This window comes from Schistocerca cancellata, chromosome 12 (assembly GCF_023864275.1).
Source record: "Schistocerca cancellata isolate TAMUIC-IGC-003103 chromosome 12, iqSchCanc2.1, whole genome shotgun sequence".
Taxonomy (NCBI): Eukaryota; Metazoa; Arthropoda; class Insecta; order Orthoptera; family Acrididae; genus Schistocerca; species Schistocerca cancellata.
This window is the reverse complement of record NC_064637.1, coordinates 115,527,765-115,599,853: the sequence shown is the minus strand read 5'-3', so window position 1 is coordinate 115,599,853 and position 72,089 is coordinate 115,527,765.

The following is a 72,089-nucleotide window of genomic DNA, read 5'->3' as shown; positions in this document are numbered from 1 at the left end:
GCAAGTACAGCACAAGAGGGAAAAATGATCTGCATTGCGCTTTGATGAATCTAACTTTGGCACAGAAAGGGGTGAAATATGCATATAATTCTTCGACGCTTTATTCATGGAAATTAAATGTCTGACAGCCAGAAGTGCTTTAGTATGTAGATTAAAGATGTTCCTTCTTAACAACTCCTTCTCAACCTTAGATGAATTCTTGAATAAAAATTGTCACTCATTTATCCCAAAAAAACCTGCAAAACTTCATCGTGCAGCCATTTACTTTTCATTACTTTATTTCTCATTTTTTGTTTGTTCCGTGTCTTTTAATACGTTCCATATCACAATGTTAATAGCGAATATGATCTATGGAACAGGTAACTATTTAACTATATGGCTAACTAACTTAGAGACCGAATCACCCACAGTTCTGTAACATTAGTCCTATGTGTTTAGTTTCGTTCCTAGACTGTGGTATTAAGCAAGTAGGTATATAGACTAAAGAACAAAAATGATATAGTCGGTTCTGTTTCCTCCTAGTCATAACAAACACTTTGCAGTAATGATTCGTGAGAAGAAAAACAGTCTTACCTTCCTCAGCTCCGAGATATCTTAAAGATGATCTCTTACCTGTAACGAAAAGAAACGGGCTTCATTAACACCACAACATTTTATTTTCCCGGAAATCAAATTTAATGCTAGTGAGGTGTAATACCTGCATTAATAGACAAATTGTAGTTTTTTTCTTTAATGTGGATTTATTGTGCAACGAAAAATAGAATACAGATCAGCAGCTTATGCAGGTATTTTTCTCCATTTTATCAAATACGTCCTAGCTATTGCTGATCAGTCACATCAGTCTCTTTCAGTCAATCCATTCACAGTAACACAGTGAAGATAACGCGCCAAAAGCGGAATATGGGACACTGGAATTGAAATTATTAATTACATGTTTTTCAAGTTCTCCTACATCATGGTTTCCTGTGGCAGAATCCGTAGCATGCAGTAATTGTAACAACAAAACTTGTAATCCTGTTTTTACTAACACATTGACAACGGCATTTAGGCACAACAAAACGAACTAATCCCTGGAGGCGAGGAGGGGAGAAATTACAAGGAAAGAAGAGGAAGGGAGAGAGACGAAATGATGAACAAGCGAGAGGAGGAGGTGGTTTGAGAAGGAAGGAATGGAAAGGGCGAGAGGAAAGGGAGAAGGAAGATAGATAGATAGATAGATAGATAGATAGATAGATAGATAGATAGTGAGAGAGAGAGAGACGAAACTAGAGAGAAAGCAGGGGAAGAGGAAGCAAGAGAAGGAGGGAGCTTGAGAAGGGGTGACGGTGGGAGAAAAGAAGAGAGACTCGCAGAGGGCAAATGCAGTTTTGGAAGAAGGAATGATTAGTGGGTGTAGGCGAGTGAGAGGGGGTAGCAGAGTGGGAGGAGGTAGATGAGTGGGAGAGGACAGGAGAGTGGAAGATGGGACAGAGAGAGAGAGAGAGAGGGTAGGAGGGTGGGAGAAGTGGGGAGAAGATGGGGGTGGATTGAAGAAAAAAGTGAGAGAAGGAGGAAATGTGAGAGAGGAAGGGACAGAGTTGGAGAGAGCAGGAAAGATGTTGAGTAGGAGACAACGAGAGGGACTGAGTATGAAACGGATTAACTTGTGATCAGCCGTTGTGCTATTGCGGCTTGAACAGTGTTACTCTTGCAGATCTTTCAGCTGCACTGCTAATCGACATTCGAGATGTGAGGTTTGCGGTGTTCCTTTTGAGTAAGACCGTACATTGGCTGTAAACTGCTTACTTAAACACGTATGAGAAAATAATTCACGGCCGTACAGCAGTATCTCTGTGTTTAACAGGCGCAACACTTCCACAGAACCAACAACAGGTGGCCTCCACGGGGCGGGGACGCGGGCTGTCTCTGCCTTCCCACACCCCTACAACTCGCTGCTCCGTACTGAGTTAGAACCTGTGACGCTCGCTGAGACCTGTCCGCTGGTGGTCTATCCGTTTCCTGCGTCAGTTCCTTGTGGCTGAAACTTATCTGCTTCACCTTCTTATTCAGAAGAAGTGCTTGTTACCGTAAAGTTGACCAGTCGGTGTATTCACTCGACCCTCGATGGGTTCTTTAACGATACGGTCCACCCACAGTAAAAACTCGCGGAAACAGAAAATCAGCTACTGAATTTCTCTGCAATGGGATTCAAGGTAGCTACGTGACGTGTTTCTGTGTCATCGTGGGATAGTTTGTTCTGACGGATTTTTTTTTCCGGGTCTTGATGACCCCTCAACTTATAGACATGATGGTGAACTGTGTGGTGAGTGTTACGTGGGGAACAACTCTGATTTAATAAAGAGAACGTTCTAGCCTCATGTCCATCTTTCTACGCTTTCAGCTCAAAGTAAAAGTTTGATGACGCCCATCGACGTGACTTTGTGATTACGTCAGGCAATAAACGAATCACTAATCACACTAACAGAAATGTAGATTCGATCGCAGCCTTTTTTTAAACATACAACGATTATTATGCCTAACATACCTTCATATGTGTAATAAATAGTATTTCGCGTCAGAATACTGTAAAAATTATCGTACACGACACAGTAAAAATAGTTGATCGACAGCTGGATCATCCTTCATTTATGGCGATTTACAGCGATCAGGGCGAAGATCTGACTTATGTAGTAAAGATATGAAACTGTATATAGTCTAATTTATAAGAATGTGCAATGCAATTCTTTTTAGGTTTGTGTCGACATGAACCCAACTGCAACGTATAAGGCCCATTCAGATGAAAACGACACAGATGGGAAAAAGTAAGTGAACTGTTTATTATTGCAAATGCGATCGCCATGAATGTTAATGCATTTATGCCACTGTGAGGGAAAACGGCCAGTGGCTTCACAAAAAATGTTTGCGGTTGTCCACCGTGCCATGATTGAACGTAGGCGTGCAGCTCTTCTGGTCTTAATTCGAATGTAAATTGGCTGAGAGCATTATACAATGATATTAATACGCTAAAGATAGAAAATATTATTGGACCAATATTTTTTTTTTTACTACAACTAACTATAATTTCATGTACAACCTGGCTGAAGTACAAGAACATTAATCTGATCTTATCACCAGCAGGTTTCACAACTTTTGAATTACAGTGTTCAGGCAATGCTGCTATGTTCTACATGCACCGCTGGAATGCAATTACAGCAAAATTTAGCTGTATGAATAAGTGCATCTGAAGATGGAGCTGGGAGTCTCCAAATAGTTTATCTTCTATACTACTGTATAAAACTCCATGTTGGTAGCACACCACGTCTTGTACACATCCACCGCGGCGCTCGGGGTCACAGCACCAAGTTACGACACCTGAAGATGGGCGTATGAGAGCCCGAAATCGGTTGTGTGTTAAATAAAAGAACCTTACAACTGCAGCGGTATTTTCAACCGCCGATATAATGCTTAGTTGCGGATGTTCCTCCGACAGGATTGTTTGTAAAGGCAAGTAGTCATTTAAACATCGCTAGCAACAATCTCGTAAAGTTCGCCGGCCGGGGTGGCCGAGCGGTTCTAGGCGCTACAGTCTGGAACCGCGAGACCGCTACGGTCGCATGTTAGAATCCTGCTTCGGGCATAGATGTGTGTGATGTCCTTAGGTTAGTTAGGTTTAAGTAGTTCTAAGTTCTTTGGGACTGATGACCTCAGAAGTTAAGTCCCATAGTGCCCAGAGCCAATCTCGTAAAGTTCTTGATCGATTTACTTCAGAGTTTTACAGATTACTCCAATAAATATTTTGAGGGACAGAGGGTTCGTGTCCGGAAGATCAGACACCACATGTATGATTAAGGAGAGGCTGGCCAATGATCCCTTCAGTGCATATGCACGCCATGCTCGAACTACTACAGGAATTGGCGAAACGCCGCGAGTAAAGAGGATAATGAGCAAGGAGCATTTCATTAATAGTGTGTGGATAACTTGAGAATTTGGGTCTGACTGGATGGTTTAGTGGTCAGAGCATCTGTCTGGTGAACAGGAGACCTGGGTTTGAATCCCATCCCGGCTCAAATTTCAACTTTTCCCATTGATTAAAGCAATGCCAGCTTGCAGTCAAATGTCATTCATTTCCATGTGTCTTCATTCATTAGGCTGCAGCATCAAATTGGTTTCCGAACGTTTATTAAAATAAATATGTCGTGTCTGTTCTTTCGGATATGTGCAAAAGTACAGACACAGCATACATACTTTAATAAATATTTGGACATTATACATGGCAAAAATTACATAGAATTTTTAGACGATACTCTACTAAAAATTCAGACAGACCTAGGCTGCACACTTTTTGAACAAAAATGTGCAGGTTTTCTGTTGAAACCAACTGTGGGAAAAAAAATGCTGTGCTGTGTTGTGAAAATGTGAGGTTTCATTAAATTCCTCGCAGTGTTTTTAGTACGATTCTAGAGTATTTACGCACTAGACAAGTGGTTCCTCTGATATATATTCTTCCTGTTTATATATAATTTTAAACAAAAATTGTATACACAACAATTTTCTGTTTTATTTCATTTCTCGCTGTCGGTTTTAACAGAAAATGGGTGAGTGGGCCAGCCGGTGTGGCCGCTACAATCTGGAACCGCGCGACCGCTACGACCGCAGGTTCGAATCCTGCCTCGGGCATGGATGTGTGTGGTGTCCTTATGTTAGTTAGGTTTAAGTAGTTCTAAGTTCTAGGGGACTGATGACCTCAGATGTTAAGTCCCATAGTGCTCAGAGCTATTTGAACCATCTGGGTAAGTAGTATTTGTGGGCTATTGGCTTATCATTAGAATAGTAGAACAGTAACTGCATCATAAGAAACTTCTTAATCGTACCCGTCTGCAAACTATGCCGCATACTGTCTCCGATGCTATTATCCTCACATATCCAGGAGCTGGAGATGTCTCTCTCACACCAAGTATACCAGTGATCCCAGCTGGTTTGCCCATTCATTTTAAGCGACGTGAACTTTCAGTCAATAAAAATAAAGAAAAAATGAAGAATCTTCATTGATTCATTATGGATCGTGGGACGACGGCTGACATGAAGTTCTACATGCAATAATTTACCAACAGCCGTATGTATTGTAGAAATTTGTTTTATTTTATGAACTTCTATGTGCTACCAGTTTCGGCATTACATTGATGCCATCTTCAGGCCCCACTCGTCATAGTCGTAAAATCGCTACACACAGAAGGAGCCATATAACTGGATCCGTGAATCAATCGTCCTGCAACAGCTCTTGGAGGCCAGGCGACACAGTCTGTGTCCAGTTATATGGCTCCTTCCGTGGATAGCGGTTTTACGACTATGACGTGTGGGGCCTGAAGATGGCATCAACGTAATGCCGAAACTGGTAACACTTAGAAGTTCATAAAATAAAATAAATTTCTACGATACATACGGCTGTTGGTAAATTATTGCATCAAGAAGAAAAAAAAATGAAGAAGGTTCTAGATCATGATGAAAGTGGAAGAGGAGGTGGGCAGTGAGAGAGGGGGATGGAAGGAATGGACATGGGAAGGGGGACGGAGAATATGGACAGGAAGAAGGGGGAGAATGAGATTGACAAAGTGAGGGGAAGGAGGAGATGGAGGGAGAGAGAGAGAGAGAGAGAGAGAGAGAGAGAGAGAGAGAGAGAGGGATAGGAGGAGATTTGAATGAATATTCGATTCCCATACATGTTTAGCAGTTACTAAGCACTGCCGGGTTCGCAAGTTTAGTTTCAGTTGCAAGTCAACACGGTTCCATTCACTACGAAGGAAAGCCAAGATAATCATTTAGATTTGTCGAAGTGTTCAGGAAATAAAAGGGGTACAAGTTTCAGGTTGACCCCCCTGTGTTCATTGCCGATCATTCAGCACTATACTGTATTACTGTATATAAAACCTACTCGGTTTTAGCTGAGGGTGCAGAGCTCGGACTCCTTTATGTCGGTATTCCTCGAGAGAGGTGCAAAGAAGTTTGAATTCAATGCCACTTTCAGTCACTGTCGTGAATGAAGGTTCTCGTAAACTACCGCGAACTTCAACGAATTTTTTTTTGACTGCATATTTCGAAAATCGGTGCAAACAAAATTATTCCCTAGATTATGTTGACGTACGTCGTTGCGTCTCGTGTACCAGCATAACAGAAACAAGATCTCGCCGCGCTCTCTTCCACCTCGCATCTTTGCGACGTCCAGACAGCGGCTTCTGGCGGCGACAGGCGCCCGCTGCGCCGTGGCGGCACTGCTGGCTGGGAAGGCGCTCCCCGGCCCGGTGGCCGCCGTCACTCGGCACAGCAGAGGACGGCGCTGTTGTTCCGGCACTGTCCCACTGGGGACTCGTCAGGGCTACTACGTGGGCAAGTGAAGTGAGGTACTCACTTCACGGTTGAAATGTCTGACAACAGCAACGGCACGGTCTAACTCGTGCAGTCGTGACACTTCCGCTCGCTTCAATAGCAGCGCGCGAGGCGGCCAGCAGGCTTAAGCATTGAGTACAGTGGATGATGAATCCAGGCTAAGTCTATATTGGCTTGGATGAGGTTTTTTTCCAAACAGAGGCGTATTCCTATTCCGCCAGGGGGCGTACTGGCCAACCGCCGTGACGATCGGGATCCGTCGCGTCCAGTATTAGGGGGAGGGTGTGAAGCCACCGATTACAGACACCGCACACCAATTATGACTCAGTAGTTAAAATTTGTTAGTAGAAAATAGATTCTATTATGGGATATTCGTAAAAGACCTGCAGCGATTTTCCATTAAGACCAGCCCAGTGCCAGGGGCACGCCCACTGGGATTCGCTCGGGGGGCGCGGCCAAGAGACAGTAGGTTTGTATTTTGCTGGCACACTTGTAACGCTGCAGGATGTAGCTTAGTAGAGTAGGTCAAACAGTAGGCATGCCCATAGAGTAGCTAACCTTCCATCCTGTAGTTAATACTAACAATAAGTAGATAAAGGTTTGCTAAACGCTGCTTCATAATTATGACTTTTTGTATGTTGCTTCGACCCATTAATGTTTCAGGTGGTGGGTTACTATGTATAATATTCGTGGCGGCCAGATGGATCGCCAAAATATCGTTTCCGCCTCTCGCGCAGGCGCAGAGGCCTGGACCCGGGTTATGAAGCAGCCGCCAGGTTCATTCAGTTCTGGCGTGATTAAATACTTAGCCATCACAACTGAAGATGGCGGCCAGATGGATCGCCAAAATATCGTTTCCGCCTGTCGCGCAGGCGCAGAGGCCTGGACCCGGGTTATGAAGCAGCCGCCAGGTTCATTCAGTTCTGGCGTGATTAAATACTTAGCCATCACAACTGAAGATGGCGGCCAGATGGATAGCCGAAATATCGTTTAGTGAAGACGATCATATCCGGCACCATATCCCTAAAGACCATTAACACGTGAGACGCCGGGAAAATCTACGGTATCACATCAGAAGTGTGTATAACTAAAGATGTTAACGATATCAAAAATACCGATATTTCCTGAAAGCTATCGACCTAAATCGTGTCCCCAATGCTGATACACTACTGGCCATTAAAACTGCTACATCACGAAGATGACGCGAAATTTAACCGACAGGAAGAAGATGCTGTGATGTGCAAATGATTAGCTTTTCAGAGCATTCACACAAGGTTGGCGTCGGTGGCGACTCCTACAACATACTGACATGAGGAAAGTTTCCAACCGATTTCTCATACACAAACAGCAGTTGACCGGCGTTGCCTGGTGAAACGTTGTTGTGATACCTAGTGTAAGGAGGAGAAATGCATACCATTACGTTTCCGACTTTGATAAAGGTCGGATTGTAGCCTATCGCGATTGCGGATTATAGTATCGCGACATTGCTGCTCGCGTTGGTCGAGATCCAATGACTGTTAGCACAATACGGAATCGGTGGGTTCAGGAGGGTAATACGGAACGCCGTGCTGGATCCCAACGGCCTAGTATCCCTAGCAGTCGAGATGGCAGGCATCTTATCCGCACGGCTTTAACGGATCGTGCGGCCACGTCTCGATCCCTGAGTCAACTGATGGGGACGTTTGCAAGACAACAACCATCTGCACGAACAGTTCGACGACGTTTGCAGCAGCATGGACTATCAGCTGGGAGACAACGGTTGTCCGTATGTATGTACTCATGTCATAATTCCTGTAACACTGATGTATATGTTATTTCGACTCTTTTGTAAAGCTTGTACTACAAATGTTATCTGTATTGTTATGTTCTTTAATGATGTATTTTGTACCTTTGTAATTGTATTCTTATGTTGTAAAATTGTAATTGACACCAGTTCATCATATTATTAACTTGTAAGTTCCATTTCACTGCACACGTTTCTGTTGGTCATAGTATATGGACAATACGTGAGAAGTAGGAACTGTTAGTGTTTGCACATGTGTTAATAATTCAGCAAGGGACTGGATAACAGCACTGCTGGTTCTAAGGACAATTCCAAAAAACTTTGTGAGTGCACAAGTGGTGGTTATGGACTTGCTATATTGTCCGCAAGACTCTTCGATGGTGATTGTGCACCTGCACAGTCGCAGCAGATGGCTGCTGGCCATCTCTACAAGGACTACAGTGGGTCTACACCTTTGATGATCCATCAATACCATTATTTCTACAAGGACTGCAGTGGGTCTACACCTTTGGTGGCCCACCAATACCATACTCTCTACCAAGACTATAGTGGGTCTGCTCTGTGATGACCTACCTACCAATATTCTTCAAAACTTCGAATGACTTTGCTGTGGGTTTGCTCTGTTGTGGCCCATTACCTGTCTGCATGTCAAGAGTCAGCACTATCTTTCCGTTGGAATGACAACACTACTTCTTCAAGACTGCATGGAAATCCACTACTTCCGTGTGCATTTTCTTTTACTGCTCAGACTTTGAGAAAAACACTGCAATTTTACTGTGATGAATGATCAGAACTGTCTTTATGGACTGTGAGAAAATTTTAGCTTTTGACCAACATTGTATCAATAAGTGTGTGCATTTGATATCTTTGTTATTGTAATTATGAAAAATTTTTTCAAATCATTATTGGCCACTGCCGAAAACAATTTGTAAATTTTTTTGTGGGGAGCATGGGGACTATGTAAGTAGGCTGTTTAGGTTCTTATATTGGTAACACCACCTAGCGCTCTGAAAATTACTGGCTGTGCTGTGTGCAGTCTGTGGCTGGTTTGCATTGTTGTAATACTCGCCATTGTAGTGTTGGGCAGCTGGATGTGAACAGCGCGTAGCGTTGCGCAGTTGGAGGTGAGCCGCCAGCAGTGGTGGATGTGGGGAGAGAAGTGGCGGAGTTTTGAAATTTGTAACACTGGATGTCATGAACTGCTATGTATATTATGATTTTTCAACACTATTAAGGTAAATACATTGTTTGTTCTCTATTAAAATCTTTCATTTGCTAACTATGCCTGTCAGTAGTTAGTGCCTTCCGTAGTTTGAATCTTTTATTTAGCTGGCAGTAGTGGCCCTCGCTGTATTGCAGTAGTTCGAGTAACGAAAATTTTTGTGAGGTAAGTGATTTGTGAAAGGTATAGGTTAATGTTAGTCAGGGCCATTCTTTTGTAGGGATTATTGAAAGTCAGATTGCGTTGCGCTAAAAAATATTGTGTGTCAGTTTAAGCACAGTCATGTATAATTGTTCAAAGGGGACGTTTCACATTAAGAAGGAATCAGACATGTACATTAAAAAAAAAAAAAGAAAAAAGAAAAAATATTACATTATATGGATACCTTAATCTGCTGGATAATAATTAAGTAAACTATTTTTATGATATAGGTCTGTTCGTTCATTAACTATATAGCGAGGATCGGTATTGCGGCAGGTTGAAAAAGATAGACTGTGAGAGGGAGTGGTACATTTATACCTGCGTATGATAAACCTGTTCCCTGGAAAACTCTTCTTCATACCACCTCTGTGTCACTGGTCTCATTTGTACTGAGACTGCAGTACACGCGTGGTGCCTAGTTGCTTCCTCCGCCATGAGTGGAATGCATAGGTTCTAATTAATGTTCACCTACCTGCAGTGTTCTGCAGTTGTTGTAGCCTGCGCAGAAAACAGCACGTAGGTCGCGAATGCTTTATCTTGAGGTTGAGGAGTGGATTTTATGTGAATAATTAAATTTCCAATTAGTTTGTTTGTACGAGATGTCACTCGCTTTTTATTAGCAGAATACGAGAAACTGCACGATTACATTCCACTTTATGAGTCACAAATAATCTCCAATCTCCACATTTTCATAAAAACGAAACAATAAACTGCGTGTTTGCGCAACTACTGCCAAACGGTTCTCCATGACATGTCTACATAACGAGAAATTGCCAATAAAGTCTTATCTGGCACCGACCGTGGCAGACAACATGTCTGTCCTCCGACACTGCCGATCCAGATCTGATCTTACAGCAGAATCACTTCGCCCACCATCCAAGTTAAGCGCAATCCGAAAATCTCCGAAGTGCTTCGTCTGCCTTTTCGTTTAGAAGTTGTTTATTATTCTGCTGATTATTAACACTTTTGAAGTAATGGAATGATGGCCTGCTACTGAGACATTCTTTAATATGAAAGTAAATACGCTGCGTGTTTTTCTAATACACTCCTGGAAATTGAAATAAGAACACCGTGAATTCATTGTCCCATGAAGGGGAAACTTTATTGACACATTCCTGGGGTCAGATACATCACATGATCACACTGTCAGAACCACAGGCACATAGACACAGGCAACAGAGCATGCACAATGTCGGCACTAGTACAGTGTATATCCACCTTTCGCAGCAATGCAGGCTGCTATTCTCCCATGGAGACGATCGTAGAGATGCTGGATGTAGTCCTGTGGAACGGCTTGCCGTGCCATTTCCACCTGGCGCCTCAGTTGGACCAGCGTTCGTGCTGGACGTGCAGACCGCGTGAGACGACGCTTCATCCAGTCCCAAACATGCTCAATGGGGCACAGATCCGGAGATCTTGCTGGCCAGGGTAGATGACTTACACCTTCTAGAGCACGTTGGGTGGCACGGGATACATGCGGACGTGCATTGTCCTGTTGGAACAGCAAGTTCCCTTGCCGGTCTAGGAATGGTAGAACGATGGGTTCGATGACGGTTTGGATGTACCGTGCACTATTCAGTGTCCCCTCGACGATCACCAGTGGTGTACGGCCAGTGTAGAACATCGCTCCCCACACCATGATGCCGGGTGTTGGCCCTGTGTGCCTCGGTCGTATGCAGTCCTGATTGTGGCGCTCACCTGCACGGCGCCAAACACGCATACGACCATCATTGGCACCAAGACAGAAGCGACTCTCATCGCTGAAGACGACACGTCTCCATTCGTCCCTCCATTCACGCCTGTCGCGACACCACTGGAGGTGGGCTGCACGATGTTGGGGCGTGAGCGGAAGACGGCCTAACGGTGTGCGGGACCGTAGCCCAGCTTCATGGAGACGGTTGCGAATGGCCCTCGCCGATACCCCAGGAGCAACAGTGTCCCTAATTTGCTGGGAAGTGGCGGTGCGGTCCCCTACGGCACTGCGTAGGATCCTACGGTCTTGGCGTGCATCCGTGCGTCGCTGCGGTCCGGTCCCAGGTCGACGGGCACGTGCACCTTCCGCCGACCACTGGCGACAACATCGATGTACTGTGGAGACCTCACGCCCCACGTGTTGAGCAATTCGGCGGTACGTCCACCCGGCCTCCCGCATGCCCACTATACGCCCTCGCTCAAAGTCCGTCAACTGCACATACGGTTCACGTCCACGCTGTCGCGGCATGCTACCAGTGTTAAAGACTGCGATGGAGCTCCGTATGCCACGGCAAACTGGCTGACACTGACGGCGGCGGTGCACAAATGCTGCGCAGCTAGCGCCATTCGACGGCCAACACCGCGGTTCCTGATGTGTCCGCTGTGCCGTGCGTGTGATCATTGCTTGTACAGCCCTCTAGCAGTGTCCGGAGCAAGTATGGTGGGTCTGACACACCGGTGTCAATGTGTTCTTTTTTCCATTTCCAGGAGTGTAGTTGCAAATTTTAGCAACAATAATAAAAATAGTGTTTGATCTCTGTGCCTTAATTACAGCACAGGCGTGTATGACACTTGTATCTTATAGGAATTTGCGTGGCCTTTGCTCTGTTGCAATCAGAATTTTCGCAGCTCTCATCAGTTTCGAATTAGAGACAAAACTTTGCAAAGTTATAAACAGTTAACTGAAATCGATAATTACAAATATAAATCTTACAATGTAAAAGCCGCAGGTTGCGTGTAATAACTTCTGCCAACAGATACTAGCTTGTTACTGCCATAGCTGTCTTGGATAAAATGAAATGCTGGTTTTAACCGAAAGTTTAATCATCGTGTTTCTCGCAGCTTAGTTAATTACATAACGAAACATGTGAATTGCTCAATCGATGGGCATCAATGAGCACTACAAATTCATAGCTCGATCTCCTTTGAGTAGTAAAAATTCTAAAAGTTATTACTTATTTACTGGGTTGCAGGTGGAAATGGCATGGCAAGCCGTTCCACAGGACTACATCCAGCATCTCTACGATCGTCTCCATTGGAGAATAGCAGCCTGCATTGCTGCGAAAGGTGGATATACACTGTACTAGTGCCGACATTGTGCATCCTCTGTTGCCTGTGTCTATGTGCCTGTGGTTCTGTCAGTGTGATCATGTGATGTATCTGACCCCAGGAATGTGTCAATAAAGTTTCCCCTTCCTGGGACAATGAATTTACGGTGTTCTTATTTCAATTTCCAGGAGTGTATATGAAATTAATTTGTGGGTGAATTACAGCACATAGAATTAAGTATAAGGTATCAGTTTTATGAAAATTTTAGCGCACGTCTAATGGAACGTTCAGATTATTAGTAGCCTTTGTATATAAAAAATTGTTAGAGAGGCTGCTGACAGCATGAAGTCATTAAGCGACGCAGAACCTTGGATTTTCCGGTGATGGGTTCAAATGGTTCAAGTGGCTCTGAGCACTGTGGGACTTAATCTCTGAGGTTATCAGTCCCCTAGAACTTAGAACTACTTAAACTTAACTAACCTTACGAGATCACACACAGCCATGCCCGAGGCAGGATTCGAACCTGCGACCGGAGCGGTCGCGCGGTTCCAGACCGTAGCGCCTAGAAGCACTCGGCCACTCAGACCGGTTCCGGTGATGGGGTGCACTTTAGTTAGACTTAGACTTAGAAGGGCGTCTGCCACATTTACCTTTCGCACTGTTTCGGATGGATTGATAGAAGCAAGACCTATGCTGCTCTGACCAGTGATACAGTCACACACTTTTCGGTGATAAAACTTTTCGCGCCTTGAGTGGCGAAGTTTTCAAATATTTTGCTTCATTTCAGAACGGACGTAGAAGACATTCTGCAGTGGTCGGGACTCTGTTTCATATCTGCTGGTTGCTCGGCACTTGTATTATTGCGACAAGACGATTTTGGAGTCTGAGTTACTTGCAATGAGTCCGATTTTCAACTCAGATTGCCAGTTGGCACTTTACTTTCGTCACTGATCGGCACTGCATCACGTGTCGATTAGACTAGCATTTATTTTTGTGTGTGTGAAATCTTGTGGGAATTAAGTGCTAAGATCATCAGTCCCTGAGCTTACATACTACTTAACCTAAATTATCCTAAGGACAAACACACACACCCACGCCCGAGGGAGGACTCGAACCTCCGCCGGGACCAGCCATGACTGCAGCGCCCTAGACCGCTCGGCTAATCCCGGGCGGCGTTTATTTTTGGTTAGAGTAGAGAGAGTCCTAACATTAATATTAGCAGCGAACACTGCCCCGGTGTTTTCCAGTCATTCTGTTTATCATGTTTATATACCGTGTTTGCCAGCCTCTGTATTGGGGTCTCGAACTAAACTTCAGACCACTTAATTATGTACAGTTTGTCACCAGCCTACGAAATTGAGTGTGGTATTAAGAACAATAAAATTTATTTGTTGAATTTAACTGTCTGTAGTTGGGCTATATTATGTAGATTTGCTGCAGCTATGACCAACATAATGTTATTTTATATCTAATCGGTAAGCCAGAGTCAGTTTTCTAATTTTAATTTCATAAAGTGACAATAGTTGGAGGGATATAATTATCCTCTAAAGCGAAATATTATCAGCTCTCTCTTCCTACTGTCGAATGCGCCATTTTGTTTTGGCTCATTTAGCGTTGTGTTCCAGTATTCAATGTGTAACGCGACTGCAAGTTTCTGTTTGGACAAGAAGCGAATAATTAATTTTGTGAATGTATTTTTTCGAGGAGGTGATAAAAAATGTTTGCACCTCTATCTGAACTGCTGTGTTTGGCACCGGAGGTCGCCGGATCTGATATCTTTGATCAGCCGAATAGCCGGAGAACGTCTTCTTTTAATCTGGCGGCGAAGCAGCAATTTCCTACAGACAGAAGGGCCGCCAGAGCAGCAGAGCGACTAATTAAATCGTTGGCCGGCCGCTATCCGACAGATACATCGGCCGATAGCGCGAGTCATCCGGTGGAACGGCTGGCGCTCTTAAAAATACTCCGCTGTGATGTGACGTCGCTCGTAGAAAGACAAGCAGAGAGAGAGAGAGAGAGAGAGATATTGGTAGGGAGGGGGAGAGAGAAGGAGAAGGAGAGGGAGCGGGAGTGGAGGGAGGGGCGTGAAGGGGGCCATTGCAGCAAGTGGTGTCATCAAGTGGCGGAGTAACGGGCTAGTCATCACACGAGTTAACCAGCACGTGGCGAGAGGACACTTCCACGTTATGCCTCACTCGGCGTCACGTACAGTGTGCTCACACAAAACTGACCGATGGAGTTCATCTGGAAATGACCAGCAACAGGATTCGTCAGTTCACTGGTACCAGCTACGGAATCTGAGCGACATTACAATTGGGGGAAGTGGCAACAAAACGACTATTCACGTTGGTGTGTAGAATATATGAGTCTGGCGATATACCATCTGACTTCCGGAAAAGCATCATCCACACAATTCCGAAGACGGCAAGAGCTGACAAGTGCGAGAATTATCGCACAATCAGCTTAACAGCTCATGCATCGAAGCTGCCTACAAGAATAATATACAGAAGAATGGAAAAGAAAATTGAGAATGCGCTAGGTGACGATCAGTTTGGCTTTAGGAAAAGTAAAGGGACGAGAGAGGCAATTCTGACGTTACAGCTAATAATGGAAGCAAGGCTAAAGAAAAATCAAGACACTTTCATAGGATTTGTCGACCTGGAAAAAGCGTTCGACAATATAAAATGGTGCAAGCTGTTCGAGATTCTGAAAAAAGTAGGGGTAAGCTATAGGGAGAGACGGGTCATATACAACATGTACAACAACCAAGAGGGAATAATAAGAGTGGACGATCAAGAACGAAGTGCTCGTATTAAGAAGGGTGTAAGACAAGGCTGTAGCCTTTCGCCCCTACTCTTCAATCTGTACATCGAGGAAGCAATGATGGAAATAAAAGAAAGGTTCAGGAGTGGAATTAAAATACAAGGTGAAAGGATATCAATTATACGATTCGCTGATGACATTGCTATCCTGAGTGAAAGTGAAGAAGAATTAAATGATCTGCTGAACGAAATGAACAGTCTAATGAGTACACAGTATGGTTTGAGAGTAAATCGGAGAAAGACGAAGGTAATGAGAAGTAGTAGAAATGAGAACAGCGAGAAACTTAACATCAGGATTGATGGTCACGAAGTCAATGAAGTTAAGGAATTCTGCTACCTAGGCAGTAAAATAACCAATGACGGACGGAGCAAGAAGAACATCAAAAGCAGACTCGCTATGGCAAAAAAGGCATTTCTGACCAAGAGAAGTCTACTAATATCAAATATCGGCCTTAATTTGAGGAAGAAATTTCTGAGGATGTACGTCTGGAGTACAGCATTGTATGGTAGTGAAACATGGACTGTGGGAATTTGTGGCGGGCCGCATCAAACCAGTCAGTAGACTGATGACTAAAAAAAAAAAAAAAAAGCCTCTCCCGCCACTTCTGCACAAGGTCGTTTTATGCAGACCTCAATATTATATCAGACCTTCAAAAACCACGGGCGACAGTTTCATATTCTCTCGTTCGCTAAGCGCAAACTATTCGTCCTACAGAAAAAACGAACATGACCTTTTCTGTAGGAAATATAATGCAGCTAAATTTTTTCAAGAAAAACGTACAAAAGCCGTCAAACGCACCACCAATCCCACCCTTAGCTCCCATCGTTCTGGACCTCGAGTATAGAACCCCCCCCCCTTCCCCCCCAGCCGACACTGTATAAATATTCGCGACTGCACGAATTGCTTTTCAAATTCGACCTTTCTGGTTTTCACTAGCTGGCCTAATTGTGCCACCGTCTATAAAGACGTTTGTGTAAATTGTACCTAACAGTCTTGTGAATTTTAACGGCATAAACTAAAAAACTACATCGCTGTACCCGTCAGGGCCTCTGGCGAAGAAACTTCTGTGCTTCTAAGGATTAAGTTTGGACTGAACTGTCAATGCAATTAATTTCAGCGTATCGTTTACACAAGTCGCTTTTCTTTCATTACTCTCACGGGCACTTTTAATAATGAAACTTCATGGATGATTAAAACTGTATGCCCGACCGAGACTCGAACTCTGGACCTTTGCCTTTCACGGGCAAGTGCTCAACCAACTGAGCTACCCAAGCACGACTCACGCCCTGTCCTAACAGCCTTACTTCTGCCAGTACCTCGTCTCCTACCTTCCAAACTTTACAGAAGCTCTCCTGCGAACCTTGCAGAACTAGCACTCCTGAAAGAAAGGAGACGAGGTACTGGCAGAAGTAAAGCTGTGAGGACGGGCCTTGAGTCGTGCATGGGTAGCTCAGTTGGTAGAGCACTTGACCGCGAAAGGCAAAGGTCCCGAGTTGGAGTCTCGGTCCGGCACACAGTTTTAATCTGCCAGGAAGTCTCATGTCAGCGCACACTCAGCTGCAGAGTGAAAATCTCATTCCTGAAACTTTTAATAATATTAACCAAGTAGCCCAATCAATAGAGACGAAAACATTCGAATATCAGGAACTGTTCGTGTAGTCGGAAATTTTTGTGCAGTCGTAGCAGGGAGTGCCACGAACAACTTATTAAAAATCGTGACCGGAGATGCGTTCACTTTGGGAATGGGGCTGCGTTTTGTAAAGGGACGTCCTCCTCTAGCATTACTTTTCCTTAACACCAGCAGTCGATACCAGTAATATTTTTCGAATTTTGGACACATCAATATTATCTCCGATGTTTCTCAGAAAAAATTCATATAATTTTACATACGATACGGTATGTTTCAAGCTAAAATTTATGAACAGGAATTACTTTGTTTTCATTGTTACAGTCGATATGTACTAGCTCTGAATATACAGTTAAAATATTTTCAGTTATTACTATTATCAATTAGGCAAACTAGTACTGTTTATTATGTTTATTTCTGGATTCATTTATGAAATAATAATCGAACTTAACAGAAATTCATTTGTCAAGTAATATTGTAAACCCTTTGGTGTATTGTTACTACCGCAGAGTGAAGTAGGGGTAAGCATGCCTCTGATGTGATCGGACATCTTTTTGTATTTTGGGCGAACAACGTAGTTTCGCCGTTGTTAATGTGAAAATTCAGAAATGTGATATATTAAAATTAACGTAAAAACGACAATTGTGCAACGACGTTCTTTAAAATTATGAAGATCAATTGAACTATGAGAACCTAAAACGTGAGAATTTCATCTTCAACAGTCAGACCCTAGACAAGAACAACTGGAGCCAAGTCTACAAGAAAAGATAAGTACAATAAATAGTTTATTGTAATCTTGCTCCTGTCAAATCTTCAAATAATACGTTATTATATATAAGGGGGGGGGGGCTTGAATAAGTTTGAAGGAATAATAGTTTACGCTTAGTGAACGAGAGAAGATGAAAGTATTGGGTGTATTTTGGAGGCCAGTTCCGTAAAGTGACAGCGGTAAGGGCAGCTGTATCACACTACATATTGTAAGTAGGCTGTTTAGGTTTTTATGTTGGTAACGTCGAGTAGCGCTCTGTATGAAAATCAATGACTGTGCTGTGTGCAGCCTGTGGCTGGTTTGCATTGTTGGAATTTGCTATTGTAGTGTTGGGCAGTTGGCTGTTAACAGCGCGTAGCGTTGCGCAGTTGAAGGTGAGCCGCCAGCAGTGGTGGATGGTGGATGTGGGGAGAGAGATGGCGGAGTTTTGAGAGCGGATGATCTGGACGTGTGTCCATCAGAAAGAGTAAATTTGTAAGACTGGATGTCATGCACTGATATAAACACTATTAAGGTAAATACATTATTTGTTCTCTAAGAAAATCTTTCATTTGCTAACTATGCCTATCAGTAGTTAGTGCCTTCAGTAGTTAGAATCTTTTATTCGGCTGGCAGTATTGGCGTACGGTGTATTGCAGTAGTTTGAGTAACGAAGATTTTTGTGAGGTAAGTGATTCATGAAAGGTATAGGTTATTGTTAGTCAGGGCCATTCCTTTGTAGGGATTTTTGAAAGTCAGATTGCGTTACGCTAAAAATATTGTGTGTCAGTTTAAGCACAGTCATTTAACATTTTTCTAAGGGGACGTTTCAATATTTATAGTAATCATTGTGTTAAGTATCTACATGTGTTCTACATCTGCTCCTAAACAACTGAACCGATTTCAGACAAACTTGTACACTTGTGATGAATTGTCTGGAAAGAAGCAACGTGACGGTAATGACCACCTGCCTCACATAGGGATGGGGTGAAAATGGGATGACGTAGAAGCAGAACTCAGCAACTTGTGGAGCAGGGTCAACCAAATTTTGTATGTACATGACCTATTATTCTTAATATTTCAGTACAAACACTGTGTTGTTACTATTGCAGTCGTTGCAATTAGGCGTGGGTGAGAGAAGCCGTGAAATGTAAAAATATTAGTTAAGGATACTTTAGAATCCAGAATTTTGAAAGTCGCTGGGCGCATTAGTGATACTGCCGATGACGTTTCATCACTGGCGGGGAGATGAGGGATGTCCGTGCATAGACAGCGACGTATCAGCAAATCTCTGTGAAACTGTTTCTTCATGAATCATTATTTGTTTAAAAATATTGTGGGAGTAATATGCCCCTACTACCCATAGCGGTTTGAGTGTAGACGAGAAAGGATGACACGTAAAAATGTTCGAAGTCGACCTCTTGATTTTTCTTTCCTGTATTTAGTTGATTTGGAATACTTTGAAAGTATAAAGCGCAATCAGTGTGTTAACGCAAAGCGTCGACCCCGCCGCGAGAATGACCAATGAAGCAAGTCATCGCGCTTCGGGACAGAAGGTCATACCACAACGGTGAATACGAAAGGCATAGTTGAGGATCTGTTTGAAGCCGCGTGGTCTGAAACGGCGGAGAATCGTACGGTTGCCAACGGTGGCCCTTTTTCTCGAAACGACAATTACTTACAGTCGTCTATATGCCTCAAACGAAAAGGACTTCTGCCTCTCAGATTTGCAGAAAGGAGGAAAACGAAACTAATATCGAGCGAACGCGGGCGAAGACGTGGACAACAAGGTAGTTCTCGATACAACCTGAGATAAGTCGTTGGCAGCAGAAAAAGAGAGCAGCACACAAGAACTACAGGAAGAAAACTTTCTGACATCCAACAGACAGGTTTGCATAAAGTAGAATTTTTAAAGAAGTGCAACTACATAAGTTTATTTTAGGAGTATACCTATTATCATGCATCAGGATCACTAGGCAGGTTTCGGGCGCAATCTCTACCAGCGATCGGTACGGATAGCTAATATTCGGCGGGCTGTAGTGACCGAGCGGTTCTAGGCGCTTCAGTCTGGGAGCGCGCGACCGCTACTGTTGCAGGTTCGAATCCTGCCTCGGGTATGTGATGTCCTTAGCTTAGTTAGGTTTAAGTAGTTCTAAGTTCTAGGGGACTGATGAAGTCAGATGTTAAGTCCTATAGTGCTCAGAGCCGTTTGAACCATTTTGAGCTAAATTCCTCCCAAACTGGAAGATACCGCGGTGTTTTCCTAAACATAATGCAATATTGGTTCCAAAAGTAGAATGTGATGAAATGTAGCCAGTGGCAACAACAATTACACGGTATTAAAACATCAGTAATGATAATAATAATAATAATTATTATTATTATTACTATTATTATTATTGTCATTAGGTGTAGCCTTGCATGTCATTGGAACGTTGACGAAAGGTAATTCGGACAAGAAGAAGATATAAGCTAATTATTATTATTATACGAAGAGATGTTATTAGACATTTCTATGCCGTAATAAGAACCGAGAGCTCTATGGCGATAACAACTTTCTTTGGTATTTAGCAGTCTAGTAGAGCAAAGCTTTTTTCCGACATGATCAATTTCCTGCGTATCCTTTGTCTTTATTACGAAGTAATTGACCAGGAGGAAAAAGGTTGCTAAGGACGTCAATTTGTTTTGATATCATCTCATCATCTACGTTAGACAAATCGTGTTCCACTGATACCGCGGGTAGAGGTATCTGGGGCACAGAAAGAAGTTACGGATGTACCTTTAGTTGCAACACAGTGAAATAGCTTAACGTTGTGAAGTATTATTGTATTACAGTGCTAATATTACTTATAATGTAATCTAATATATTAATCCTAATTACTGTGATCCTAGGGAGAGTCAGCCATGACAAAACTCTTCCACCTGGTGTGTAAGATATATGTGGCAGGTGAAATACCCTAAGACTTCAAGAAGACCGAACTAATTCCAACTGCGAAGAAAGCAGGTGCTGACAGATGTGAGTATTATCGAATTATCAGTTTAATAAGTCATGGTTGCAAAATAATTCTTTCCAAAATAATGGAAAAACTGGTAGAAGCCGACCGGGATAAGATTAGCTTTGGTTCTGAATAAATGTAGGTACACGCGAGGCAGTAGTGAGCCTATGACCTATCTTAGGTTTGAGAAAGGGAAACCCACGTTTATAGCATTTGTGGATTTAGACAAAGCTTTTGACAGTGTTGACAGAACAACACTCTTTGTAATTTTGAAGGTAGGAAGTATAAGATACAGGGAGCGAACGGACATTTACAACTTGTGTAGGAACCTGAGTCCAGATACATGAAAGGGCACCCATACTTGAGGAAGGAGTGTGACACATTAGTAGCCTATTGCCGATTTTATTCAATCGGCACACTGGGTAAGCAATAAACGAAACAAGGAGAGCGAATAAAAGTCTAGGGAGAAGAACTAAAAACTTTACGGTTTTACGATGACACTGTAACTTACTTGGAGACAGCTAAGGACCTGGAAGAGCAGTTGAATGGAATGTTTAGAGTCTTGAACAGAGATTACAAAATGAACGCAAACAAAAGTGAAATAAGGGCACTGGAATGTAGTCGAAGAAAATCAGGCAACGCAGAGTGAGATATATCGGGAAGTGAGACACTAGAAGTAGTAGAGGAGTTTTGTTAATTGCGCAGTAAAATAAATGATGATAGCCGGAGTAGGGAATGTATAAAATATAGACCAGTTATAGAGACAAAAGCGTTTCTCAAAAAAGAGGAATTTTTTAACGTCTAATATAAATGTAAATGTTAGGAGGTCTATTTAAAGATACACTCCTGCAAATTGAAATAAGAACACCGTGAATTCATTGTCCCAGGAAGGGGAAACTTTATTGACACATTCCTGGGGTCAGATACATCACATGATCACACTGACAGAACCACAGGCACATAGACACAGGCAACAGAGCATGCACAATGTCGGCACTAGTACAGTGTATATCCACCTTTCGCAGCAATGCAGGCTGCTATTCTCCCATGGAGACGATCGTAGAGATGCTGGATGTAGTCCTGTGGAACGGCTTGCCATGCCATTTCCACCTGGCGCCTCAGTTGGACCACCGTTCGTGCTGGACGTGCAGACCGCGTGAGACGACGCTTCATCCAGTCCCAAACATGCTCAATGGGGCACAGATCCGGAGATCTTGCTGGCCAGGGTAGTTGACTTACACCTTCTAGAGCACGTTGGGTGGCACGGGATACATGCGGACGTGCATTGTCCTGTTGGAACAGCAAGTTCCCTTGCCGGTCTAGGAATGGTAGAACGATGGGTTCGATGACGGTTTGGATGTACCGTGCACTATTCAGTGTCCCCTCGACGATCACCAGTGGTGTACGGCCAGTGTAGGAGATCGCTCCCCACACCATGATGCCGGGTGTAGGCCCTGTGTGCCTCGGTCGTATGCAGTCCTGATTGTGGCGCTCACCTGCACGGCGCCAAACACGCATACGACCATCATTGGCACCAAGGCAGAAGCGACTCTCATCGCTGAAGACGACACGTCTCCATTCGTCCCTCCATTCACGCCTGTCGCGACACCACTGGAGGGATGAAAGCAGAGCTCACCATCTGCAGCATCGTCGACAGGACTGACTGCGGACCTTTGGTACAGAGCCGAGTGGAGGGTCTGAATCAGAGGCTGAGACGGTTCTGCGACCTTGTGGGCTGCAGATTCCTCGACTTGCGCCATAGGGTGGTGGGGTTTCGGGTTCCGCTGGATAGGTCAGGAGTCCACTACACGCAACAAGCGGCTACACGGGTAGCAGGGGTTGTGTGGCGTGGGCTGGGCGGTTTTTTAGGTTAGATGGCCTCGGGCAAGTACAGAAAGGGCAACAGCCTCAACGGGTGCGGGGCAAAGTCAGAACATGCGGGGACCAAGCAGCAATCGGTATTGTAGTTGTAAACTGTCGAAGCTGCGTTGGTAAAGTACCGGAACTTCAAGCGCTGATAGAAAGCACTGAAGCTGAAATCGTTATAGGTACAGAAAGCTGGCTGAAGCCAGAGATAAATTCTGCCGAAATTTTTACAAAGGTACAGACGGTGTTTAGAAAGGATAGATTGCATGCAACCGGTGGTGGAGTGTTCGTCGCTGTTAGTAGTAGTTTATCCTGTAGTGAAGTAGAAGTGGATAGTTCCTGTGAATTATTATGGGTGGAGGTTACACTCAACAACCGAGCTAGGTTAATAATTGGCTCCTTTTACCGACCCCCCGACTCAGCAGCATTAGTGGCAGAACAACTGAGAGAAAATTTGGAATACATTTCACATAAATTTTCTCAGCATGTTATAGTCTTAGGTGGAGATTTCAATTTACCAGATATAGACTGGGACACTCAGATGTTTAGGACGGGTGGTAGGGACAGAACATCGAGTGACATTATACTGAGTGCACTATCCGAAAATTACCTCGAGCAATTAAACAGAGAACCGACTCGTGGAGATAACATCTTGGACCTACTGGTAACAAACAGACCCGAACTTTTCGACTCTGTAAGTGCAGAACAGGGAATCAGTGATCATAAGGCCGTTGCAGCATCCCTGAATTTGGAAGTTAATAGGAATATAAAAAAAGGGCGGAAGGTTTATCTGTTTAGCAAGAGTAATAGAGGGCAGATTTCAGACTACCTAACAGATCAAAACGAAAATTTCTGTTCCGACACTGACAATGTTGAGTGTTTATGGAAAAAGTTCAAGGCAATCGTAAAATGCGTTTTAGACAGGTACGTGCCGAGTAAAACTGTGAGGGACGGGAAAAACCCACCGTGGTACAACAACAAAGTTAGGAAACTACTGCGAAAGCAAAGAGAGCTTCACTGCAAGTTTAAACGCAGCCAAAACCTCTCAGACAAACAGAAGCTAAACGATGTCAAAGTTAGCGTAAGGAGGGCTATGCGTGAAGCGTTCGATGAATTCGAAAGTAAAATTCTATGTACCGACTTGACAGAAAATCCTAGGAAGTTCTGGTCTTACGTTAAATCAGTAAGTGGCTCGAAACAGCATATCCAGACACTCCGGGATGATGATGGCATTGAAACAGAGGATGACAAGCGTAAAGCTGAAATACTAAACACCTTTTTCCAAAGCTGTTTCACAGAGGAAGACCGTACTGCAGTTCCTTCTCTAAATCCTCGCACAAACGAAAAAATGGCTGACATCGAAATAAATGTCCAAGGAATAGAAAAGCAACTGGAATCACTCAACAGAGGAAAGTCCACTGGACCTGACGGGATACCAATTCGATTCTACACAGAGTACGCGAAAGAACTTGCCCCCCTTCTAACAGCCGTGTACCGCAAGTCTCTAGAGGAACGGAAGGTTCCAAATGATTGGAAAAGAGCACAGGTAGTCCCAGTCTTCAAGAAGGGTCGTCGAGCAGATGCGCAAAACTATAGACCTATATCTCTGACGTCGATCTGTTGTAGAATTTTAGAACATGTTTTTTGCTCGAATTTAATGTCGTTTTTGGAAACTCAGAATCTACTATGTAGGAATCAACATGGATTCCGGAAACAGCGATCGTGTGAGACCCAACTCGCTTTATTTGTTCATGAGACCCAGAAAATATTAGATACAGGCTCCCAGGTAGATGCTATTTTTCTTGACTTCCGGAAGGCGTTCGATACAGTTCCGCACTGTCGCCTGATAAACAAAGTAAGAGCCTACGGAATATCAGACCAGCTGTGTGGCTGGATTGAAGAGTTTTTAGCAAACAGAACGCAGCATGTTGTTATCAACGGAGAGACGTCTACAGACGTTAAAGTAACCTCTGGTGTGCCACAGGGGAGTGTTATGGGACCATTGCTTTTCACAATATATATAAATGACCTAGTAGATAGTGTCGGAAGTTCCATGCGGCTTTTCGCGGATGATGCTGTAGTATACAGAGAAGTTGCAGCATTAGAAAATTGTAGCGAAATGCAGGAAGATCTGCAGCGGATAGGCACTTGGTGCAGGGAGTGGCAACTGACCCTTAACATAGACAAATGTAATGTATTGCGAATACATAGAAAGAAGGATCCTTTATTGTATGATTATATGATAGCGGAACAAACACTGGTAGCAGTTACTTCTGTAAAATATCTGGGAGTATGCGTGCGGAACGATTTGAAGTGGAATGATCATATAAAATTAATTGTTGGTAAGGCGGGTACCAGGTTGAGATTCATTGGGAGAGTCCTTAGAAAATGTAGTCCATCAACAAAGGAGGTGGCTTACAAAACACTCGTTCGACCTATACTTGAGTATTGCTCATCAGTGTGGGATCCGTACCAGATCGGGTTGACGGAGGAGATAGAGAAGATTCAAAGAAGAGCGGCGCGTTTCGTCACAGGGTTATTTGGTAACCGTGATAGCGTTACGCAGATGTTTAACAAACTCAAGTGGCGGACTCTGCAAGAGAGGCGCTCTGCTTCGCGGTGTAGCTTGCTCGCCAGGTTTCGAGAGGGTGCGTTTCTGGATGAGGTATCGAATATATTGCTTCCCCCTACTTATACCTCCCGAGGAGATCACGAATGTAAAATTAGAGAGATTAGAGCGCGCACAGAGGCTTTCAGACAGTCGTTCTTCCCGCGAACCATACGCGACTGGAACAGGAAAGGGAGGTAAAGACAGTGGCACGTAAAGTGCCCTCCGCCACACACCGTTGGGTGGCTTGCGGAGTATAAATGTAGATGTAGATGTAGGCGGGCTGCACGATGTTGGGGCGTGAGCGGAAGACGGCCTAACGGTGTGCGGGACCGTAGCCCAGCTTCATGGAGACGGTTGCGAATGGTCCTCGCCGATACCCCAGGAGCAACAGTGTCCCTAATTTGCTGGGAAGTGGCGGTGCGGTCCCCTACGGCACTGCGTAGGATCCTACGGTCTTGGCGTGCATCCGTGCGTCGCTGCGGTCCGGTCCCAGGTCGACGGGCACGTGCACCTTCCGCCGACCACTGGCGACAACATCGATGTACTGTGGAGACCTCACGCCCCACGTGTTGAGCAATTCGGCGGTACGTCCACCCGGCCTCCCGCATGCCCACTATACGCCCTCGCTCAAAGTCCGTCAACTGCACATACGGTTCACGTCCACGCTGTCGCGGCATGCTACCAGTGTTAAAGACTGCGATGGAGCTCCGTATGCCACGGCAAACTGGCTGACACTGACGGCGGCGGTGCACAAATGCTGCGCAGCTAGCGCCATTCGACGGCCATACCGCGGTTCCTGGTGTGTCCGCTGTGCCGTGCGTGTGATCATTGCTTGTACAGCCCTCTCGCAGTGTCCGGAGCAAGTATGGTGGGTCTGACACACCGGTGTCAATGTGTTCTTTTTTCCATTTCCAGGAGTGTATTTGTCTAGTGTGTAGCCTTGTATGCCAGTGGAACTACGTAATTCGGAGAAGAAGAAGATAGAAGATAGAACTTTCGAAATGTGGTGCTGTAGAAGCATGCTGAAGATTATTATAACAAATGAGAAGTTAGTAAATCGAAGTGCGGGGGGGGGGGGGGGAGGGAGGAGAACGTAATTTTAAGGCACCATTTGAGTAAAAGAAGAGATCAGTTTATAGGACACATTCTGACACATCAAGGAATTGTCAATTCGGCAGTCGAGGGAAGTATGGGGTGCAAAAGTTCGAAAGGGAGACCAAAGTTTGAATACAGCACGCAGGTTCAAATGGATGTAGGCTGCATTAGTTATTCAGATATGAAGAAGCTTACATAGAAACCAGTCTTAGAACTGAAGTCGCCGTCGTCGCCACCACTACCACCAGCACCACCACAAAAACAACAACAACAAGAGTTTCTGTGAATACGATCTTCCTTAAATGGAGCAGAAGAAATGATCCAACACGAAGATTATTTAATTCATACTCCACCACGTGACCCACACGACACTTACTCTCTGGAGGGTTGTTGCACCCACGTATCTGACGCCTCCTTGTTACAAAGTAAGTCGTCAGTTGAGCAGCAAAGTTGCCTCAATGTGTGAAGGGAACTTGACACACGTACGCTACTTTGCTACTACGGTTGATGTCTTATGTCCAACGAATTGTTTGACGCAGCTGTCCACGCCACTCAGCCCTGCGTAAGCCTCTTCATTCTACGTATATACTGTAGGTTACATCCCCTTGACTCTGTTTACTACACTTAAGTTAGATCTCCATCTACAAATTCTTTCCTTCTCCGTTCCGCATACGGCCCTGTATTTACAACTTAACTATTATTTGATGAGTAACTGTGTCCCATCAAATGATCCTTCTTTTTTTAGTCAAGTTGTGCCATTTACTTCTTTCCTTCTCGATTCCATAACTTTCCATTAGTTAGCCGATCGGCCCACCTAATATTCAGTTTCTAGTCTCTTCTTGTCATTACTGCTTATGATTCAATGTCCTCTTGTATATACATGGACACTCCAGACAAATACTTTCAAAGAATTGCTAACTCAATTTTTTTATGTGCTAAAATATTGCTATTTTTTTAGAAAACCTTTTCTTGGTATTGCCAGTTTCCATTCTACAATATATTCGGCCATTGTCAGTCATCTAGCTACTCAAATGACAAACAAGTCAACTAGCCTACTTTTTGCGTCTCATTTCCTAACCTAGTTCGCCATCATCAGCTTCCACGTTATGTATGGTGTCTGTTCTGTCGGACATATCCGACTCAAAATACACAGAACAGACCCACAGAACCGACACCACACATACACACTGAAGAGCCAAAGAAACTGGCACACCTGCCTAGTATCAAGTAGAGCCCCCTTGAGGACGCAGAAGTTCCGCAAGACGACGTGGGATGGACTCGGATAATGACTGAAGTAGTGCTTGAGGAAATTGACACCATGAATCCCGCAGGACTGTCCATAAACCCTTAAGAGTAATAGGGGGTGGAGATCTTTCCTGAACAGCATGTTGCAAGGTATCCCAGATATGCTCAATAATGATTATGTCTGGGGAGTCTGGTGGCCAGCGGAAGTGTTTAAACTCAGAGGAGTGTTCCTGGAGTCACTCTGTAGAAATTCTGGACTTGAGGGGTGTCGCACAGTCCTGCTGGAATTGCCCGTGGATATACACAATGGACATGAATGGATGCAGCTGATCAGACAGGATGCTTACGTACGTGTAACCTGTCAGAGTCGTATCTAGACGTAACAGGGGGTCCCATATTATTCCAATTACACACGCCCCACACCATTACAGAGCCTCCACCAGCTTGAACAGTTCCCTCCTTACGTACAGGGTCCATGGATTCATGAGGTTGTCTGCATACCCTTACACGTCCATCCGCTCGATACAAGTTGAAGGGAGACACGTCCGAGCAGGCAACATGTTTCCAGTCATCAACAGTCTAATGTCGGTGCTGAGGGGCCCAGCCGAGGCCTAAAACGTTGTGTCGTGCAGTCGTCAAGGATGCACGAGTGGGCCTTCGGCTCTGAATGCGCACATCGATGATGTTTCGTCGAATGGTTCCCACGTTGACACTTGTTGACGGTCCAGCATTGAAATCTGCAGCAATTTGCGGAAGGGTTGCACTTCCGTCACGCTGAACAATCCTCTTCAGTCGTCGTTGGTTCCGTTCTTGCAGGATCATTTTCCGGCCGCAGCGGTGTCGAAGATGTGATGTTTTACCGGATTCCTGATATTCGCGGTACACTCGTGAAATGGTCGTACAAGAATATCCCCAGTTCACCGCTACCTCGGAGATGTTGTGTCCCATCGCTCATGTGGCCATTACAACACCATGTTCAAACTCACTTAAATCATGATAACCTGCCATTGTAGCAGAAGTAACCGATCTATCAACTGCGGGACCACTCCCGCCTCAGGTTCGAGCCTTCCCTCGGGCAATGGGTGTGTTGTTCTTAGCATAAGTTAGTTTAAGTAGCATGTAAGTCTAAGGACCGATGACCTCAGCAGTTTGGTCCCTTAGGAATTCACACACATTTGGACATTAGTCCCACATAGGCGTTGCCGATCGCAGCGCCGTATTCTGCCTGTTCACATACTTCTGAATTTGAACACGCATGCCTATATCTGTATCTTTGGCGCATCAGTGTATATACACTCCTGGAAATTGAAATAAGAACACCGTGAATTCATTGTCCCAGGAAGGGGAAAATTTATTGACACATTCCTGGGGTCAGATACATCACATGATCACACTGACAGAACCACAGGCACATAGACACAGGCAACAGAGCATGCACAATGTCGGCACTAGTACAGTGTATATCCACCTTTCGCAGCAATGCAGGCTGCTATTCTCCCATGGAGACGATCGTAGAGATGCTGGATGTAGTCCTGTGGAACGGCTTGCCATGCCATTTCCATCTGGCGCCTCAGTTGGACCAGCGTTCGTGCTGGACGTGCAGACCGCGTGAGACGACGCTTCATCCAGTCCCAAACATGCTCAATGGGGGACAGATCCGGAGATCTTGCTGGCCAGGGTAGTTGACTTACACCTTCTAGAGCACGTTGGGTGGCACGGGATACATGCGGACGTGCATTGTCCTGTTGGAACAGCAAGTTCCCTTGCCGGTCTAGGAATGGTAGAACGATGGGTTCGATGACGGTTTGGATGTAGCGTGCACTATTCAGTGTCCCCTCGACGATCACCAGTGGTGTACGGCCAGTGTAGGAGATCGCTCCCCACACCATGATGCCGGATGTTGGCCCTGTGTGCCTCGGTCGTATGCAGTCCTGATTGTGGCGCTCACCTGCACGGCGCCAAACACGCATACGACTATCATTGGCACTAAGGTAGAAGCGACTCTCATCGCTGAAGACGACACGTCTCCATTCGTCCCTCCATTCGCGCCTGTCGCGACACCACTGGAGGCGGGCTGCACGATGTTGGGGCGTGAGCGGAAGACGGCCTAACGGTGTGCGGGACCGTAGCCCAGCTTCATGGAGACGGTTGCGAATGGTCCTCGCCGATACCCCAGGAGCAACAGTGTCCCTAATTTGCTGGGAAGTGGCGGTGCGGTCCCCTACGGCACTGCGTAGGATCCTACGGTCTTGGCGTGCATCCGTGCGTCGCTGCGGTCCGGTCCCAGGTCGACGGGCACGTGCACCTTCCGCCGACCACTGGCGACAACATCGATGTACTGTGGAGACTTCACATCCCACGGTTTGAGCAATTCGGCGGTACGTCCACCCGGCCTCCCGCATGCCCACTATACGCCCTCGCTCAAAGTCCGTCAACTGCACATACGGTTCACGTCCACGCTGTCGCGGCATGCTACCAGTGTTAAAGACTGCGATGGAGCTCCGTATGCCACGGCAAACTGGCTGACACTGACGGCGGCGGTGCACAAATGCTGCGCAGCTAGCGCCATTCGACGGCCAACACCGCGGTTCCTGGTGTGTCCGCTGTGCCGTGCGTGTGATCATTGCTTGTACAGCCCTCTCGCAGTGTCCGGAGCAAGTATGGTGGGTCTGACACACCGGTGTCAATGTGTTCTTTTTTCCATTTCCAGGAGTGTATGTTCGGATGGCGGACCGGTCGCGTAAAGCGGGAACTCTGGATTCCAGTTCCGATCCGACACAAATTTTCATTTGTCAGCGTTGAATTTATTTCAATGCACAATTGCGGCCGATATTTTAGTTTCTCTTAAAATACTGATCAACTTACATAATTTGACCACACTCCATTACTCTTGTTTTTTACTTTTTCCCTATTCATATTACCTGTCTTCAACATACTATCTATTCCATTAATCCGTCCTTCCACACATACGATTGAGCGTACCTGCAAAATTATATCACCATACGACACATAGTTTTGAGATGCTTTTACAGTTAGAAACTGTGTTACTTGGTGCAAGTAGCCTGACTATATTCATACAATATTTGAGAATGTGAGCACTTAGTGACTTCCAGGGAACTTTAAGCATAATGTCAGACGTTTTCTAAACTTTTTTTCTGGTGTACATGCTTAACGTCTAATAATGAACACAGTAACTCATCTTTAAAGCAAACAGAAGCAATTTTATACGTGAGAGTTTGATTCTTTAAATAAGCGGGGATTTGCTGGTGTAGGAAGCCTGCGGCTCAAGTATAAATAATAGTTGACCATACACTGGGTAGAGAGGCAGAGTGAACATTAATAAGCCGCGCGGGGTAACCGTGCGGTTATGGGCGCCTTGTCACGGTTCGCTCGGCTCCCCCGTTGGAGGTTCGAGTCCTCTCTCGACCATGGGTGCGTGTGTTGTCCTTAGTGTAAGATAGTTTCAGTTAGATTAAGTAGTGTGTAAGGTTAAGGAAGGATGACCTCTGTAGTTTGGTCCCGTAAGATCTTACCACAAATTTCCAAAAAATTTGAAATTTATAAAACCGACAAATTGTTGTGACGCATTCCTGATTGGAAATGGAGCAATAAAGGTCCTATGAACAGGTGTCTAGAAATGGACGGTGTGTGCGCAACGAGAACAGATCGACCCGGAAGACAGTACAGAGCTGCATCACAATAGATGTCCAAAGTGGCCCCCGTGGGATGCAATGCACGTCTTCGCACTTCGCATCAGGACTGCCTCGCTCTTTCGCACGTTCGAGCCTCCCTCCGAATAGCGTCACAGGGTGAAAACACGCTGTAGGAAGGTCTGCACATCACGAACTGATTCAGCATACACACCGCTTGTCAGGTGCCCGCAGAAGTAAAAATCCAGGAGGTTTAAGTCGATGCTCTAGCAGGTCGCCCTACAGGGCGTCCGCGTCCTATCCAGCGTCTGAGGAAGATGATGTTGAGGTGTCGGGGACCTGTAATGCGGGATGGGGTGGTGCTTCGTCTCGCAGAAACCACATAACCTGCCGTATTGCCAGAGGCACATTCTCAAGCAGCCCAGGCATAGTATTCCGCAGGAAGTTCAAATACGCTCCTCCGTCAAGGCGTTGTGGAATAGTGGTATGGTCACCAAGAATGCTTGCCCACATATTGATGGTGAACCGATGCTGATGAGACGCCTCAACCGTTCCCCATGGGTGGTCTGTAGGCCGCAGATGATGATTATGCAGATTCGTGATGCCGTCCTCGTAAAGGTAGCTTCGTCGGTGATGAGTATTGGTGACAGAAATCCCATAACTGAGATAGTCTGGTGCAAAAGTCATCGACAAAATCCTTCCCGTACAGGCATATGCGCTACTGATAATCCTTGCACTCGTTACACGTGATAGGGATAGTAGCGGTTCTCATGCACGATGCGCTTTGTCGTACTACGGCTTACGTAATGTTGGAGGGTCACTTGTCTGGAGCTTGTTCATGACCGAGCAAATAAAAGTTGTCTGGACGTGAATGTACGCATACAACTACCTACAGTTACTTCCATACAGCCGGCCGAACCTTGGAGCATATTTACACAATCTTCAAGTCTGACGAGTTTTTAGCAGAGGTCAGTCTGGTCGCGGCCCTAGCTGGGCAGGCAGGACACCTGATCTGGAAGTGTGCCATTACTTTGTGTCGGGAGGCCTAAAATCTGACATGTATCACAACAACACTCATAGTCTTAAAGAACTGCAGCAGGACTTTTCGTATGAGATTGCAACAATTCCAGTAGTCCAGCTTCGATCCCTTAGCAGTTTGCTGACCATTGCGCAAAAGTGCCAAGAGGTGGTGGTGGTCACTTTCAACACCTGCTACAGTCAGTAATGTATTTCCTTTTCTCTGCTGCTTTGTATCGTGGAACTGTATTCTCCGGGCCACTTGTATCTGCCCCACCCTGTAGTATGCTGTACAACCCGATGCTCCAAATCTGATGTACGCACTGTCTACCGCCTCTCTGCATTTTTGTCTGTCTGAAAGGACCCACGATCACACAAACTCCCAAAAAGGGTTTGAAATGTCGTGTGATGTGGTAGATGTCTGTGACCGTACTTGTTTTGGTGTAGCCGTGCTGCCTCTTGACCGTTTCCATCTGCTCGGCCGCACAAAAAAACACAATCCCGGTTTGTTCTCGACATGAATACCGGACCATTCTGCTACTTAATCTCACAGCCTGCAAGGAAGAAAAAACATACCGCACTTGGTCAGAGGAACTTCCATGCGTCATCGCCATCTACCGTGCGAGCGATGCATTACCAGAAACATGTTCGTAGGACTTTTTTTTCCTCCTTTTCCAGGCAGTAATCCGTCCCTAAAGTATCTCGCTTTCATTAATGTTCGCCCTGTATACTCAGTGGAACAGCTCGTGATGAGAAGACCCTGCCTTGTCAGTGACTGCAAAGAAACTTCTAAAGAAGGACGATTGGGTTTAACGTCCCGCCGACATAGAAGTCATTAGACATGGAGTACAAGCTCGGATTGTTTACTTCGCTTGGTAAACTTCTAAAGAATCAGCCACTTCTGCATAATAAGTGTATAATAAAACTTATTTCCATAGGAAGATGCTCACTGAAAAACGTTCGTCTGTCAAGAGTGCAATGAGTGAGGCGTTCAACGAATACCGCGAGGGAGAATTACTGAAAGGTGTTTCACAATACCCGAAGAAATTCTGATGACGCATCGGTACCGGGGATATGGGTGTCAAGCTGTACAGTCGAACTAACAAAGGGAGAGCACCGCTGTTTATCGTATCCGTACAAACAGGGGGTAATCCATGGCGAAACAAGAATTGGAGCCAGTTTCCCAGGTTAGCTGAGGAAGCAGGGGCTCTTCCGCCAAGCTAGTCCCTGAAGGCCCAACACTGCTGGTGCCAGGGAGAAGGGGCCGCGGCAGAGCGCCGTCGCGACGCAGGAGTCGGCGTCGTGACCCGCTGCGGCTGGACGCCCTCCCTTCACAGGACGCAGCCGGACTAGGACTGTTGATTTTTTAAAAATATCGGGAATCCGATACATCAATATTTAAAAAAAAATCATTATCGGCCATCGATGTATCGGCAGCACATTGTACACTACTGGCCATTAAAATTGCTACACCACGAAGATGTGCCACAGATACGAAATTTAAATGACAGGAAGAAGATGATGTGATATGCAAATGATTAGCTTTTCAGACAATTCACACAACGTTGGCGCCGGTGGTGACACCTACAACGTGCTGACACGAGGAAAGTTTCCAACCGATTTCTCATACACAAACAGCAGTTGACCGGCATTGCTGGTGAAACGTTGTTCTGATGTCTCGTGTAAGGAGGAGAAATGCGTACCATCACGTTTCCTACTTTGATAAAGGTCGGATTGTAGCCTATCGTGATTGCGGTTTATCGTATCGTGAAATTGCTGCTCGCGTTGGTCGAGATCCAATGACTGTTAGCAGAATATGGAATCGGTGAGTTCAGGAGGGTAATTCCGGACGCCGTGCTGGATCCCAACGGCCTCGTATCCCTAGCAGTCGAGAAGACAGGCATCTTATCCGCATAGCTGTAACGGATCGTGCAGCCACGTCTCGATCCCTGGGTCAACAGATGGGGACGTTTGCAAGGCGACAAACATCTGCACGAACAGTTCGACGATGTTTGCAGCAGCAGCGACTATCAGCTCGGAGACCGACGCTGCATCACGGACATGAGCGCCTGCGATGGTGTACTCAACGACGACCCTGGGTGCACGAATGGCAAAACGTCATTTTTTCGGATGAATCCAGGTTCTGTTTATAGCATCACGGTGGTCGCATCCGTGTTTGGCGACATCGCAGTGAACGCTCATTGGAAACGTGCATTCGTCATCGCCATACTGGCGTATCACCCGGCTTGATGTTATGGGGTGCCATTGGATACACATCTCAGTCACCTCTTGTTCGCATTGACGGCGCTTTGAACAGTGGACGTTACATTTCAGATGTGTTACGACCTGTGGCTCTACTCTTCATTCGATCCCTACGAAACCCTACGTTTCAGCAGGATAATGCACGACCGCATTTTGCAGGTCCTGTACGGGGCTTTCTGGATACAGAAAATGTTAGACTGGTGCCCTGGCCAGCACATATTCCAGATCTCTCATCAATTGAAAACGTCTGGTCAATGGTGGCCGAGCAACTGGCTCGTCACAATACGGCAGTCACTACTCTTGATGAACTGTGGTATTGTGCATGGGCAGCTGTACCTGTACACGCCATCCGAGCTCTGTTTGACTCAATGCCCAGGCGTATCAAAGCCGTTATTACGGCCAGAGGTGGTTGTTCTGGGTACTGATTTCTCAGGATCTATGCACCCAAATTGTGTGAAAATGTAATCACATGTCAGTTCTAGTAAAATATATTTGTCCAATGAATACTCGTTTATCATCTGCATTTCTTCTTGGTGTAGCAATTTTAATGGCCAGTAGTGTACATCATTGCCAGCTTTAGAATTGAATATTTAACTACTGACTTATTATTAGATATTCTGTACACCACCAAGCTAGCAGTCTGCTTATCCCTCTTAAAGCGGGTAGGAAGTCAAAAATTAAGAAGAAAAGAACAATTTTTTTTAAAAATGTGGCTCTTTTGTAGCGCACATCTTCCTGAATACTTTGATGCATAAAACATAAATATTTGAGAGCTTATACGCATGTTATTTGGTCTTAAGTGTACCAAGATGCAGCGCCACACCACTTTGCACAGAATTCTTTGCCATACGTATTTCACTGTGCAGAATTCGAATGTTTATATTTGCGCCAGAGATTGTCGTACGCGAAACCAACGACTATTGATATCGATACTTCCTCTGCTGCTATCGACGTGGACTGTTTTTATCGCTGATTTTGTTTTGTGCTCTCCTTGCAGTGTACTGTTGAGAATTTCGAAACGATTTATATTATGGCTTGGCAATAAGAAGGAACACAGGGGACTTGGAAAATATGAAGCAAGCAGTTTGGGACCTATACTTCCACAAAATGTCCACAGACAACAATCCTATCCACAACTTGTTCCCAAAAGGAAGTGAATCATGGTGTGGCTACTAAAGGTTAATTGCTGGGGGTGAAGAATATCATCACAGGAATTCTCTACCCACTGCTGTAATGGAAGCCATCAAACCCATATTCAGGGACCTTGGAAATGAAAACTTATTGAAGAAATGTCTTCATAGCGGTACCCCAAATCCAAATGAAAGTTTTCACCAATGACTGTGGGAAAGATTGCCAAAAACCATTTTATGACGCATTTTCATGTTTTAATGACGGTACAAAGTAGGAAATATAACTTTAAGAAAATGGGAATGAAGCCCGGAGTGAACTGCATCAAAGCTTTGTATGCGATAGACAGAGAGCGTGTAGTGAAAGCAGATAAATCATTTTTGGATTAAATCGTAGGAATGTGAAAAGGAAAAAAAAACTGATTTAGAAAATGAAAAAGGACCAGCTTTTGGTGCTGGACAGTTCTGAAAGAATGCCAAATACAAGGAAAAATTTTAATAGCCATTTTCTGGAAAACACAAAGGTACGGTGCATTTCACGAGTGCACGTCGTAATAGTGACATATGCAGATAAACTGTATAAAACTGAAATACAGACGTGAAAATGATAACAGGTGTGCAACTAAGTGGAAAAACTGTCACCACAGCGTAATTATAATAATATAATTATGTACATTAACGTATAAACACCTGAGGATGGGCATCAGCCAGAAACCGGTCGTGTGACAAATAAATAACCTTTTGTTGTGGCTGGTAGCGGAAACTTTTTTATACACCCTACAAAGGAACAGTCACGGAGTTCAACAGCATTCACTATGGATAAAATTTAAAAAATATCGGCTCTCGATATTGCCGTTTCTATATCGATATACCAGTGAAAAAATATCGCGTACACATATCGGTAATTTATTGGAAAAGATATCTCTATATCGATATTTTATTAACAGCCCTAATCCAAACCGAAGGGGAGGACGGCGGCTCCGACAGAAAAGACGTACCGGAGAAGGAGGAGCACGGCAGACTAGCAGTCACATATGAGCTTCGTATACTCGCTTTAAACTCGCCACTGGGTCTTACGGCTTCATCTCCGAACCTCCTGTCTCCCTGCACTCGTCCACTAGACTCGCCAGTCTTACCGGCTGCCTACTCAACTGAAAACTGTTGGGTGAAGTGGACTGTGCCGGCATAGAAAGAAGAGCGAGCACACCAGAATGGGTGTATAATAGACGACTCGCGGCATGCCACTAAGTACACAACTGTTGAACATAATGATTATTGCTCGAACAGTCAAAGGGTATACTGCCGGTTCATAGTGTCCAACGGGCACAATATTTCGGCGATCAGGTGCGCTGACGAACTGACGCACCTGACGATGGCGACATGTCTCATCGCCGAAATATTGTGCCCGTTGGACACTATGAACCGGCAGTATACCCGTGGACTGTTCGAGCAACAAATACGCCGGGAGAAACTGAAGAATCACATAACGATTGTTATTTACCAATACACTGCTCGACTGGTAATCAGTGATCACTTGGTCGCCCTCAGCTTAATTACAGAAATTCAACTTTTCCCCTGACTTAAATCAATGCCCGCCTACAGCTAACGTGATTGAGTTCTTTGAGTCGATTCGTAATGGCTGCAGGGTCAAAATCTATCTGTTCTTTCAGACACCATACATATAAGAAATTTCGTTTCAAAAAAATTAATTTCTTTCAAAATCTGGAGGAGGCAGGGCTAAAATACAGGGAGCGAAAGCCTATTTGCAATTTGTACAGAAACCAGATGGCAGTTATAAGAGTCGAGAGGCATGAAAGGGAAGCAGTTGTTGGGAAGGGAGTGAGACAGGGTTGTAGCCTCTCCCCGATGTTATTCAATCTGTATATTGAACAAGCAGTAAAGGAAACAAAAGAAAAGTTCGGAGTAGGTATTAAAATCCATGGAGAACAAATAAAAACTTCGAGGTTCGCCGATGACATTGTAATTCTGTCAGAGACAGCAAAGGACTTGGAAGAGCAGTTGAATGCAATGGACAGTGTCTTGAAAGGAGGATGTAAGATGAACATCAGCAAAACCAAAACTAGGATAATGGAATGTAGTCGAATTAAGTCGGGTGATGCTGAGGGAATTAGATTAGGAAATGAGACACTTGAAGTAGTAAAGGAGTTTTGCTATTTGGGGAGCCAAATATTTGATGATGGTCGAAGTAGAGAGGATATAAAATGTAGACTGGCAATGGCAAGGAAAGCGTTTCTGAAGAAGAGAAATTTGTTAACATCGAGTATTGATTTAAGTGTCAGGAAGTCGTTTATGAAAGTATTTGTATGGAGTGTAGCCATGTATGGAAGTGAAACATGGACGATAAATAGTTTGGACAAGAAGAGAATAGAAGCTTTCGAAATGTGGTGCTATAGAAGAATGCTGGAGATTAGATGGGTAGATCACATAACTAATGAGGAGGTATTGAATAGAATTGGAGAGAAGAGGAGTTTGTGGCACAACTTGACTAGAAGAAGGGACCGGTTGGTAGGACATGTTCTGAGGCATCAAGGGATCACCAATTTAGTATTGAAGGGCAGCGTGGAGGGTAAAAATCGTAGAGGGAGACCAAGAGATGAATAGAGTAAGCAGATTCAGAAGGATGTAGGCTGCAGTACGTACTGGGAGATGAAGCAGCTTACACAGGATAGAGTAGCATGGAGAGCTGCATCAAACCACTCTCAGGACTGAAGACAACAACAACAACAACAATTTCACAGTTCTATTAGGTAAAAAATGATTCCTCGTTGTTTCATCACAAGTTTTTAAAAAAAACCAAGTGTCTTTTTTATGGCTAGAGAAGGGGGGGAGGGAAGGTAGGGAGAGCGGTTCTGTGGTTCAAGAGATCCGTTCCGTCACTTAAAATTTTAGAAATGAGGGCTCGGAGGGGTTGACCCCTGGACTGCTGTAAACGCTTAAGAGGGTTTTGCTGTATTCTAGACCCCGCCGTCATAGACTTCAGCAACCGCCCGTTTCTTTCTCCGGCCTCTACTCTGCGTATCGCTAGTGCGAGTGATCATAAGTGTGTTCTGCCTACACAGAACACGGTACGAAAATCCCAAAAAACAGAAGATGACTATTTACCTTCCCTCGTTCATTTCATATCGCTTTGCAAAGTTCCGCCTACATGTATCTCCCACACGACTGTGTCAAGGAGCACACCACTAATATTGAACTCAAACGATACGGGACTGTTTTCCCTACAAATCTTCACCAGTCTGAAAACGCTGCTATCGGAGCACAAAAATGCGAACAAGTTCGTGTTTATGTGAAAGGCCCTGACTGAAAGGCGGTGCACTAGCTGCCTCATTCTATCTTCTTCAGCACCTTAAACATTTTTCTCAAAAATTTTGGCATGCGAACATATTTCTGCTGTTTTAAATGTGCAATTCACTTCTGACTCCCACAATCTTCCCTAACTTTAACTCCCTCAAACCCACTAATCCATCGTTGTAAGTCGCTCATACACGTCTATTCCCAGTTGCCCATTCTCACTCACTCATTCAGCCCAACTCATTGCCATTATCTCTTTGTGTCCCTCTGTCACTGGTCCTTGCCACAGCCACAGTCGTCCTGTTCTGTCCTGCTACTACCCTCTCTTCCTCTCACACTGTCATTGCCTCCTTCGCTGTTTCTATAACGCAACCTCTGTCTACTACCTTCCAGCACTCCCGTGTCTTTGAACTGCCCCTATCATCTTCTCACTCAGAATAAAAAAGCCCGAATATGTTTGCACGCCAAAATTTTTGGGACAAATTTTAAAAGATGCTGAGGAAAGTAGAGTCAGGCAAATAATGCCCCAATTATCAGTCTGACTCTTTTAAATAAACAGGACGATATGCGCACTTTTTGTGCTCAGATAGATTTTTTCGATTGTTCCCCTGCTGCAGCAGTGCATCTAACATATAAAAAGAAATGTATTCCTCAGTAAAATTTAGATAGTTTACGTAGATTAGACCGAAATAACGCAAAATTAATTTTATCCCTAAAATCTTACTTTACATGCGTGTGTTTCAGTTCTACAACTTGGGTTTGCTAGATGATAACAGGGGCTCTTTACACCGTATTTCTCAGTTCTACGTTTCTCCTCACACGGGATTTTAACTGCGTATTTTGCGAGTACAAGTAAGGTAAGTGTGAACCTCTGTGTTTTGGGAACGTTCCGCGGTGGGTTTTTGGAAGACATTGTAAAAATTACAGCCATTCGCTGTACGTAGCCGTCTCGGAATGCGTGGCTGGGGTGTTTCTCGATAACGGATAAAGTCTTTTGAAAACATGGAGATGGCTTTTCTAGATAAATGCCTAGAGGAAACATCGTTTAAATTTGAGCAATTTTCTGCAGTTATTTATTATTTAGATTTCGCCTCATAGCGGGTTTTACGTGTAGAAATAGGGTAACTTTGAACGTCTGTATCTTAGAAAAGGATAAAAATATCACGAAAAATTTCGAGGTTGTTCCAGATAGGGATCTTAAAAACATATGTAGTAAAAATTTCAGCCATTTGGTGTGGATAGCCGTCTTGGAACCCTCGGCCGGATTTTGGTCCGCTGGTGACCGTGAAAACATAGTAAAAAAAATCTTTTTGTGGAAAATTCCAAGAACCTTCAATGAAATAATGGTGCCTCTGAATGTCCCATCAGGTCGCCTATAGATCGCGTGAAATGCAAAAAGAAGAAGTAGTGCGATCCTTAGTATCTTGGAAACAGATATACATGTAAAGAGAATTTTAACGGTTGTTCGAGATAAGGATTTTAGGGATGTATCGATAAAATTTCTGCCATTTGCCGTGCATAGCCGTCATGCAGTCCTCGACTGGGTTTTTATCCACTGTTGACAGCGAAAATAAAGTGAAAATTTTTTTGGTGTTTTCCAGAGTAATCACCCATGAACTAATGATGCCTCAATAATTATCCCTTAGAACTAATGTTGCCTCCATAGGTCCCATCAAGCTCGACGTTGACCACATCAAATGCAAAAAGAACCAACTGATTTGCTCCATTTGCCTAAGCAGGAGGAATGTGTAATAGTCATACCTTACCCTGTACTGTAGGATAGTGACAATAAGACGATCCTTCTGTTGGGTATGCAAATCGTCCATAGCCCAAGGGCTGTCCAAAACACTTGACCCTACCTTCTAACACCTATAAAACCCGAGGTACGAACACCGGAAAATCCGTTTTTTATGTGCGGCGCTTTGGAAAATATTAGGTATGCATGTTGTGGCATGCGTACTGATTAGGTTACATTTCTCCAAATTTCGAGCAGACCGCCATTCACCTGACCACGCATAAACTGCGTGCAGGTGACCCTGTACCCTGCTACAGTCAGTCAACATTAAAGAGGTAGCTGTTTCGGGGGTCCCCCTTGGGCGGCGTTTTGCAAGAGCCGCAGACTCCTTTGCGGCGCACCGCCGGTGATTTCCCAGGCGATAGCCTGCCGCGCCTCCCTGTAGACCTGCGTTTTGCACAGAGCGAGCAATTAGCGCTCCGCCGCCACGCGGGACTCTGCCGTCCATAACTCAGTCTAGCCGTTAACTCCGCCGGTGTTCACTGGGCATTCGCCACGTCACGGGCCTCAAGCCAGGACTTGCAGCGCGGTTGCTGCAGAGCGAGTCACCGAACAAATAACGTTCATCCCCTAAAGAAAGGGCACAACGGCCCGCATCTCGTGGTCGTGCGGTAGCGTTCTCGCTTCCCACGCCCGGGTTCCCGGGTTCGATTCCCGGCGGGGTCAGGGATTTTCTCTGCCTCGTGATGGCTGGGTGTTGTGTGCTGTCCTTAGGTTAGTTAGGTTTAAGTAGTTCTAAGTTCTAGGGGACTTATGACCACAGCAGTTGCGTCCCATAGTGCTCAGAGCCATTTGAACTATTTGAAGAGCACAACGGTCGGTTGCCCACCTATAGATAAGGACTGGCCACGGCGTGACAAACTGCACGCGAGCCAGATGCACGGGCAGGGTGTTGGACGAAGCTCGGCCTGACCCGGCGTCGCTCGCTCCTTCTCACAAGTAAACCTATTCCACGGATACACTTTGATTTTGATCGGCTTTGGAAATGTTGTACAGTTTTCTAGAGACTAGAAACCAACTCCGTAGGAATCAGCTTGGGTTTCGGAGAAAAAGACGATCGTGTGAAACCCAGCTCGCGCTATTCGTCCACGAGATTCAGAGGGCCACAGACACGGGTTCCCAGGTAGATGCCGTGTTTCTTGACTTCCGCAAGGCATTCGATTCAGTCCCCCAAAGTCGTTTAATGAACAAAGTAAGAGCTCTTGGACTATCAGACCAATTGTGTGATTGGATCGAAGAGTTCCTAGGTAACAGAACGCAGCATGCCATTCTCAATGGAGAGAAGTCTTCCGAAGTAAGAGTGATTTCAGGTGTGCCGCAGGGGAGTGTCGTGGGACCGTTGCTATTTACGATATACATAAATGACCTTGTGGATAACATCGGAAGTTCACTGAGGCTTTTTGCGGACGATGCTCTAGTATATCGAGAGATTGTAACAATGGAAAATTATGCAGGAGGATCTGCAACGATTTGACGCATGCTGCAGGGAATGGCAATTGAATCTCAATGTAGACAAGTGTCATGTGCTGCGAATACGTAGAAAGAAAGATTCTTTATCATTTAGCTACAATATAACAGGTCAGCAACTGGAAGCAGTAAGTTCCATAAATTATCTGGGAGTTGGCATTAGGAGTGATTTAAAATTGAATGATCATATAAAGTTGATCGTCGGTAAAGCAGATGCCAGACTGACATTCATTGGAAGAATCCTAAGGAAATGCAATCCGAAAACAAAGGAAGTAGGTCACAGTAAACTTGTTCACCCACTGCTTGAATACTGCTCAGCAGTGTGGGATCCGTACCTGAAAGGGTTGATAGAAGAGATAGAGAAGATCCAACGGAGAGCAGCGCGCTTCGTTACAGGATGATTTAGTAATCGCGAAAGCGTTACGGAGATGGCAGATAAACTCGAAGACTCTGCAGGAGAGACGCTCAGTAGCTCAGTACGGGCTTTTGTTGAAGTTTCGAGAACATACCTTCACCGAGGAGTCAAGCACTATATTGCTCCCTCCTACGTATATCTCGCGAATAGACCATGAGGATAAAATCAGAGAGATTAGAGCCCACACAGAGGCATACCGACAATCTTTCTTTCCACGAACAGTACGAGACTGAAATAGATAGAGGTAGTCAAAGTACCCTCCGCCACACACCGTCAGGTGTCTTGCGCAGTATGGATGTAGATGTAGATGTAGATGTAGAGCAAAATAATAGACACCAATTTTTTTGTATGTGACCATATGGAAACACCCCTTGAAAAAAAAATTTGTTTAATACTCATGAATGAATACTGTTGAAAAAGTAACACATATGAAAAAAAAGAAAACTTCAAATAAACACTCTGTGGTTTATAATGTACGTTACGATGGTGCACTGAGATTTATCGAAAAAGTAATTTTTTCGAAATACCCTCTCGACCATTACTTTGTTTTCCATTTTTAAATTTGACTAACAGCAAGAGGTGTTGCATCGTTAATACTAAATTCTGTCATATGAACTGATGGTATTCCATAGATGCATTTATGAGAACTAAGCTAGAAATTCTATACATAAAACTCCATTAACAATTTTCTTCACCTGGACAGTCCTGCGCTTTTCTCGTTGTTGTACAACAAAATTAAATCTGTAAGGATTGCAACTTGAAAATAAAAAATACACTAAGTATAAAAGGAAAACACAAATTCAGATATTTCGTAAAATTAAAACAACACACACACAAACACACACATATATATAACAGCCAAAGAAACTGGTATAGCCATAGAGGCAGTCTCCGGTCGTAACGCCTGTATAAGACAAAAAATGTCTGGAGCAGTTGTTACATCGGTTGCTGCAATGGCAGGTTATCAAGATTTAAATGAGTTTGAACGTGGTGTTATAGTAAACGCACGAGCGATGCGACACAGCATCTCCGAGGTAGCAATGAAGTGGGGATTTTCCCGTAAGACGATTTCACGAGTATAGTGTGAATATCAGGAATTCGCTAAATAATCAGATCTCCGACATCGCTGCGGCCGAAAAAAGATCCTACAAGAACGGGACCAAACTACGACTGAAGAGAATAGTTCAACGCGACAGAAGTGCAACCTTTCCGCATATTGCTGCAGATTTCATTGTTAGGCCACAAGACGTGTCAGCATGCGAACCACTCGACGAAACATCCTCGATATGGGCTTTGGGAGCCGAAGGCCAACTCGTGTACCATTGACGATTGCACGACACAAAGTTTTACGCCTCTCCTGGGTCCGTCCTGACAGACATTGACTCTAATGATTGGAAAAATGTTGCCTGGTCGGACGAGTCTCGTTTCAAATTGTATGGAGCGGATGGGCGTGTAAGGGTATGGAGACAACCTCATGAATCCATGGGCCCTCCATGTCAGCAGGGGACTGTTTAGCTGGTGGAGGGTCTGTAATGGTGTCGGGCGTGTGCAGTTGGAGTGATATGGGACCCCCGATACGTCTAGATACGAGTGTCACAGGTGACACTCGTATGCACGTAAGCATCTTGTCTGATCACCTGCGTGCATTCATGTCCACTGTGCATTCCGACGGACTTGGGCAATTCCAGCAGGACACTGCCACCCTACGCGTCCAGAGTTGCACCAAACTGCCCTGACATGAACATTATTGAGCATATCAGGGATATCTTGCAACGTGCTGTTCAGAAGAGATTTCCATCCTGTCGTAGTCTTACGGATATATGGACAGTCCTGCAGGATTCATGGCGCCAATTCCCTCTAACACTACTTCAGACATTAGTTGAGTCCCCGTCTGGTGGTGTTGCGACACTTCTGCGTGCTCGCTTGGACCCTACACGATATCAGGCAGGTATACAAGTTTCTTTGGATCTTCAGTATATAAATACAGACACACACACACACACACACACACACACACACACACACACACACATATATATATATATATATATATATATATATATATATATATATATATATATACAACCCAATATGACAATGACACTGAAGTGGATTTGTATCAGGGGTGCATGCAGTGAGGCACATTCCTAGCTTCTTTCTGACCACTGCGTCTTTGAAATGCCATTTCATCATACACGATTGAATTTGCTATTAACGATGCTGTACGTTTTGGTGTTCGTCAAATGTCAAAATGATAAATAAAATAATGGCGGTTGGCGGCGGGAGGAGGGGGAGCGGATCTAGAAGAAAATGAAATTTACGACAAATCCGGGTGCACCGTTGTAGTGTACATTAAAAACAATAGAACTTTTATTTCAAGTTTTCTTTTGTCTATTACCATTTCAAGATTATTCACCCAGAAATATGAAACTCAGTTAATTTAATGGGGTGTTTCTCCCTCTTAATGGCTGTATGGGCACATATTGAAAAAAAGCATGTGCCTTTAAAATTGCTCTTGAAGTGTATTCTTTTGGTACATTTGCTCCTTAGAAATACCGTGCACGGATAGATACCTCTTCGTCAGTGCAGCACTCCGTGAAGAATGGGTTGCCATTCCACAAAAAAACTAGCACCTGATTGAACGTATGCCTGCGTGAGTGGCATCAGGGCTAACGGTGGGCCAACACCATAGTGAATTCCAGCATTACCGATGGAGGGCGCCACGAACTGTGAGTAATTTTCAGTCAGGTCTCCGGATACTTTTGGTCACATAATGTATGTGTACCAAATTTGATTGAAATCTTTCCAGGGGTTTCGGACGAGTTTTCTGAACGTGTTTTTGCTCGCATACGCACATTTTAAATATATTTTTCACATATTTATCATATTTCACGCGTATTTGTTCGCAAATTCCACCTCTTGTGTCGCGAATTTCATCCTGCAGTTTCATTTTCACGCAGGTTAATGTTAATGGCGTCGTATCTCCTGACCTGTGTGCTGTACAATGATATAACTTCGGAGATACAGCCGGTGATATACGTGGCTAATGTCTGCGAAATGTGTTGCGAATACAGTTTGTAGTGAAAAAGTATAAATTAAACTATCATGCATGATGCGGCAGTTTGTCTCACTATGTAAAACGTCGTATATCTTAAACTCTGTGTCGTAAAATGATATATGTTTGTAGGCTCATTCAGCAGGAAATATAGATACTGTTTGCCAAAAGTGTTGCGAACAGAGTTAGGAGCTACGAAGTAATCAATTTAAACGTCTTTTATGATGCACTTGTTTTTCACACATTCAGTGTCTATTGCGCTGTATCTCCTGAACTAAGTGTCGCTGAATGATGTAATTTTTCTGGTATATTCAGTGGTATATGTGAATATTGTCTGCAAAGACAGTAATAAAGACGTATTTAAATTAAAACTTCATGCTTCATGTGGCAGTTTTACTGTATGAACAGCGAAACTGTAGTGAGCGACGAACTTTTTTCCTTCCATAATTTTGCAGGAGCCGTCAACGAGAAAGAGTTTCGTAAGGGATTTAAATTATGTTCACAAAATGGCTCTGAGCACTATGGGACTTAACATCTGAGGTCATCAGTCCCCTAGAACTTAGAACTACTTCAACCTAACCAACCTAAGGACATCACACACACCATACCCGAGGCAGGATTCGAACCTGCGACCGTAGCGGTGTCGCGGTTCCAGACCGAAGCGCCTACAACCGCTCGGCCACACCGTCCGGCTTTAAATTATGTGTAGAGTTTGTTGCAAGTATCTATAAATGCTCTCATTCTGAAATACTGGCTAACTAAAGTATGAGTATACTCGCGTCATGGGCTACACTGCTTTTTCACCCCAACCCCATATCTTTGATAGGGGGATAGTTCTTACCCTCACAGCGATTCTTTCCAGACAGCAGACAGTAAATGATATGTTAACCGAGTCTGGTTGAAATCGGTCTAGTGGTTGGGAGGAGATGTTGACCATACATACACACATAACTACATACATACATCCATTTTTATAATTTGTATGGATTACTTTTTTTAAGTACATTTCACTTGACAAAGGTCTTCATATAAACGGCGCACTTAACTGAAGGTATATGAATGGTACATAAAGAGGCTAGCTGTAGGAAGAATATTTTGGAAAGGATGTGGGATAGAAGGGAGGAGGTCCCCGAAGCAAGCGTTTAGCAAGAGAGGACGCAAAGGGGACGGCGACCACGAGCCCAGTTATTGGGAGAAAGATGAGCGGCCTATTAAAGCTGGAAACACGGGAGGATTTCCTCGCCTGGTAGGGGGATTTATTTGTTTATTTCATTAACAGTACAGAGTAACCCACAGCCTTGAAATGTAAGGTGGGTCGATGCTTCTGATACTAATAGCAAAGACTTCTCATTGTTACAGTCTTATTGATATACAGTTGTTAATGCTTTTTTTAAATAATATAAAGAACATAATAATAAAGATTTCTCTGAGGTTACAATGAATTGAATGCTTAACAATTGTTAAAATGGTTCCACATATTTTGTTATTACCTAGTTGTGAGAATGTAATTTATACAATGAAAATGTCAAAGAAAGAAAAAAAAAAGAAATGTAACAGAATGAGCGTGGTTAAGAATAGTTTGTAATATATAGAGGGAAGTGATATGCTGTATTTGGATGAGTAATTCAGTCTAAGTAGCATGATGGTTAGTAATGGCCTATTTCTATTTCAGATGAGAAGGTCTCGGTACAACCTCGAGCTATTCTCATCTGAAATGGTTTGCTCTAATGCATGTTTATACAGATCATACAGATTAAATGCTGATTGAGCACTTCATACATGGAATACATGAATTTTTGCTTCACATGAGAAATACACTTATGTTTGTAACTTGTTAGTTGAAATAGAATATAGTTCATTGCTACTTGAATGTATTATTCCTCAAATAAGTTAATACATTTCTGATATATGAAATTAATTGATTATAGCTTTGAATAGAGAAGAGAATATACTTCTGTCTGCACACAATATGACGAACAACACATGACTGCTTGTGTGCAGTATGCTTTAAACACTATGCAGGATGCCATTGGGGAGGAGGAGCCTCGGAATAAAAGTTCTTCGAGCCTTCTCCTCCCAAGCGACATTACCTTATTACTACTGTCTTAGTATGTGGTGCCGGTGTTTATTTGTTTTATGGTTGTTGTGTAGTTTGTGACTGTGTTGTGGCATGCAGTGTCATTCATTGTTGGTTTTGGTCCCTTTCATGTTGATCCCTACTGAGTCATGTTCACTTAGTGTTCCTTCTTCGGTTTCGGAATCTGTGGTCGTGTTTGTGTCCTCCCATGTGGTTTTTCGTGTTAATTGTGCTTGTCCACGCCTCCTTCCATATGAGTTTTGGCGCTTGTATTCTTCGTTCAGAGTGTTCGATACAATATCGGCTACACTATTTATTTTGTTCCAGTCAACGAGATTACGTATTATTCTGGCGATGTCATTGTCATACTGTATAGGTCTCACTTGTGCTAGCGCGTTGCACAGCAGTGTGACATGTCATGGTGTCCCAGTTTCTCCGCATACGCATACTTCATCGTTAGTCAGTCCCATACGGTTTTAATGTGAGGGGAGACGGTTACAGTGTTTCCTGGACGAAATTTTCACTTTTCAGCGGAATGCGCTGATACGAAACTTCCTGGCACATTAAAACTGTGTGCCGGACAGAAACTCGGGACCTTTGCCTTTCACGGACAAGCGCTCTTCAACTAAGCTACCCAAGTTTAGAAATTGGAGATAAGATACTGGCGGAAGTACAGCTGTGAGGACCGGTCGTGAGTCGTGCTTGGTAGCTCCGTCGGTATAGCACTTGTCCGCAAAAGGCAAAAGTCGCGAGTTCGAGTCTCAGTCCGCCACACAGTTTTAAGATGCCAGGAAGTTCTGGTTACAGTGTTGTTGGAACCGTATGTGGAATGTTTGGGGTTGGGAACACGTGTTTCTATCCTCAACAAGTCCGCCCGGGTTAGCCGTGCGGTCGGTCTAACGCACTGCTTTCCGGGCGGGAAGGCGGATTACTGTCGAGGTCCGGTGTGCCGGTCAGCCTTGAATGGTTTTTTAGGCGGTTTTCCATCTGTCTCGGCGAATGCGCGCTCGTTCCCCTTATTCCGCCTCAGTTACTTTATGTCGGCGATTGCTGCGCAAACAGTTTCTCCACGTACGCGTACACCATAATTACTCTACCACGCAAACAACGGTGTTCACTCGTCTGGAATGAGACATTCCCGAGGGCCGAACCGCACAATAACCCTGGGTTCGGTGTGGGGCGGCAATGGGTGAGTGGACCGCTGCAGCCTGCTGTGGGGTTGTGTACCACTGAGGACTACGGCGGGGACGAATCCTCTCCGTCGTTTCTAGGTATCCAGTTCCATACAATACAGTGGAAAATGCTCAACAACCTCCGTCATTCTGTAGCTACAGTTCCGGTCCACTAAGTATAAGGCGAACACTTGATGATGTAGGGGACATCAGATGTGCTGAAATGAGAGCTGTCAGGCGACAGGAATAGAGAGCTGCAGCACAAATCAAACTTCAGGACTGGCGATCGAATCGAGAATGACGTACAAGAGCGGCGGGGAACTTGCGTAATGCATACATTACCTTTCGGTCCTCAAAGAGCCGCGGTTGTTCGCCCAGATGCAGGCGGAATGCGGCTCGGTGAGAACCGAGCAGCTACAGCGGGTTCAAGCGGTGGCTCTCGGTTTTCGCTATTAATGTCAGGCAACTGCCAGCCGGGCTGCCGTGCATATTTCATGCGCCCGCCGCCGCTCGCGAGGTTGCGCCCTGCACCTCGCGTGATCACCAGGTTCCCGCATACCCTATGCTCAGACGGCGGAAGTTGACCACGCAACACCGACCAGCGTAGCCCGGCGTTCAATACAGCGGCGCCGCTCCAAGATGACGTAAACGACACGCCACCACTGCGGCTCGTACGACTGGCTGGCTGCGGCGACGTTGTGTTCTACACCTACGAGCAATAAGTAAGGCAACACATTTTTTTTTTTCTGAAAGCAGTTTGGTTTTATTCAGGATGCCAATACGTAATATTATTGCCTACTCTGTTGGCTACAAAACCCTTTCTTCAGCATAATCTCCGTTCAGTGCGACAGTCTTAAGCCACCTCGCTGGGAGGGCCAGTATGCGCACATGGTACCTGTGGTGTCACCGCCAGACACTACACTTGCTAGGTGGTAGCCTTTAAATCGGCCGCTGTCCGCTAGTATACGTCGGACCCGCGTGTCGCCATTGTCAGTGATTGCAGACCGAGCGCCTCCACACGGCAGGTCTAGAGACACTTCCTAGCACTCGCCCCAGTTGTAGATCCGACTTTGCTAGCGATGCTACACTGACAAATACGCTCTCATTTGCCGAGACGATAGTTAGCACAGCCTTCAGCTACGTCATTTCCTACGACCTAGCAAGGCGCCATTACCAGTTTATATTGAGATAGTAAAACATGTACAGTCAAGAGCGATGTACACCAATTATGGATTAAAGTTAGGTATTCCGGCAACTACGTTCTTTTCTTACTAGACTCAACTACTTTACATTGTTCCAGACCTCACGCCAGTCTGCGTGAGCTTAACGCGTGCTATTCGGCTACAAGTCATAGTGGATTGGCTGTCGGGTCAGTCCACTACAGTACCACTCTACTGGTCGGCTGTGGAGCCAACGCCGTGCTGCGTCAACAACCTCCCCACCATCCACGTACTGCTGTCCGCGGAGCGCATCTTTCATTGTGCCAAAAAGATGGAAGGTGCGAGATCCGGTCTATAAGGTGAACGGGGAAGTACAGTCCAGTGAAATTTTGTGAAATCCTCTCGGTTGCGCATACTTCTGTGATGCCTTGCGCTGTCATGAAGAAGGAACAGTTCGTCTGCATTTTCGTGGCGATCAACAGGCCGGAGTCGTTTCTTTAATTTCTTGGCAGTAGCACAGCACACGTACCGTTGAGTACCCCAGCTGGCGGACGAGCGTGTCAGCGCTACCAACAGAAGCGTCCAGTCGTGCAGCGAGGTGTTTGGTTGTGATCCGCCGAGCACCTGGACTCAGGGTGTCCGCACATTCCAACATTGCAGGCGTCACAGCTGTATGCGGCCGGCCGGCGACCTCGATGACGGATCCCTCTCCCAACGACTCACCGTGCTTTTGTTCACTGCCAGCCATCCTGCAAGCGCCTACGAATATCAGCAATGCTCTTGTTTTCCATCAAGCAGAAGTCAATGGCAGCTACCTACTTGGAACCCACCTCCGTTACAGATGCCTTTTTGAAGGCAACGTATAGCGAGTGCTGCCACCTATCGGAACTTCATGAAACTATAGGGGCTGAAGCGGTAATATCCCTCGACGGCGCACGACAAATTCAGTGCTTTTTTAGGTGAAATTTAGGAAAGAAAAAAAAACTATGTTGCATTATTTACTCCACGTCCACTCGTATATCTCCAGTACATCGCATGACAAAAAATGTTAAGCACCCAGAAGATGGTCGGATGTCAATGGAATTTCATAAATGTATCCACCATCGGGGGGTATATAAACGTTTACAGAGTTACAATTCTCTGTGACAGATAGAACAGCCACCAGGGTGCATTAGTGTTTTTCGTGTCTAGCGTTGTGCATATACACCACTGGCCATTAAAATTGCTACACCACGAAGATGACGTGCTACAGACGCGAAATTTAACCGACAGGAAGAAGATGCTGTGATACGCAAATGATTAGCTTTTCAGTGCATTCACACAAGGTTGGCGCCGGTGGCGACACCTACAACGTGCTGGCATGAGGAAAGTTTCCAACCCATTTCTCATACACAAACGGCAGTTGACCGGCGTTCCTGGTTAAACGTTGTTGTGATGCCTCGTCTAAGGAGGAGAAATGCGTACCATCACGTTTCCCACTTTGATACAGGTCAGATTGTAGCCTATCGCGATTGCGGTTTATCGTATCCCGACATTGCTGCTCGCGTTGGTCGAGATCCAATGACTGTTAGCAGAATATGGAATCGGTGGGTTCAGGAGGGTAATACGGAACACCATGCTGGATCCCAACGGCTTCGTATAACTAGCAGTCGAGATGACAGGCATCTTATCCGCATGCTTGTAACGGATCGTGCAGCCACGTCTCGATTCCTGAGTCAACAGATGGAGACGTTTGCAAGACAAGAACCATCTGCACGAACAGTTCGACGACGTTTGCAGCAGCACGGACTATTAGCTCGGAGACCGTGGCTGCGGATACCCTTGACGCTGCATCACAGACAGGAGCGCTTGCGATGGTCTACTCAACGACGAACCTAGATGAACGAATGGCAAAACGACATTTTTTCGGATGAATCCAGGTTCTGTTTACAGCATCTTGATGGTCTCATCCGTGTTTGGTGACATCACGGTGAATGCACATTGGAAGTGTGGTTCGTCATCGCCATATTGGCGTATCACCCGGCGTGATGGTATGGGGTGCCATTGGTTACACGTCTCGGTCACCTCTTGTTCGCATTGACGGCACTTTGAACAGTGGACGTTACATTTCAGGAGTGTTACGACCCATGGCTCTACCCTTCATTCGATCCCTGCGAAACCTTACATTTCAGCAGGATAATGCACGACCGCATGTTGCAGGCCCTGTACGGGCCTTTCTGGATACAGAAAATGTTCGACTGCTGCCTTGGCCAGCACATTCTCCAGATCTCTCACCAATTGGAAACGTCTGGTCAATGGTTACCGAGCAACTGGCTCGTCACGATACGCCAGTCACTACTCTTGATGAACTGTGGTATCGTGTTGAAGCTGCATAGGCAGCTGTACCTGTATACGCCATTCAAGCTCTGTTTGACTTAATGCCCAGGCGTATCAAGGCCGTTACTGCGGCTAGAGGTGGTTGTTCTTGGTACTGATTTCTCAGGATCTATGCACCAAAATTGCGTGAAAATGTAATCACATGTCATTTCTAGTATATTATATTTGTCCAATGAATACCCGTTTATCATCTGTAGCAATTGTTATGGCCAGTAGTGTAAGAAGCACGAACAGCATCATATGTTGAGTAATCACTATAAGGGGCACGAAATTGCTGTGTACTGCTGTGGTACACCATTAGCAGCACCACAGAGAGACTGAAAGAGGGTTCACTGTTGGTCTCCACTTGTTCGGGTGGTCGAATCGTGCATTATCCAGATTTGTAGCGCATTCGCATGTGATAGTGGCCCGATGTTGGCCTACTGCACGGGAACGTGGTGTCAGGCTAACCCGTCGATAACCTCTGACCATGACAGAGAGTCGCCATATTGTGCATCAAGCACATTATAGCCCCTTCACGTCTGTGGCTGTCGTCCGACGACAAGCAACAGACTGCCCGCAACAGGCTGTGTCATGACGCATCATTGGTTGTCAGAGAGCCTGTGCTTAGGCTGTCGGTAACAGCACAACGCAAACGACTGCATTTGGAGTGATGTCGTGACCGGGAAGCATGGACTGCTGGTAGTTCGTGCCGCATTGTTTTCAGAGAGTTCGAATTCCTCCATGATTTGGAGAGGCACAAAGGTGTTACAACTCTACTATAATATAGGAAGCCCTCAGGTATGACTCCAGGTGACGGGTAGCAGTGATTGAGTGTACACTGGCGGTTCAACGGTACGTGACGGACATCCTGGGTCCTCACGTGTTACCTCCCGCGCAATAGTATCGTGGTGCCATTTTTCAACAGGACAATGTTCGTCCGCACATGGCATGTGCATCCGAGAACCGTCTGCTCGACCTTTAGGTACTCCCGTATCCAATAAACTCTTCAGATCTGCCCCCAACAGAACTTGTCAGGGACCATCCCGGATGTCAGGTTTGTCACAGTGCCATGATCCAGGATACCAAGGACCAGCTGTGGCCAGCTTGCCTCAAAATTAAAATTTAAAACAGTCTTGATCGCAATCTTGTTTAAATATTTTTTATTGGAGCGAGTGCCCGGTTTCGACACTATGAAAGAGTCATCTTCAGACTCCAGAGCGGTGGATGGACACTGGTAGATGAGTTCCGTCGACCCTCGACGCTCGTGTAAATGCTCACGCAGTGCCCATCCACCCCTCTGGAGTCTGAAGACGACTCTTTCATTGAGTCGAAACCGGGCACTCACTCCAATAAAAAATATTTTAACAAGATTTCGATCATGACTGTTTTAAAATTTTTAAAGAAATTTTACGATCGTTTACTATGTTTTCAAAAATTTCAAAACTTTTAGCTTGCCTCAAGATTGGATAGCAGAGCTTTACGACACCATTTCTAAACCAATCATTGCGTGCAATCAGGCCAGAGTGGGTGCACCATCATACTGGCAAGTTGGCTCATACTGCCAAGTTCTTTGTAAATCTGACTCGATTTTGTATTTACTGAAATAACACCACATACATTCTCAACCTGTATAATTTCATTTCTTTTTGCTCGTACCACACTGTGAGATCCGCTTTCTTTTACCTGATACTGTATGTACTTCGATAGCCAGTGTACAGTGAATGGCGGTGGGTATGTTGTACAGATATCATCGATTACTTTTCCATTCTCGTATTGGGAGAGGGACGATGTGTCTTGCATGAGTCTGTGTGCGCCCTAATCTATACGAGACATACGTTGCAGCAGCATAATGATCACATTATTTTCTTCGAATATAGGTTCTCTAAATTTATGTAGCAGGTTCTCCCTAGAAGTATCCTCCATCTGAGTATTTTCATTGAATTTCCTTGAGAATTTCCGTTACACTTTCGGATGACCTGTTACGATGCTAGCAGCAAGTATCTAAATTCTTTCCATTTCTGTTCTGGCGTCTGGGTGGTAAGAACTAGAAACACAGGACACTTTTAGAGGTGCATCGCTGTTTTCCCAAAACCCTCACAACAAGCCTGAGTCTTCCATTCACTTTTCCTAGCTCCAGCTGCACCTATTCGTCCCATTTCGTACCTCTTCTTAGTGCTGCATATAAATACACTGAAAAGAAAAGTCGCAGCACCAAGGAGTGGTGCGACATTAACGAAAGTTGATAGGCATGTTTTTACACCTAAAAGACGAATTCTATTCAAATTTCCCGCCAGTCACGTAATAGTTGCGCTAGTAGCGCAACTGTGAGAATGCAAATCAAGTTAGCTGTAAATACAGCGTAACTTACATTTAAGACTGCAAGTGGATATTTGGTGTTAGTCAAGAATACCTCTAAGGCGATAAAGGCGACATTATAAACACATCACTGAGTTTGCACGAGGTCGTATAATAGGGTTACAGGGTTACGAGAAGCTGGATTTCTCTTCCGCTATGTTGCAGAAAGACTTGGCAGGAATGTAACCACCGTACATGACTGCTGGCAGCGGCGGTCAGGAGAATGTACGTTCTCAAGACGACCAGAATCTGGACGGCAACGTGGCAGTACCGAGAGGAAACAGCATCACGTTGGGCGCACGCCTCTGGTACATCGTTCTCCATCTACAGGACCGATTTCAGTCGAAGTTGGCACCACAGTGACAGAAAAAAGTGTTAAAAATCAATTACTTCAAGGACAGCTCCGAGACAGTCGCCCTATAGCGTGCATGCAACTGACCCACCACCATTTGTGACCTCAGTGGTATCAAACGAGAGTTCATTCGAGGACAGGGTGGAGATCTTGTGGTGTCACCGCCAGACACCACACTTGCTAGGTGGTAGCCTTTAAATCGGCCGCGGTCCGCTAGTGTACGTCGGAGCCGCGTGTCGCCACTGTCAGTGATTGCAGACCGAGCGCCGCCACACGGCAGGTCTAGAGAGACGTCCTAGCACTCGCCCGAGTTGTACAGCCGACTTAGCGAGAAATAGTTCACTGACAAATTACGCTCTCATTTGCCGAGACGATAGTTAGCATAGCCTTCAGCTACGTCAATTGCTACGACCTAGCAAGGCGCCATTTATCCTTTGCTATGTGTCTTGTGAAGCATGTACCATCAGACCGATGTACACCAATTATGGATTAAAGTTAAGTATTACTTCAACTACGTACTTTATTTGCTACTATAATTTCCCTTAACTGTTCCAGACCTCACGCGAGTCTGCGTGAGCTTAACGCGTGCATTTTCGCCTCCTCTAGCAACACGGTGTTGGCTATTCTGCCAACACATCAGATCTGTTGCGGTTTCTGATGAAACCTTGGTCTGCCTCGGTGCCAGTGATGGCCGTGTGTTGGTTAGGAAGAGGCCAGTTGAGGGCCTGCAACCAACCTGTCTGTGTGCTAGACACACTGAATCTACACCTAGACTTATGGTCATATGACAGCAGAACCTCTCTGTTGATTATCCCACGCACCCTGAATGCAAATTTGTACGTCAGTCTGACGATCTGACCTGTTGTGCTACCATTCATGAGCAGCATTCCTGGAGGTGTTTTCCAACAGGATAACGCTCACCCACATACCGCTGTTGTAACCCAGCGTGCTCTACAGAGTGCGGACACGTTGCCTTGGCTCACTCAGTCTCCAATGGAGTAAGTAAGGGACATCTTCGGAAGACGACCCCAGCATCATTTTAATCGGCGTCAGCCATCCCTGTATTGATTGACCCAGTGTAACAGGCGTTGAACTCCACGCCACAAACTGACATCCGGCACCTGTACAACACAGTAGATGTTCGTTTACATGCTTGAATTCAACACTCTGGCGGCTACACCAGTTATTAATGTACTAGCATTTCACATTTGCAATGGCTTATTTCTCGCTTACATTAACCTGTGATATGGCAATGTTAATCACTTCTCTAGGTAACATATTTATTTCCGAAATTTCATTACTCTACATTATTTTTTGGTGCAGCGATTTTTTTCCTTCCTTGTACTTAAACCTTGTGCCGGGCTCCAGGCTTTTCATCAGGGTCGTTCTCTTTGGGACAGGAATTACCTTACAATTATCGGGATTTGAAGTCAGAGGGTACGAGGTTTTCCTTAGTTTTATCAGTAATAATTCAGAATGAAAATTAAATGATGGGAAAGTCCTGTATCGTAGTAGTATGTAAATGAAAAAGGGTGACGAATTTCGCGTTAGTGAGAATTAAAATTATCTCTACCTGGAATTATCGTGTCTCTAGCGCCGCGTGCTGCTCCAAGGAATAACTACAACCTGGACGTTCGACGGACAATAACTGCTCTGATGTTTTTGCAAGGATGTGCATTTGATCACTGATATGTTACACGCAGTGTGGGTCAGACACAGTATGAGAAGATTAAATCATGCTTTTAGTCTCAAGTTGTCGGGTTACACCTTTAGTAAAGTTGAAAACTACTGTCGTCAGTTTGCAAGGAGTATTTGTCGGGAGTCTGTCGACTTTTACTGAATGCAGAAGCGTTTGACAGCCGCAGACTCTCGCAAAAGGGTGACGCCTGCCATTCAGTACACGAAGGGAGTATTTTGGGCAAGTCTGTTTGCATTTTCCGTCCGTTGTGGCCGAGCGGTTCTAGGCGCTTCAGTCCGGAACCGCGCTGCTGCTACGGTCGCAGGTTCGAATCCTGCCTAGGGCATGGATGTGTATGATGTCCTTAGGTTAGTTAGGTTTAAGTAGTTCTAGGTCTAGGGGACTGATGACCTCAGATGTTAAGTCCCATAGTGCTCAGAGCCATTTGAACCATTTGTCTGCATTTCGTTACGATCGTCCAAAGACCGTACTTCCCTGTATACAACACTGACCAATCACATTAAGGCGGCCACGTGTCAGAAGCTTGAACAAACAGCGCGAGACGTGCAGGAAGAGAGTCAAAGAGGTTTTGAAGCCATGGCGACTGCTGTACCGTAACCAACTGCACTGCGTCTCTCGGTTGAGGATTCATGGCGCGAACAGTCGGATCGGGGTGGTACCAAAGATTCTCGATTCGGTTCAAACACGGAGAGTTTGGTGCGCAGAGGAGTAGGGTACGCTCATCTCGGTCATCTTCGAACCAAGCTTGTACACTGAGAGCTGTGTGACACGTTGCATTGTCCTGCTGGTAGATTCCATAGTAGCGAGGAAGAACAAATCGCATGTAGTGGTAGACGTCGTCTCTAAGGATAGATGCAAACTTATGTTGATCCACTGCGACTTCCAGAATGACGACATCGCCCAGGGAACGCCACGAAAATATTCCCCAGACTATGACGCTCTCTCCATGCAAGTGAACAGTGCTAACGACTGTTGCAGGGTGCTTGCTTTCAGATTGTTTACACCGTACATGCCAAGGACCATCTGTCTGATGCAGCATAAAACGCGATTCGTTTTGAAAGTCCACCTGTCGCCTCTCAGTGGACGTGGAGCTGGCGTTCGTCGCCAGTGAGGGGCAGTCATCAGGGGTGTATGAAACAGGCGCCCGGTGCGGAGGCCGATATGCAGCAACGTTCGCTAAACAGTCTTTGAGGAGACAGTTTTGGTAATCTCTTGGTCCATCTAGACGGTCACTTGCTCAACAATTGTATGTTTGTTTGCCCATACACACCTCCACAACGTTTTTCACCCCTGTCATCTATAGCCCATAGTGTATCACAATTTGTCGGCGCCAGTTTTGGATCATGATCTTTTGCCAAGCACGGTATACTTGAACCATTGCGCCTCGCGGACAGTTTACAAACTTAGCCGCTTGGAAACGCTTCCATCCTTGGCCAGGAAGTCAATAATGAAGCTCTTTTGGACGTCAGATAAATCGCTCCGCATCCACATTACGACAGTGACTGTATTGTCGCCGGCGTTCCCCCAACGCGCTTTATTTATCCTCCACTGCTAGTGCTGCCACCTGTGGCCTGTGAGTGATTATTCCACGGGTTGGGTTGGGGGGTGGGTTGTTTGGGGAAGGAGACCAGACAGCGAGGTCATCGGTCTCATCGGATTAGGGAAGGAAGTCGGCCGTGCCCTTTGAAAGGAACCATCCCGGCATTTGCCTCGACCGATTTAGGGAAATCACGGAAAACCTAAATCAGGATGGCCAGACGTAGGATTGAACCGTCGTCCTCCTGAATGCGAATCCAGTGTCTAACCACAGCGCATTATTGCACGCTGACGTCGAACATAGACAGTGGGGACATTAATGTGACTGGTCTGTGTATCAACCATCATTTAACACAAACACTTCCACCGAGAATCTGTTTGTAAAAGTAGAACAGAAAGTTGGTGTACCACCCTACAAAGCAGTCTGTTTGTAGCAGAACTGTAGGACTCACAGCGATACACATTTTCACTATAAGTAGAATCAAGGAGTACGGAAATGGTACCTACGTTTTTCCAAATATTGACTCCAAACACTTGGGTCTTTTTGTGGCGATTTAGGAATACTACCCTTTACAAACAGATAATCTACCTATCAATTTCCTTGAGCAAGAGTAAGATGATTTTAAAGGTTCTGGCTTACTAGCTCAATCTTACAAAAAATAAAAAATTACTCGCTAACACTCGCATTTCTTATTTTCCATAAGATTGATATAATTATCCAGAACCTACAAAATCATCCTACTATCCATTTTACCTTATAAAAATGTAATATAATAATAAAAAATCATTTATTTTACATACATTTCCGATAGGTGAATGTAATAAAAAATTAAATTATATCAAAATTTCCAATTTTTATTTTATCTATCTTTCTTAAAATGTTTCAGTAAATGTATATAAACATAATGTTCACACTTTTATAATTTTTTTAAGTTTTTCATTCATTTATAAAAAAGCAAATGTTAATAATTAAAAATTTTCAGTAATTATTCTATGTTGTGCATCATATGTAAGATTCTTTTTACCATACATAATTACATAAGCAAGTGTATCATTTGGAATTTTATCATAAAAAGTTGCACAAAGTTTCATAGTTGTTTTCTGTGTAGTTATAACATTCTTCCTATGTGTCACATTAATTACATAAATTGGATAATTATTTACAAAACTAAATGGACTAATATCTGATTTTAATAAAGTAATTCTCTTAAAATCAAGAAATTCATTATATGCTTTTAGAAAATTATTTCACGGATTAATATTCCACATTTCGTGAGGAGAAACTTCATTTCTATCATTTTTTAAGTAAATATTCTGTAGTTTAACATGATCAAATAATGATGAATCAACTAATTGATTATTTTTTCGATTTGTCTCAAATAAAACAAAAACAGAATATGGCATATCAAATTCTGTAGAGTTATAGTAATTTGTAATTCCAGTTCAGAATTATTTTTACCAGATAATCCAGCAACTTCTTCTGTTTGAAGTTCATAGAAAGAGATAGGAATTTTAGGATTTTACAGAACATTTTCGCGTTGATCAATTTAACAACAGGTACGCGAATTTTCATAGATTCTATGACTACTTTATCTTCCTTTGGAAGTGTATCTTTTATTTCAATTTCAGCATCATTTTTATAAGACCAACATAGAATTATGTCTTCAGAAGATGAACTACATGTAAAAACTACAGATAAGTCTCCTTCAAACATAATTTCTTTATAATCTTTAAAAAATCTGCCAAGTATTGATAATGGATAAAGTACTTCATTTCTTTTACTATTTATTTTTCCTGTATTTATTGAATGTCCTTTTAAACTTATTTTGTCAGTAACAGATGAAGTTAGATGTAGTAAAACAGATGAAGAAATAAAAGGATGATCAATTCTAGATAAAATATTATTTCCTTGCTTTATCGTTCTAAAATCAAACAGTTTTGCTACATAATTATCAATTAATATATTGTTTGATTTTTCATCATAAGTTGGATAATATATACCATCATTTCCAATAATACTAAAATTGAAACTTCAACTGGAATACTAAAATTCGCATACAATTGTGCATGATTTGGATGAAGCCAACCATCACCAACATTTATTTCAATATTTGTATCTTTGTTAGGAACATTTAAATTATTTTTAGTTTTCTCATTCACAGGAAATGAGTAAAACTGATAACTTTCAATTTTATTCATGATTTATTAAGATATTTCTAAAACAACTGTTCAGTAGCACTATTAACCCTTTGTTGCCTGACGGTACTTAAAAGTACCAGTAAGTTTTGACTCTCATTATTTTCTCGTGGTGCAGTTTCGTGATCTGAGAGCCTGTCGGTACGTAACAGTAACTCTGCCCTACTGTTTCATAGATGTTATTGTGCAATACATAGACCTCTCTGGCGGTCAGAGCTTGAAATTGTTTTTCGCACGCTGCTGTGAAAACAGAAGATTGTATGTGCTTGTTTCCATGGTGTTGCCTGAATTTGTGCGCAGTTTATTGAAATTTCCGTTGAGTTTTCCATGGTACGTACTTACCTTCTTTGTTTTTTTTATAATAGTTTGAAGCATTACGTTACAAGTGCATGAGATAAAGTGGAAAATATAAGCGGACTTATTAGTACCGTCAGGTTGTGCGAACACTTTATTGTAGCAACAATGCGTTACCTCTCACTAGTTGTTCTGTTCACTTTTTCTCACACAGAAATCCGTAAATACATTTGCCTGTGGAACAATTAGAACAAACAGGAAAGGTTTGCCGGTGAATTTACCTAAAGAAAAATGTCTAAATCAAATCACAGAGAGTCATCTTTAGATCTAACAGTATTTCAATGGAAGGAAAATAAAGTAGTGTATTTTGCGTCAAACTTCCATGGCACTGAACAGAGCGTAGTGACAAGAAAACAGAAAGATGGAACTAGTATGACTATACCATGTCCAGTTATTTTATGTGATTACAATAAGAACATGGGTGGTGTGGATCATGCAGACAGATTACGTTCAACTTATGGTCTTGACAAGCGATCAAAGAAATGGTGGCACCGTCTCTTCTGGGGAGCAATAGAAATTGATTTGTCAATGCTTAAGTCATTTTCAGTGATCTACATGGGGCACTGCCACTGCTGGAATTCAGGGGTGCTGTGGCACTAGGGCTAATGAATGAACAGCAAGTGCCAAATCTCAAAAAGAGAAACTCGTAAAGATGAAATAACTCTCCCAAAGAGAAGGGAGGATAGCTTTTCTGTTCCGAAGGATGTACGTCTTGGCAACTGAGGGGACCATTTTGTAGTGTTCAGTTGTAAAAGAGGACGATGCGAAATGTGTGCGAGAAATAAAATTCAGTCGAGATCACATTCTCAATGTAGTACATGTAAAGTGTATTTGTGCTGCAATGAGAAAAAGAACTGTTTCCTACAATTTCATGAGGTATCACTAAATATGTGATATGTATATACTGTCAAAAATATATAGCTAAGTTACTATGTATTGTGAAGTTTCTCTAGAATAAATTTATGCGAAATTTAAAAAAAAAATTCAGAAATATCATATTTCTGTTAATTAATTTTCTAATGTAAAAATATTTAATATTTATGTGGCATAAAGTACAAGTTATAAAAATTGGAGTATTTTTCTGCGCATAACAGATTCTGTCCATGGAGTCTGACGGTACTTCTGAGTACCAGGAGAGAAAAAAGTTGTGAAAAATAAAATAAAATTTTACAAAAAATCGTACCATCATTTGAGGCCACAACAGCATAAATTCTGCAAAGAAAATGTTAAAAAGTAAATTTTATCTTATGTCAGGAAACAAAGGGTTAAAGTCAATTAAATTATCATTTTCATCAGTTATAGTAACTTCTAAATCTTGAATTCTATCAAAAATAGGAACATTTAGAGGATGTTTTCGTTCATAAATTACTGGTCCACCAAACTCTTTATTATGTTTGAATGAAGCAATAATATTAGTTTCTTTATGAAAATGATCATTATGTTTTATGTACATTCCATCAGCAAGATCAAAATTCCTTTTTATTAATTCAAAAGGAATTATTTTAGGAACATCTTTTGCTACACAGCTATTTCATTAACTAAAACAACTTGATTATTAATCAATACTATATTTTATATCCATATTCAATTTTACATCACTTTCAATAACAATTCTGTTTAAAATTTTATCTTCTTATATTAGGTTTTTCCGAATGAATAAATTTTTCTAAATTTTTCAGACTATATTTACCAACAGGAATTTATATTGCTTTACCATCACAATAAAGTTTATTTTTTTTTCATTGTAATATTTGGAGTTAAAAAAGATGAATAAATACCAACTAATGAAAAATTAGTATAATTATTGGTAATGGAACAGTTAATCTTTTTCTAAGTATAATAGATTTATCACTATGTTAAAAAAGACAACTCATTTATTACTGAAACAATTATTAAATAAATGAAATATTTAGATTGTGAACCTAAAGTAAGAATTCCAGAAAAGAAATCAAGAAACAAACATGGTAATCTTTTACCAATTTCTATAATAAGTGCAATAATTAGACCAAGTGGCTGTGGAAAAGCAACATTAATGATTGATAATTATATTTTAGCTCCAGGTTGGTTAAATTGGAATAAAATGAAACATTTATATATTTTTTCAAAAAGTTTAGATAACCAAAATATCAATAATTTATAAAGGAATGTAAAAAAATTGAAGATAAAATAAATTGAAAATATTGTCAGTTTTATTGAAAATAATGAAGAAATTATTCCTTTAGATGTATGTGAAGATAATTCAGTTGTTGTATTTGATGATTTTGGTTTAGAAAATCAAGAGATTATTTTACTAGAGGCAGACACAAACATATATATTGCTTTTATTTAGGTCAAACAAATTCAAAAATACCATAAGAGTTAGTGGGAGACAATTTAAAATTATCAAACATTTTTAGAGAAGATGTTACAAATCTAAATCATATATACCATGAGTTTGTTGGTGGAGAGTTTCATAACTTTAAAGGATGTGTAGTAAATGTTGGAATGATGAGAATGGATTTTTCACAATAGACATGACTAGAAAACCAAATGAAGGTAAGTTTAGAAATAAAATACAACATTTCTTAACATCATAAACATTAAATAAAAATATAAACATTATCGTTAAAAATAAATATTAAAAATAAGAATAAACATAAACTCTAAACAAAAATGTTAAACATAAATATAAACATAAACTTTAAACATAATCATTAAACATAAATGTTGAACATAAACATTAATCATAATTAATGTTTTTCTTCCTTAATAAATGTTATAAAATATGAAGAAAAACTTGTTAAACAAACTAAACAAAATACAAAGAAAGCTTAAGAATTAAAAGAAAAATTTAAGCTTTGGAAAAAGCTACCAAGAACAGAATATGAGAAATATAAAAAGGAAGATCAACCTGTTATTGACTCAATTGAACAAGTTAAACAAGGAATCGAAGGATTAGGTGATAGTGTTTTAAAAGTAATTGAAGAAAATAGAGAAGCTGAAAAACAAATGATTCCATATCATGATCATATAGAAGATTTTGGAGACTTATCACCAATGAAACCATTAACAGATTGGTCTGATGATATTCCTGGAAAATATGATTATACGTTAAGTGAATCAGAAATTCAAGATGTATTAAACAATACCAAGAAAATGAAAATAAAAAGATAAATGAAAGTAAAAAGATAAATGAAACTAAAAAGTTAAATGTTAGTGAAAGTATATTAACCATAGTAAAGATAAAGTATTTGGTTTAAAACCTGTTGGTATGTTTAAATATGTTGGTAATTTACCTAGTGAATTCAGTGGAGATAAATTATAAATTGGTGAAAAAACATATGAAGGTATAGATGGATTAATGAGACTTTTAACTGAGAAACAAATTACTATATATGATTTAAATGACAAGTTTAATTCTGTTGATGTATAAAATTATTCAGATATATTATTTAATTCAGGAGCATTGTATTCTGATAACAATCCAAATAAAATAAGATCAAGTAAAGGTAATAAATATAAATACTTAATAATTGTTGATGTTTATTTTCCAAACTTAAGAAGACAAGCTATAGACAATTCAGAACCAAGTTCTCCTGAAAAAATAGGCGAAGATTTAATTAAAAAATATATAGATTAATCAATTGATTATGTTTGGATGAATGATGCTAGACAATTAATTGATAGATTAGCAGTAATTCATGGTGAAGAACTAGCTGGAAATAAGAATTATCATAATGAAAAAGTTAGTATAGCAGAAATGTTAACAAATAAATATAGTGATTTTATAATGATAATCCAAAAGGAATTCCATATTTAATTAGATTTTTGAATAATCATCCACATACATTTTGGAAAAGTGATAAGTATGGAAAAGGATTAGTAAATACTTTAATTAACAAACTACCATTTGAAATGCATCTTCCAGGTTATAATTAATATGGTCCAGGAACGAAATTAGAAGAAAGATTAGCTAAAGGTGACAAAGGAATAAATCCATTATTGTTCTATATTGTTATATAAACAATCTTTATAATCTTCTATACTTATTTTGTTTTTAACAATGTATTTTTTTATTCTTTTAGATTTATTTTCTAATTTGTCATCAACTTTATAAGCATACATTTCTGCTCTTAAACCACAAAATTTTACCATTACATTCATCTTTCATATTAGCAACATGTTTTTGTTTACTTGTGGAATATTATGTATATTATCTCCTGGATAATCACTTGTATCAAAATAATCAATCATTGATTTCATATCATAATACAAATCTTCTGTTTTAATATTATAAATATAACTATCTGTATGTTTATACCATAATTCAATATTTTCTCCATATTTAACTCCTATAACTCTATAATGAAAATCATACATTAATTCTTTAGATAATCAAGTATACCTAAGCCAAGGTAAATTGGTTTATTAATTATTATTTGGGTTTTATTAATATGAATAGCAGCTACATTTTCATTAACTATAGTTCTATGTTTACAGTTTGGTTTAGCTACAAGTTTATCACATACTTTACTATTTGTGACTAATTTTATATCTCATCTACTTCTTATATTCTCCATTGTTTTAGCAAACACAGAATTATTCATTAATTTATAGAAATCTTTTTCAAAATCGTTTGTAGCTTTAATTCTTAAGTTATTGTTTAAATCTATATATTTATTTAACCAATTAGATTGTTTAAATTTTAAAACTTTATGTATTTTTGTAAGTTTCATTCCTAAAGATAAATTTTGTTTACGATTTCTATAATGTACTACATAATGACACTTTTCATGTAAAGTAGTTATTAATTTACTTTCATTTGTACCTGGAACTAGTTTTGATTTAGGAGCTGGCGGTAAATCTTTATATAAATCACATAATTCTTTCGATATTCTAAATCTACTTCAAATATATACCCAACTTGACTATTGTTTGACATTTTGCTTATTTTTGTACAATTACAATTATTTGGTTCTTCCCATTTAAATACGACATATGGTAAATATTAGTTCATAGCATAACCATATAAATTATTTGCATTTAGATACATTTTATAGCTTGACATTTCTTTATTATTATAATATTTTAAATATTTATTATATTCTATTACATATCTTTCACAACATTGTGAAATTCCACCTCTTATTCCTTTTTCAACCATTTGAGGCATATCATAACCATATAATAACTGAAGTTTTTGATTAGTAATTTTTAACATTGCATCCCAAGATAAACCTGGTGCTGTAAAATACCAAGAAGGATCTAAATTATATGTATTTATAGATGTTTTCTATAATTTTCAAATACATCTCTTAACAATAATACATTAGTTTTAAGATATAAATCATCATATTCATAAAGATTTTTAATATTGTATTTTTCCCAAATTAGTTTTGCAAGTTTATAATCTTCATCACTTATGTCACAATCATTTAATTCACTACAAAATTTATCTTTTGTTGGTAATTGTGTTTCTTCAATTTTTTTTCCAAGTATTCATGTAATTGTATGGATAAACACCTTTTCTAATTACTAAGGTAACTAATCCTGGAGAAATATACTTTTTAATATTTTTAATTGATTTTTCTTTAAATTTGATGAAAGTTAATCAAGTCAAGAAGTCATCAATCTAAATGCATCAAATATTTATTTTCATTGTTCGGTATTAATTCTATTTCTTTATAATCATAACCAAGTTCTTTCACAAAAAAATGTGATTCATAACCAGATAAATTATGTAAATAAATAGGTACAAAATCAAGTTGCTGCACTTTTTAATTACACATATTATATAATGCAGCAATACATTTTCCAGTTAAACGATCATGATGACATTAATTTTTATTATTTTTTGTATAAGGACATTTATATAGTGAACAAACTGTAGATTTAAGAAGCATTTGGTATTCATTAAGATCAAGTGATTTCATTTCTTCTATTACAGAATATTTTCATCCATTTTATTCAACTTCTTGTTCCGAACATTCCATAAAATTTTATATAAATTTGGTCCTCTATAAATAACAGGATCTTTATAATTTCCATATATATATGTAATATAATAACAAAATCCACTTGGTTCGTGTTTTTGATATTTCATTGTATTTGTGTTTTGGGATCTGCTTCACAATTATCCATTTTTTAAAAGTAAACTTTCAAAATCAGCATAAATAACAAATGGAGCTGTTTGTGTAAATCGATAATTCTGAAAATATATAAATTCTCCTGCACCTGGCATTTCAACTCTTAATGGTTTATTAGTTAAACAATTTTTGTGTGTTTATCTAATTTTTCTTTACTATTAAAATGTTTCATGGTGTGGGTTCCTGTAGTCATGTCCTAGTTCATGAACCACGGGCAACGTATGAGTGGCCAAGTAAGTGGTCCCAACAGTCGGGATACCGGTTACTTCGGAATAAGGCAGGGCATCTCGGACATATTCTGAGTCGTGGTCACCTTTGTGCTCATACGGCAAAGACTACCAAATCCACTAGTTAGTCCCTCAGCCGTTAGGGGTAAAACCCAATGGGACTCGGGGCAAGTAAGGCTAGCAACCTGCTTCCCCGGTACTTTAAATATGATGCTGGCAACAATCAGAGCAAAATGCCTTGGACCTTTGGAGGTGACGGAGTCCCACCTCTAACTGACAAATCAGGGACTCCTAAGATACGACTTGGCAAACAAATGGTAATGAGATGGGGAGCTATTAATATCAATGGGGGCTACTCTGGGAAGAAGGTAGAGCTGGCAGAGTCTGCAAGTAAGATGGGGCTGGACGTTTTAGCTGTTAGTGACATTCGGGTAAGGGGTGAGAAAGAAGAGGAAGTGGGAGAATACAAGGTCTACCTGTCAGGAGTCAAAGCAGGAATAGCACAATGGGGTGTAGGGCTTTACATCAGGAAAGAAATGGAACCCAGCATAGTTGCAATAAGGTATGTAAACGAACGACTGATGTGGATAGATTTGACAGTGTCTAGCAAGAAAATTAGGATTGTGTCAGTATACTCGCATTGTGAAGGGACAGATCAAGATAAGATGGATAGTTTTTATGAGGCACTCAGTGATGTAGTTGTTAGAGTAAAGGACAAGGACAGTGTTCTGCTCATGGGTGATTTTAACGCCAGGATTGGAAATCGAACAGAAGGGTATGAAAAGGTTATGGGTAAATTTGGAGAGGATATGGAGGCCAACAGGAACGGGAAACAACTCTTGGATTTCTGTGCCAGTATGGGCTTAGTAATCACAAACTCCTTTTTTAAACATAAGAACATTCACCGGTATACTTGGGAAGGCAGGGGAACGAGATCTGTCATTGACTATATAATAACAGATCAGGAACTCAGGAAGGCTGTGAGGGACACACGTGTATTCAGGGGATTCTTTGATGACATTGATCATTATTTAATCTGCAGTGAAATTGGGATTGTGAGGCCGAAAGTGCAGGAGGTCAGGTCCATATGTAGGAGGATAAGAGTGGAGAAACTTCAGGATAAGGAAATCAGCCACAAGTACATAACAGCGATCTCAGAAAGGTACCAGTTAGTTGAATGTAGTCAATTACAGTCATTGGAAAATGAATGGACAAGGTACAGGGACACAGTACTAGAAGTGGCTAAAGAATGTCTTGGAACAGTAGTGTGTAAAAGTAGGATGAAGCAAACAGCTTGGTGGAATGATACAGTCAAGGCAGCCTGTAAAAGGAAAAAGAAGGCGTATCAAAAATGGCTACATACCAGAACCCAGGTAGACAGAGAAAGTTATGTTGAAGAAAGAAACAAAGCCAAACAGATAATTGCAGCATCCAAGAAGAAATCGTAGGAAGACTTTGGAAACAGGTTGGAGACTATGGGTCAAGCTGCTGGAAAACCATTCTGGAGCGTAATTAGCAGTCTTCGAAAGGGAGGTAAAAAGGAAATGACAAGTATTTTGGACAGGTCAGGAAAACTGCTGGTGAATCCTGTGGATGCCTTGGGCAGATGGAGGGAATATTTGGAAGAGTTGCTCAATGTAGGTGAAAATGCGATCAGTAATGTTTCAGATTTCGAGGTAGAATGGGATAGGAATGATGATGGAAATAGGATCACATTTGAGGAAGTGGAAAAAATGGTCAATAGATTGCAGTGCAATAAAGCGGCTGGGGTGGATGAAATTAAGTCGGAACTCATCAAATACAGTGGAATGTCAGGTCTTAAATGGCTACACAGGATTACTGAAATGGCCTGGGAGTTGGGACAGGCTCCATCAGACTGGACAAAAGCAGTAATCACACCAATCTTTAAACATGGAAACAGAAAAGATTGTAACAACTACAGAGGTATCTCTTTAATCAGCGTTGTGGGTAAAATCTTCTCAGGTATTGTTGAAAGGAAAGTGCGAGTATTAGTTGAGGACCAATTGGATGAAAATCAGTGTGGGTTTAGGCCTCTTAGAGGTTGTCAGGACCAGATCTTTAGCTTACGGCAAATAATGGAGAAGTGTTATGAGTGGAACAGGGAATTGTATCTATGCTTTATAGATCTAGAAAAGGCATATGATCGGGTTCCTAGGAGGAAGTTATTGTCTGTTCTACGAGATTATGGAATAGGAGGCAAACTTTTGCAAGCAATTAAAGGTCTTTACATGGATAGTCAGGCAGCAGTTTGAGTTGACGGTAAATTGAGTTCATGGTTCAGAGTAGTTTCAGGGGTAAGACAAGGCTGCAACCTGTCTCCACTGTTGTTCATATTATTTATGGATCATATGTTGAAAACAATAGACTGGCGGGGTGAGATTAAGATATGTGAACACAAAATAAGCAGTCTTGCATATGCGGATGACTTAGTTGTGATGGCAGATTCGATTGAAAGTTTGCAAAGTAATATGTTAGAGCTAGATCAGAAATGTAAGGACTATGGTATGAAGATTAGCATCTCCAAAACGAAAGTAATGTCAGTGGGAAAGAAATATAAACGGATGGTGTGCCAAATAGGAGGAACAAAGTTAGAACAGGTGGACGGTTTCAAGTACTTAGGATGCATATTCTCACAGGATGGCAACATAGTGAAAGAACTGGAAGCAAGGTGTAGCAAAGCTAATGCAGTGAGCGCTCAGCTACGATCTACTCTGTTCTGCAAGAAGGAAGTCAGTACCAAGACTAAGTTATCTGTGCACCGTTCAATCTTTCGACCAACTTTGTTGTATGGGAGCGAAAGCTGGGTGGATTCAGGCTACCTTATCAACAAGGTTGAGGTTACGGATATGAAAGTAGCTAGGATGATTGCAGGTACTAGTAGATGGGAACAATGGCAGGAGGGTGTCCACAATGAAGAAATCAAAGAAAAACTGGGAATGAACTCTATAGATGTAGCAGTCTGGGCGAACAGGCTTAGATGGTGGGGTCATGTTACACGCATGGGAGAAGCAAGGTTACCCAAGAGACTCATGGATTCAGCAGTAGAGGGTAGGAGGAGTCGGGGCAGACCGAGGAGAAGGTACCTGGATTCGGTTAAGAATGATTTTGAAGTAATGGGTTTAACATCAGAAGAGGCACCAAAGTTAGCACTGAATAGGGGATCATGGAGGAACTGTATAAGGGGGGCTATGCTCCAGACTGAACGCTGAAAGGCATAATCAGTCTTAAATGATGATGATGATGATGATGATTAAAATGTAGTAAACATAAATCACAAATAAATTTTCCTGTTTGATGCTTGGTAATTTGACTTGATACAAGTCTAGATAAATTTTTTATATAACAATAATGTGAATTATTATCTTTCTTGAAATAAAGTAGATTTATATGTTTTTTTCTTTTTTAGGTTTTGTTATTTTTTATGTATTAATTTGAAAATTTTCTTCTTCATCATCAAATGAATAAACATTAATAGATATGTTAATTATTTTTTCTTTTACTGGAATACAATCAACTATTACAGGAAATTCAGTTTTTTTAAGTTTTTCATCAAGGTTAAGACCAACATCTTTATATTTTGTTATTCTTCAGCATTTTTATTTACAGGAAACAAAGCTGCTTTTATAGAGCAAAAAAACATTATTGATAATTATTTTTTATATTAACACATGCCTTTTTATTTTTAATATTACCTGTTACATCAATATAAGATGATCGTGTTAGAGGAACATATTTATTAATTGCTAATTGTAAACCAATTATTCTATTTAATGACCATCCAGATCTCTATGGTTGAAAATAGATATTTTTTCTAAAATATGTCTTTTACCATATATAAATTTTTTATTAAAATCTTTTCTGTTAAAATAGTATAGTTCGGTATTTGTTGTCCAAATTCTTGAACTTTTTCATTTGTTTAATCTGTTTGTAGCTTATATTCACAATATAAATTAAAATTTATTTTTACACCATGGTGTACTTTCAAATAGTCTTTAACAATATTTTTTGTTTTTACTGAATTTAAGAAATGATTAGGATCAAGTATATCCATATAATTTTGTAAATTTATAATTTGTAATCTGTTTATAAATGCCTTTTCAACTAAGTAATTTTTAATTGCTTTTCTATCTTTTGGTTTTGCAAATATATTATCTTCTTTAGTTAGAAAAACGTCATAAATATAATAAAATGGTAACGTTTTCTGAAGAATATTTGTTTGATTGTAACTTACTTCTTCAGGTATACAAATATTAAAAGTATTTTTATATTTTTTACTTACTTCAGTTACATAAATTTTATGATTTTCATTTACTTCAGTTGTATTATTTTCAACAATATTTGTATTATTTTCAGATGCATTATTTTCATTTCAGATGTTTTATTTTAACTTATTATTTCAAAAAATATTTGGATGATTGCTAATAATAATTGAACGATTACTAATAATTAATCTAATAAAATCAGCTTTACATAAATTTGAATATCCTCATAAATTATTTATTCTACAAAATTCACGAAGCCTTGCAACAGTATATCGTTGTAGTCAATAAGAAATTTGTTCTAGTTGAACAGCAGTGTATCTTTTTAATTTGCTACTCTATTTATTACAAAAAAAATTTATTAGATTTAAAAAAATACTTTTTTAATAGAATGATAATTGTTTAATAGATGGACAAGGATTATTATTTAATAAATAATTAATCAAAAAGAGAATTAGTTTAACTAGTAATTAGTTTTTAAAAGAGTTAGTTTACTATTT